The 64,664-nt window shown below is 44.1% G+C and overlaps 1 protein-coding gene across 4 annotated transcripts; it reads left to right on the top strand.

Moving 5' to 3' along the window:
• The first annotated feature begins 16,263 nt into the window (after window positions 1-16,263).
• Window positions 16,264-59,441, top strand: NCOA5 (nuclear receptor coactivator 5). Of its 4 annotated transcripts, none has more exons than XM_040330196.1 (10): window positions 16,264-16,437; window positions 34,147-34,330; window positions 36,742-36,849; window positions 43,245-43,311; window positions 47,766-48,230; window positions 50,744-50,844; window positions 51,531-51,657; window positions 51,760-51,971; window positions 58,064-58,378; window positions 58,472-59,441. In XM_040330196.1, exons 2-10 carry the CDS (start codon window positions 34,159-34,161, stop codon window positions 59,110-59,112), a joined length of 2,208 nt encoding a protein of 735 aa, XP_040186130.1. In that variant the 5' UTR covers window positions 16,264-16,437; window positions 34,147-34,158; the 3' UTR covers window positions 59,113-59,441. The 4 variants fall into 4 exon arrangements, with proteins under 4 accessions (XP_040186130.1, XP_040186131.1, XP_040186132.1 ...); XM_040330197.1 differs by having other exon boundaries at window positions 51,760-51,959; XM_040330198.1 differs by lacking the exon at window positions 34,147-34,330 and having other exon boundaries at window positions 16,265-16,437.
• The last annotated feature ends 5,223 nt before the right edge of the window (window positions 59,442-64,664 follow it).

Below are 64,664 nucleotides of genomic sequence, written 5' to 3' on the forward strand. Positions count from 1 at the left end.
CCACCACTATGTCCGTATTACCAAGCCCATGCGAGATGACTTGGGGATATGGCTTTCTTTTCTCCAGACCTACAATGGCCAGACTTGTTGGCTACGGGAGGAGGTGCCGAATTCGCAGCTGGAGCTGTACACGGACGCGGCAGGCTCCTGTGGTTTTGGCGCCTTCTTCCATGGGGAGTGGTCTGCCGAGTGTTGGCCGGCCTCATGGGCCTGCATGGATTTGTTGCGCAATCTCACCCTGCTGGAGCTCTTCCCGATCGTTGTCGCTATTGAGCTGTGGGGTGACCGGTTGCGCGATCGCCAGGTTGTTTTCTGGACTGACAACATGAGTGTGGTGCAGGTGGTTAACCGGCAGTCAGCTAGTTCCCCACCAGTCATTTAGCTGCTACGTTTTTTGGTTTTAAAATGTTGCAGTTTAACATTTGTTTTAGGGCCAAGCATGTTCCCGGGATTGCTAACGATATCGCTGATGCTCTCTCCCGTTTACAGGTCGATCGATTTCGCTCCCTGGCTTCGTCGGCTTCACTGGAGGGCCTCCCCTGCCCGGCCTACTTGTGGAATCTCGTTTCCGATGTTTGCTAGATCTCCTCCGGGCGTCGCTGTCCCCGCGGGCGTGGGCGTTGTTCTGTCGAGTGTGGGACGAATGAGTCCAAGCGTCGGGCGGTGAGTTTTCGATTTTTTCTCCACCCGATAGATGTATGGCTTTGTTTTCTTACCTGGTTTATTTGCAGAAAAAAGGTGCTTCGGGTTCCACGGTTTCATCTAACATGTCGGCACTATCCTTTTGGTTTCAACTCCTTGGGTGGGAAGACCTCACAAAAGCTTTTCCGGTTCGACGGGTACTTCGGGGCTGGAGGCGTGTCACCCATTCTCCTGACTCTCGGCGACCGGTTTCCCTTCCGATCCTCTCTGGTTCTCTTTCCCTACTACCGTCGGTATGCTCCTCTTCTTTTGAGACACTTCTTTTTCGCGTGTTTTTTTCTTGGGCGTTTTTTGGGGGCCTTTCGCATTGCGAACTGGTGTCCAAATCCACGTCCTCGCCGGGCGGCATCATGACGGAGGATGTCTCCGTTTCTGAGCGCTGTGTGTCGGTGCTGTTGCGCACCTCGAAGACCGACGGTTTTGGCAAGGGTAGACGAATTGTTATGTACCCTAGCGGTGGCCCCTTTTGCCCTGTGTCATTAGCCTCCCCTTCCATGGCTGCGCGCCCCCCATCCCCCACCTTCTTTGTCCATGCGGATTCCTCATCCCTGAGCCGGTTCCAATTTTTACGGGTTTTCCGTCATTGCCTTGATATAATGGGCCTTCCCTCGCGTGATTTCGCGACCCACTCATTTTGCATCGGTGCTGCCACCGCTGCTTCTGGTATGGGCTTTACCGAACTCCAGCGTCTGGGTAGGTGGGAATCGTCCTGGTTTTCGTTGTTTTTGTTTTAATTGTTTTCATTTTCAGATTGCCTCCCAGCGCAAATATGGATGGTGGGGGATTCCTTCATCTACTGAGCCGATCGTCGGGCGGAATTTCGGAATTACGGCAAGAATTTGGGTTTTGACAGTGATCTTGCCAGGATCCGTTGGCTCGGGCTTCGTGGGTTACGCTGGTCGCAGGTCCTTCCGGAATGCTTGCGGCTTCGTGCTCATGTTTCTAGCCCCATCATATTGGTTCTCCACGCCGGTGGGAATGACGTTAGTTATGTCCGTTCCGTGGACTTAATTTCCGCAATCAAGAGCGACATCGCCCAGTGTTATGCAGTCTTTACCAATTTAATTCTCATCTGGTCGAAAATCGTGCCTCGATTGCTTTGGGCTTGGGTGATACCTGGTCCTCGCCTGGAACGCTTTCGTCGCAAAGTTAACTCACAGGTTTCCAAGTTTGTTCGCCAGATCGGGGGGTTTGTGATCCGACACAAGGATTTGGAGGGTGCCAATGGTGATCAGAGACAATGACCTTGAGTAGACCATGTAAGCGAAAGATCTCCGGAGCAAGAATGGAAACCAGTTCCTTAGACGTAGGCAACTTCTTAAGTGGAATACAGTGAGACATTTTTGAGAACCGGTCTACCACCATAAGGATAACTGTGTTTCCCTGGGAGTTGGGTAACTCCACAATGAAATCAATAGACAGGTGGGTCCAGGGACTCTCTCCCTTGGGTGTGGGTTGTAGGAGGCCCACTGGAAGGTGTCGTGGAGTCTTACTCTGAGCACACATGGAACAGGCAACTACGAAGTTGGTTACATCAGCACATAGACTAGGCCACCAGAATTGTTGGGAAATGGCCCAAAAGAGTTGATTCTTCCCAGGGTGGCCAGCAGCCTTGGGAGAATGGTAAGTCTGGAGCACGGCAGTACGGAGACTCTCGGGAACAAAGCAGCGGTCACAAGGTTTCTTAGGAGGGGCATCGACCCGAGCAGCAAGAATTTTGTCTCCCAAAGGAGAAGTGAGACTGGTGCGAACCGTAGCCAGAATACAATCAGGAGGAATCACAGGAACCGGAAACGTCTCCATCTTGGAAGTAGAGGAAAATTGTTGTGACAAGGCTTCACCCCTTACATTCTTAGTACCGGGTAAGAATGAGACAATGTAATTAAAACTCGACAAGAAAAGAGCCCATTGTGCCCTTCTGGGAGAGAGGTGCTTAGCCTCAGACAAGACTGTGAGATTTTTATGGTCAGTAAGAATGAGAACCGGCACAGTGGTACCTTCGAGCAGATGTCTCCATTCTTTCAGGGCTAAAATGATCGCCAACAGCTCTCTGTCACCAATCTCGTAATTGCACTACACAGGTGACAATTTCTTGGAAAAGTAGCCACACGGATGCATATTGCTATCAGAGCTATAACGTTGAGACAGAAGTGTGCCAATTCCAGTCTCAGGAGCATCAACTTCAAGGATAAAAGGCAACATAGGATCAGGATGTGCCAACACAGGAGCAGAAACAAAGGCAGCCTTCAGACTCTCAAAAGCCTCAATGGACTCTGCAGACCAACTCTGTGGGTTACCGTCCTTTCTGGTCATATCAGTCAGGGGCTTGACCAGAGATGAGAAGTTATGAAAAACCAGCCATGGAAATTACATAACTCAGGAATTTGACCTGTTCCCTATGGAATTCACACTTCTCCAGCTTACAATAGAGATTGTTCTCTCTGATGCCGCGTACACACGGACGTTTTTTGTGATGAAATAAAACAACGTTTTTAAAAACGTCATTTAAAATGATCGTGTGTGGGCTTCACATCGTTTTTTGTCTTCTAAAAAACTATCCAAAAAAAAATTCGAACATGCTTAAATTTTTTATGTCGTTTTTCAAAATGTCGTTTTTTGGGTCATAAAAAATTATCGCGTGTGGGCTAAAACGACGTTTTAAACAACGTTTTAAACCCGCGCATGCTCAGAAGCAAGTTATGAGACAGGAGCTTGAATGGAACAGAGTGCCGTTGTACGTAACCACGCTTTGCTAGAGCATTTTCAGAAAACGATGGTGTGTGGGCAACGTTTTTTTTCATGATGAAAAACTTTGTTTTATTTCATCACAAAAAACGACCGTGTGTACGCGGCATTAGTTTCTGAAGCACTCGACAGACATCTGTGTGGTGGCTCCCCAGGGACTTGGAAAATATAAGGATATCATCGAGATAGACTACCACACATAACTGAAACAAATCGTTAATAAACTCCTGGAAAACTGCTGGAGCATTACAGAGGCCAAAAGGCATGACAAGATACTTATAATGACCTGTTCTGGTATTAAAGGCAGTTTTCCACTCATCGTCCTCCTTAATCCTCACCAGATTGTAGGCCCCTCTCAAATCAAGCTTTGTGAAAACCGTTGCTCCCTTGAGGGGGTAAAATAATTCTGTAAACAATGGAATCGGATAGGCATTCTTAATGGTGAGATGATTGAGATCCCTAAAGTCAATGCAAGGTCTCAGTTCACCACTCTTCTTCTTCACAAAAAAGAAACCAGCACCAGCAGGAGACGAGGATTTGCAGATGAAACCTCAAGAGAGTGCGTCTGCAACATACTCCTCCATGGCCTTATTCTCCAAGACCGACAAAGGGTAAACCATGAGCCACGAGGTGGTATGGCACCAGGTTGAAGGTCAATTAAGCAATCATACGACCGGTGTGGAGGCAAAGTACTGGCTTGACCTTTGTCAAAGACATCGCTAAAATCATTGTACTCCGGCTGGGAGGAGAGTGAAGAGGTGCACAGGACCTTGGCTACCTTCTGGAAGCATCTCTTACTGCATTGTGGAGACCAGGACAGAACCTCAGCACAGAGCCAATCAAAAGAGGGGTTGTGCCTCTGTAACCAAGGATAACCAATAACCAGCAGAAACTTAGGTGAGGAAATAACTTTGAAATGAATTATCTGATGGTGAAGAGCCCCTACGGCCATGGACAACGGAACAGTCTCATGAGTCACATGAGCAGGCTGTAGAGGTCTCCCGTCAAGAGCCTCAATGGCAAGTGGAGTGTCACGCAGCTGCAGGGGAATTGAGTGCTTCGATACAAAGGCAGCATCAATGAACAGGCCTGCAGCCCCGGAGTCGATTAGAGCCTATATCTCGACGGACTACTCAGCTCACGACAGGGTAACCAAAACCAGGGACTTATCCTTCTGGGAAACTGAAGAGGAAACAACACCACCTAAGGTCTGTCCATGACAGGACATCAAGGTTTGGGCTTTCCCTGGACGGGTAGAACAAGACTTCAAAAAGTGACCAGCCTGGCCACAATAATAGGATTTTTTAATATAGCTTAGCTGTAAAATCCTTTTCTTGGGAATACATCACGGGATACAGAGCCTTAATTACTTAATGGGTTATGTAGATTAGACACTGGTTAACCCAATTAGAATTGAGTTCCTCCCCTATATAACCCCTTCCAAATGGAGCGTAGTTTTGTAGCAAAGCAATGAGTGTCCCACGTTTAACTCCGAAGAGGGGCTCTGTGTCCCGTGATATATTCCCAAGAAAAGGATTTTACAGGTAAGCTATATTAAAAAATCCTATTTTCTTGCTCATACATCACGGGATACAGAGCCTTAATTACTTAATGGGATGTCCCATAGCAATGCTAAAATTGAGGGGAGGGAGACACACCATTGGGCCAGAGGATCTATACTGCTGCCTGCAGTACACTACAAAGGCGGCATCCTTGTACCCTCTCATATCTACCTGGTAAAACTTAGTAAATGTATGGACTGAAGACCAAGTAACAGGCTTACAGATCTGAGCCATGGAGGCCTTGTGATGCACTGCATAAGAAGCACCAACTGCTCTAGTCGAGTGTGCCTTCACCTGAAAAGCAGGAATCTTCTTTTCTAAACCATAGGCCTTGTGACGCTATGCGAGGTGCGATACATGATCATAGGTACATTTCACCTCGCATACGTTCTATCATGAGAGACTGAACCGGAATCCATTCCGGGTTTTACAGCCTCTGTGCCTGGCTAGGATTCCGGTCCGGATGTTTGGGTCCACTGGAGTCCACAATCAGCTGGACTTTAAATGTCCAGGAAGAGAGCACAACAGGGCTCTGGCTTAAAACTCAGGAAGGACCTGAGTGAGGGGAGCGCTGAGTGCTGGACTGAAAAGGTTTGCTTTACTGCATGTTTTGTGGGTGTCAGGGACTAGCCCCACACTGTATAGAGAGGAGATCCTGTTTGTTTAGTTTAGCGCCGGACGGCAAGGATTTAATTTATTGTTTTGTTTATTGTAATCTGCAAACCGTTTATAAATAAAATCTGGCATCCGCCAGACTTAAAAGAAAGTGCCTGCTTACAGACTGTGATTTCAGAAAAGGTGATCCCCACGAGCTAATCCCTCACACGTGGTGGATTCAGCGGGCACTTTTCTGAAAATGGAAGAAATATTAAAGGCCCTGCTACAGGCCAATGCAGCCCAGCGGGAAACCAACCGCCAAGTCGCAGAGGCCGCTACAGCACAACAGGCTGCCCAGCAGGAGATAAACCGCCAAGTCGCAGAGGCCGCTGCAGCACAACACCGCCAAGTCGCAGAGGCCGTTGCAGCACAACACGCTGCCCAGCAGGAGATGAACCGACAGTTCGCCGAAGCTCTGGTGGAACTGAAAAAGGGGTCCGCACCTCCGGTGTTAGCGGAACCAAAGATTGTACGTGCTTCCTACCACCTGCAAAAGATGACACCGGCGGATGATGTTGAGGCGTACATGGCGACTTTCGAGAGAGTCGCTGACCGCGAAGGATGGCCAAAAGAGCAGTGGGCGGGACTATTGGCCCCATTCCTAACAGGAGAACCCCAAAAGGCCTACTTTGACCTAGAACCAGATAAGGCCCAGGACTATGAGACTCTAAAGACAGAAATACTCGCACGCTTGGGTGTCACCATGGCAGTCCGGGCCCAGCGCGTACATCAGTGGTCCTATTCCAGCAACAAGCCACCCCGGTCACAAATGTTTGACCTGGTCCACCTCACCAGGAAGTGGTTGCAGCCAGAGACTCTGACCAGCCCTCAGATTGTGGAGCGTGTGGTAATGGACCGGTACCTGCGTGCGCTCCCTGCTACCCTGAGAAAGTGGGTCGGACAGGGGGACCCCAACACTGCAGCCCAAATGGTGGACCTAGTGGAGAGGTACAGTGCTACCGAGGACTTAATAAACCCACCCACGCCCCACTTCGGAGTGTCTCGGGGTGCAAGATCTCCCCACGGTTCGGGTAAGACTGTTCCGGGGTTCAAGAGTTTGGGGAGAGTGGATAAGACTGTTGTTACAGCAGATGAGACTGTAGGTCCTAGACCTGGAGACTGGCCAAAGAAGCCAGGAAGGTTTTTGGGACCGGTAAGAGGACTGGGGGTAGGGCAAATACGGTGTTTTCGTTGCCATGCATTAGGCCATATTGCTGCAAACTGCCCTCTAAATGATGAACCTATGCAATGTGATTATGTTGATAGGGTAAGACGCCTTTCTCTGTTTGCACAGGTCGCATGTGTTGCGACAGGTCAGCGTCGCCTGGAAAAACAAATGTGCGTTATTTCAGTAGATGGCAAGCCTCTTACAGCCCTGCTAGACTCTGGTAGTGTGGTGACCTTAGTCAGGAGTGTGTGTGTAGACCCCGCAAAACTACACCCCAGTTGTATTGGGGTAATATGCATCCATGGGGACACTCGGGACTACCAAACAGCGGCGGTAGAGGTTGATACCCCCTGGGGCTGTGTAACACATTCAGTGGGGGTGGTACCTTCACTGCTCCATGAAGCCTTAGTGGGGAGGGACTTTCCTCATTTTTGGAAGCTATGGGAGAGTGAAGGGAGGCCCGTAGATAGCGCTCCCCCTACTGGGGAAACTCGAGAACTCTCACCAGACCCGTTTTGCCAAAGGGAAGGGCATGCTGTTGGTGGGATCGAGGAGGCCGGAGATCCTCCACCATTCCCTGCCATGGCTGGGGAACCGGAGGACTTAGAAGCTAGCACCCAGCCTGAGGGTAACGAACAGGAAACCTCGCCTGACCCTAACATGGAGAGTAGCCAAAATGTGGTACCCGACTTGGAGGTCAGGAGGGAGGATTTCTGTACCGAGCAGCTGCGAGAGCCCACCCTCATTAATGCCAGGGAAAATGTTAAGGTGTTGGATGGGGAACCGGTGGATCCTAATTGGGTGGTGTCCTTTCCCTACATGGCAATTAAAAACAATTTGTTATATCGGGTGATAAAACATGGAGAGGAAGAGGTAGAACAGCTACTGGTTCCCAAACCCTTTCGCAGGGTGGTGCTAGACCTGGCTCATGGTCACGTAATGGGGGGACATCTCGGGGTCGAAAAAACCAGGGAGAGAATCACCCAAAGATTCTTCTGGCCCGGTTTGCATGCAGAGGTCAAGGAGTACTGTGAATCGTGCCCCGAGTGCCAAATGTCAGCACCATCGCCCCATTTTCGCAGCCCCCTTGTTCCTCTACCAATAATTGAGGTCCCCTTTGAAAGGATTGGCATGGACCTGGTGGGGCCGGTCGTGAAATCTGCCCGAGGTCACCAGCATATTCTGGTGATCCTGGACTATGCGACTCGCTATCCTGAGGCCATACCCTTGCGTAACACCTCCGCCAAGGTTATTGCCAAGGAATTAGTCCAGGTGTTTAGTCGAGTAGGGATCCCAAAAGAGATCTTGACCGATCAAGGCACCCCTTTTATGTCAAGGGTTACCAAGGAATTGTGTAGATTGTACAAAATCTCCCATCTCCGTACTTCTGTCTACCACCCCCAGACAGATGGTCTGGTCGAAAGGTTTAATAAAACATTGAAGAGTATGTTGAAAAAGGTGGTCGACAAGGATGGGAGAGACTGGGATTTTTTGCTACCATATCTCATGTTTGCCATACGAGAGGTTCCACAGGCTATTCCCCCTTTGAGCTCTTGTATGGTAGGCATCCCAGGGGCCTGCTAGATATTGCTAAAGAAACGTGGGAAGGAGAGGTCAGCCCATATAGGAGCATCATAGAGCATGTCTCCTTGATGCAGGACCGAATCGCAGCCGTTCTGCCCCTAGTACGGGAACATATGGAGCGAGCCCAGGAGGCCCAAAGGAGGGTCTATAACCGGGGTGCCAAGGTCCGTACTTTCAACCCGGGGGACAGAGTGTTGGTACTGGTTCCCACGGTAGAAAGCAAGTTTTTAGCCAAGTGGCAGGGTCCCTTTGAGGTTGTCCAAAGGGTGGGGGAGGTAAACTACAAAGTCTACCAGCCAGGGAAAAGGAAACCACACCAAATTTACCATGTAAATCTCTTAAAGCCCTGGAAGGAACGAGAGACTTTACTGGCCACGTCCCCACTTCCAACAGAACGGATACCCGTGATACCTGACGTTCCCATCACGGATTCCCTGTCCGTAGCACAGCAAAGTGACGTTAGGGCATTCGTGCAGAAAAATAGAGACTTTTTCTCCCCCTTACCCGGACTGACCAACACGATCCAACATGACATAGTGACGGAACCAGGGGTTCGGGTAAATGTAAAACCATATAGAATTCCAGAGGCCCGGCGAGAGGCAGTTGCGGAAGAAATAAAAAATATGTTAGAGTTGGATGTGATCGAGGAGTCTCACAGTGAGTGGTCAAGTCCCATAGTGCTGGTCCCAAAACCTGATGGCAGTATTAGGTTTTGTAATGATTTTAGAAAACTTAACAGTGTGTCCAAATTTGACGCCTACCCGATGCCCCGGGTCGACGAACTTGTGGACAGGTTGGGACAGGCTCGCTACATAACGACCCTAGACCTAACGAAAGGTTATTGTCAGATACCGCTTACTGAATCGGCCAAGGAGAAGACTGCCTTTCCACTCCTGAGGGCTCGTTTCAGTATAAGCGGATGCCGTTTGGTCTGCACGGAGCCCCTGCATCATTCCAGCGAATGATGGACAAAATTTTGAGACCACATCGCTTGTATGCAGCGGCGTACTTGGACGATGTGGTCATCCACAGCCCAGATTGGGAATCGCACCTGCTCCGTGTACAAGCGGTCGTAGATTCCCTTAGGGAAGCACGTCTCACGGCCAATCCAAAGAAATGTGCCATAGGCCTGGAGGAGGCCAAATACCTTGGGTACATTATTGGCCGGGGGATGGTCAAGCCGCAGACCAATAAGATTGAGGCAATTCAAAAATGGCCCCAACCAGTCAATAAAAAACAAGTGAGGGCCTTCCTGGGCATTACGGGGTATTACAGGCGTTTTATACCCAATTTTGCCACCATTGCCGCCCCCTTGACCGATCTAACGAAGGGTAAGGGGTCGGTCATGGTCAAATGGAACCCCGAAGCCGAGGGGGCATTTCAGAAGTTAAAACAGGCTCTTTGTATGGTACCCGTACTAGTAACCCCAGATTTTAGCCAGGAGTTTGTTATACAGACGGATGCCTCTGAGGTGGGACTAGGGGCCGTACTGTCACAGATCAGGGATGGTGAGGAGCACCCAGTGGTATACCTGAGCAGGAAGCTGAACAAGCACGAGAAAAATTATGCCATCGTAGAAAAGGAGTGTCTCGCCATTAAGTGGGCCTTAGACTCCCTGAGGTATTACCTACTGGGGAGGTCATTTAAGCTGGTCACAGACCATGCTCCCCTGAAGTGGATGTGTGATAACAGGGAGAAAAATGCTCGTGTGACAAGGTGGTTTCTGGCTCTACAGCCTTTTAAATTTGCGGTGGAGCACAGGCCAGGGAAGCTCCAAAATAATGCAGATGCCCTCTCCCGTGTGCACTGTATGGTTGGGTCAAGTGCTCAGCCGCAGGGGCTTGAGCAGAGGGGGAGGATATGTGACGCTATGCGAGGTGCGATACATGATCATAGGTACATTTCACCTCGCATACGTTCTATCATGAGAGACTGAACCGGAATCCATTCCGGGTTTTACAGCCTCTGTGCCTGGCTAGGATTCCGGTCCGGATGTTTGGGTCCACTGGAGTCCACAATCAGCTGGACTTTAAATGTCCAGGAAGAGAGCACAACAGGGCTCTGGCTTGAAACTCAGGAAGGACCTGAGTGAGGGGAGCGCTGAGTGCTGGACTGAAAAGGTTTGCTTTACTGCATGTTTTGTGGGTGTCAGGGACTAGCCCCACACTGTATAGAGAGGAGATCCTGTTTGTTTAGTTTAGCGCCGGACGGCAAGGATTTAATTTATTGTTTTGTTTATTGTAATCTGCAAACCGTTTATAAATAAAATCTGGCATCCGCCAGACTTAAAAGAAAGTGCCTGCTTACAGACTGTGATTTCAGAAAAGGTGATCCCCACGAGCTAATCCCTCACAGCCTGAATAATGACTTGTTGAATCCAACATGCAATAGTAGATTTCAATGCTGCCTGGCCCTTCCCTGGGCCCTGTGGCAGAATAAACAGACAATCAGTCTTTCGTATCTGAGCCGTAGCTTGCAGATAAACTTCCACTGCTCTTACAACATCTAGAGAGTGTAGACTTTCTTCCTCCGCAGATCTGGAAAAAAAGACGGTAAGAAAGTTGGGTGAGGACGCAGTACCACCCTGTCATCATGAATAATCATATACGGTTCTTTACATGAAAGAGCCGCCAATTCCGATACCCTCCTTGCTGAGGATATGTGTAGCACTACCCCCGGAGGAGCTGCTGGTTGTTTTGGGTGGCACATTTACCTCTCTCCTTGGTTTAGCATCTGACGACTTAGGTAGTTCGCTTGCCAGTTTTCTACGCCCGGAATGTATATGGCTGATAGAGCCGGCATGCTCCATTCTGCCCACCGCAGGATGTGAGCGACCTCCGATGCTGCAGCCGAGCTTCTTGTTCCTCCTTGATGGTTGACATACGCCACCGCCGTGACCATGTGGAGAGGCACTCCCTGATCGCCCGAAGTTCCAGTACATTCATCGGCAGGCGGGGATTCTTCCTGCATCCAGCGACCCTGTGTCGACTGAGCACCCCAAACTCCCCCCCAGCCGGTCAGGCTGGCGTCCGTCGTGATCACCGTCCAGTGGAATGGAAGGAACGACTTTCCGAACCGAAGGACCGGAGATCTCAGCCACCAAACCAGGGAAGTACTGACTAGTTGGCTCACCCAGATTTGACAATCCAGGGACAACGGACAGGATCTCCTTCTGCAAGACTTGAGTGTGGAATTGAGCATACGGAGGCTACCATGAGACCCAGGACTCGCATGCAAAAGCGCAGCGATGACCACCTGTGGGATGCTAACAGCTTCACTGTCGCCTGAAGAGTCTGCAATTTTTCCAAAGGGAGAAAAACTCTCGCCTCTGAGGAGTCCGGAACCAAGCCCAGGTATTCCAGGCGCTGAGTCAGCACCAACACCGACATTGCCACATCCTCCTCTAATTCTGAGTCTGAAACTGCTCTCCGAAGGAGGTCATCCAGGAAGGCCACGATGGCAATTCCTCGCTGTCTCAGCAGAGCCAGAATCAGGGCGAGCACCTTGGTGAAAACTCTTGGTGCCGACGCCAGGCCAAAAGGGAGAGCTACAAATTGGTAGTGATCTTCCCCGACTGCAAAGCGCAGAAATCTTTGATGCCCGACATATATGGGGACATGCAAGTATGCGTCCTTGATGTCCAAGGACGTGTCAGCAGGTCCTGTACTGTCCCAAACAGGGCATTCCGACGAGCCGGAAGAAGATGAAGGTTTGAATGAAAGAATCTGTTTGGTGAACAAGAAAGAAATTCTATTTTGTACCCTGATGAAACCACTTCGCAAACTCACTGGTCGGAAAGCAGGGAGGTCCATCAAGCTGCAAACTCACGAAGGCGACTCCCCCCACCCGAGAGTCGGCGGGGGCAAACCCTCATGCTGTCGCAGACTTGTTCGCAGGCTTTTTTTGATTGTGAAACCAGGGACACTTTTGTTACTCAGCTGGCCCCTTGTCGGTCTGGGAGAGTGATGAAAGAAATGCCTCTGAGCAGAAAAGGAGGGCCCTGGCCTATGGCGTGGCTCCTTACCTTTCCTGGATTGTGGGAGCAGCGTGCTCTTACCCCCAGTGACATTCTTAATAATGTCGTCCAGTGAGGCTCCAAATAGCCTCTCACCCTGGAAGGGCAAATCCGCCAGAGTCTTCTTGGAAGTCTGGTCCACGGACCAGCATTTTAGCCAAATCAGGCTATGCAGTACCACAGCAGATACTAAGGCTCTGAAAATCTAGGGAGCTGTGTCCAGGGCTGCATCACAGACATATTTAAGGCCATGCACCAACTGGTTGGCCGCAGCCAATACTGGCTGTAATGCTGACCCCAGCATGGTGAACATGGATCGGGCCCCCGCTTCGGACCTCCTATCTGCAGGATCCTTAAATGCAGGGGTTCCCTCAACCGGAATCGTGGTTACCTTGTTTAACCTGGATACCGGGGGAGATGCCCATTTTTTCAGAAGGCTCTCCTCAAAAGGGTAACGGACCACCCTGCGTTTTGGGACCGAAAAAGTCCTCTGCGCCCGTTCCCATTCTTTGTCTATAAACGTATCAAATAAGTTACATAAGGAAACACCTTAGTAGTGCAGGTCAGCTTGTGGGACCCAAAAGGCACCGACACCTCAGTAGATGCCCCAGCCGCATCCTCCAGCTTGAGGGTTTCACGCACTGCGGTGATAAATGCTCCAACAAGCGCCTTCTCCTGAGCTGACCCGCACACAGAGTCTTCCTCACTGTACGAATGGTCCTGGTCCGCATTCTCTGATACTTCAGAACAGGGGCCCTGTGTCCAAGCCGGGACCGAGTCTGAGTTAGAGCTTTCCCCAGAAGATGGTGGTGGGAGGGGGCGTTTTTTACCCCCCTTTCACCCGCACACTGCCTCCACTCTGGCAACAAATGACTCCAGGACTGTCGACAAAGCGCCCATAGGTACCGCAGGGGCACCGGTTGCTACCACCAGAAGGTCTGGAGAAGAAGCGCCAGCTTCTGATGCCATGCTGACCCGCTCACCTGACAGCCACTCAGGGACTAAGTCAAGGTACAAAAAAGGCCCACTCTCCTATCTGCCACAGACCGAGGGGTATTCCCAGAGGCCTCACCGCCCTGACCCAGGGGCTGCTCACTGCTGCGGTCTGCTCCAACTCCTGCACAGTGTACGCCTGAGGTGATCTGTGCTGTTCGCGCCGTTCAGTATGACAAAACCAGTGCTAGAGGCCAAAATCAATGTTAAGCTACAAAAAGATGGCCACCGGCTGCCCCAGGAAAAAAAGAGCGCGAGCTACAAGAAAATGTCCACCGCTGTATTAGCAATAGGAACAGCACGGCTACAGGAAAATGGCGCTAGCGCATCTTCTGAGGTAAAAAAAATTATAAAAGGCTGTGAAAACACTGGGCCTCCGAGCAGAGGCCCGCCCCCCCAAGGCAGACCACCCACACTAGAGCGGACCTGGACCCCCTGCACAGCCCCCAGTCAGGACCCAGAGCCCCCCTCAGGGACCCCCCGGTGAGGTAAACAGCAGGCTCAGCAATGCATGGGGAGGAGGGATGAACGGGGAGAGAGGAAAGGGAGGGCGAGAGACCCCCTAATCGACCCCCCCAAGGAAAGCCCAGCTGTTCCATCCTGCCAAGACAGGAGGAACCTTACTTACCCATCCTTGCGAGGACTGCTGGACGCGTTCCTGACAGACCCATCACTGAGCAGTATGGAGTCGCTGTCAGCTACGGCCCACTGTGACTGGACAGCCGTAGCCCAGTCATATGTGGGCCCCCTGAAGCATACAGCTCACCGGTCACCCCTGAAGCAATGGGGTATGTCATGGCCGGCCCAGTGCGTAGCTAAAGGCCTGCTCACGCTCGATGGCCAGACTGGGTAGACTAAGTTCTCCAGGACCAATGGGCCCCTAGGGTAAGGTGACCAGATTTTTAAAATGAAATCAGGGGACATATTTTTTCTTTACTAGTAATGGCGGCAATCAGCGACTCTCTGCCCGTCGCCGCCCACCTCACAGCCTCTCAAGTCTTACTCTCCGGGCCCCAGCTACTACTGGATGGGGAGCGGAGGAAGATCACTCCGCCAGGGAAGGCAAGGAGATAGGCAGGTGGCTGGCCAGGATTTGAGCCAAGGCAGAAGAACATGCGAGCGAAGCTGAATGGGCATGCCCCCGAAACCGAAGAAATATTCCCTCCGCTCAGCACATGATCATCAGAAAGGGGCACAGATAATTCGGAAAAATACACCCCCCCCCCCATGCTAGTAGGCACAGCGGAGCGGGGGGTGTGTAATTCTAATTTTTTTATTTTAATTCTGATTGGGCTAGGTTCAGGTAGCTGCGCTTGATGTTACGGCGGCACAGCGTATCGTATTTACGCTACGCCACCGCAACTTACAGGAGCAAGTGCATTATTCACAAAGCACTTGCGGCGGCATAGCGCAAATGGGGCCGGCGTAAGCCCGCGTAATTCAAATGTGGAAGGGGGGGCATGTTTTATGTTAATGTGTGATGACCTGACGTGATTGACGTTTTTTACGAACGGCACATGCGCCGTCCGTGTACATATCCCAGTGTGCATTGCTCCCGAGTACGCCGCAACGACGTATTGGTTTCGACGTGAACATAAATTACGTCCAGCCCTATTCGCGAACGACTTACGCAAACGACGTTAAAAACTCAAAAATCTGAGCGGGAACGATGTCCATACGTGACAATGTACCCTAAGATACGACGGCGTAAGAGAATTACGCCAGTCGGATCTTAGTCTAATGTCGGCGTATCTTGCTTTCTGAATACAGAAAGAAGATACGCCGGCGCAGCTTTGAATTTACGCGGCGTATCTATGGATACGCCGGCGTAAACCATTGCTGAATCTAGCCCATTGTCTTTGAAATTTCCCCTGCCCCCTATTAAATCCAATCTAGGGACAAAACCAGGGACAGACTTGGTCCGGGGACCGTGTCCTCAATCAGGGGACTGTCCCCTGAAACTGGGGATGTCTGGTCACCCTACCCTAGGGAGCCAGGTCCTTCTCCTACACTAGACAGAAAAAAACTGAGCTGCTGAGTGCAGCTTTGCTATAGTTACATGTTTTTTAAATATCTAACATGTCTGCCTAGTCCCTTCCTAATAGACAAAACATAACTCTAATGTCAAGAGTTAAGGAAGCTGTTTCACCACTGCTGCCAATTCAAATCAATGGGACAGCGCGGCTATACCGCTGGCAATGTGCTGCTGCAGCGCATTGCGGGCGGTTTTAACCCTTTCTCGGCTGCTAGCCGGGGGTAAAACCGCCTTCGCTAGCGGCCAAAATGCGCCGCAAATCCACCCATAGCATCGATGGTAAAAATAGCAGAGTTTTACCGCCGACGCTATGAGCGGCTCAGTGTGAAAGGGATCTTATAGCGCAAAAAATAAAAAGCACAGAGGTGATTAAATACCACCACAAGAAAGTTTTATTTGTAGGAAAAAAGGGACATCAATTTTATTTGGGTACAGTGTCGCAGGACCGCGCAGTTGTCAGTTAAAGTAACGCAGCGCTGTATCGCAAACAATTTCCTGGTCATGAAGAGAGGTAAACCTTCTGGAGGACAAGTGGTTAAGCAATTTTTATTTAGAGGGCAAAGGACTGTATTTCGACAGACACTCCATCTTCAGTGTGCTTTCGTGCTTAGAGATTTTACTAATTAATATGTACTTTAGCAACTCCTTCAGCATCCATTTTGGATGGATAAAGACGAATTTTCTGTGATAATTTGTATTGCTATTGACGTCACCACCAGCAGCCATTAGATGAAGGCGACGATGTCCGCAAACAAGATGGCGAGCGGGAGGCGTGGCCTATACGCTGGGTCACGTTGTCGCACGCCGTCCAATGAGCAGCTGAGTATTGAGAAGCGGAGAAGGCGGGTCTGGTGTTAGTCGTAAAGTGAAGCGGCGTCTATAGAGCGGTAAAGGGAGTGCGTGAGTGTGCGAATTGTGAACGGCAGGTGTGTGAGGAACCCGTGAAGGAGATAAAGGAAACCCGCGAAAGACTCCGGTGAGTGCAGCGTCTTTCTCACAGGAGCGGCCTGGGCCTTCCTCTGTGCACCGCGTACATTGGTGTGCGCTGCAGGCCGCGCCTGAGGAGAGCCCGCCACATTTCCCTCCAGTGTGGGCCGTGTAATGTGTCCGGCTGGAGACCTCCCAGCTTCCCTCACGCAGCATTGTGGGTCTCCCTCTTTTGTGTCTTTAAAGGCCTAGTCCACCAAATACTGCTATTAGGGATGTGAAGTCCGTCGGTCATTGTTGTTAATTAGCAGACATGAAAGAAGTGGTCACCTCGTGGGCCTACTTCTAGTTGTATTCAGGGATGTATATGTAATATCTGTATACACTAGCTGGGGGGACTATGGGAGGCCATAGACTTTGTATGTAGATGTATGCTTTGTTTGCAGCTTCACACGACCATGTGGCTCTAGTGTGATGTGTGGTGCTGCAGCCTGTATGTGGAATGGCTCCCCCAACACACTTTAAGCTAACCTATTCATTTAAATGGGCTGCAGAATGTACAAAAAAAAAAAATGTAGTGTGGGTATTACTTTTTGGTGAATCACGCCACACCAAACTGCATGGTGCTGTGGTACCGTGTGATTTGGTGGCCGCAGATGCAGCAATGCATGCAGGAAATGCGCCTTTTCATGTGGTATTATTGAACTGATCCCCCCCAGACTAGGTCCATAGGCGCGGTTCACACACTTCTGTGTTTGGTTTGGCACAGCAGCCCGTTCACCCTGAATGGACTTTTGTACCTGCAGGCAAAAGGTCTCTGCACGTTTTTTTTTTAAGCGGTAAACCGTTGGCTTTTATGTGATCCGATTCCCGTGCCATTTGGCACTGCGATCTGATCTGGGGGTGGGAATAACTTTCTATTGACACCCGCAGAGAGCTGTGCGAACTGCCTGCGAGTGACTTGCGATTAGGGTGACCATGTGTCCCGGATTGCCCGGGACAGTCCCGCATTTTGCAGGTCTGTCCCGGGCACAATTATTCCAGGACAATACAGTGTCCCGGAATGAAACTGACACAGTTACCCCCCCCCCCGGGCAAATCTGATGCCCCCTAAAAAGGCCGCCACATCACCACTTAACTCACTGACAGTACTTGTCCTGGCCGGGAATGAATTAAGGAGCGCATTCCCACCCCGTGCTTGTGATTGGAGAAATCGTAAACACTGCCTCTTGTGTCCAATCGCTGTGCTGTGATTCATTACAGCACAAGCTGATTTTTGGGAGGGGAGAGTGTCCCTGAATGGTAGCTTGGAAATGTGGTCACCCTACTTGCGATGCAGGAACCTGTATCGCATATGTGTGAGCCCAGCCTTAAAGGGGTTGCAAAGCTTTGTTTTTTTTTGTGCATTTTGGTTCACTTACCCCTTCCTTCAATTTCCCTTCTAAATGTTTTTTTTTTCTTTGTCTGAATTTCTCACTTCCTGTTCCTCCTCAGTAAGGATGAGCTCCGGGGTGTTCGCATAGAACACGTGCAGAGCCCGTCAGGAAGTGTGCATGGCGCTGCGCTAATCGCAGCCAGGGAGACATTGTCCCGATGCTCGGCTGCAGGGATCGTGAAATGTCTCCCTGGCTGTGATTAGCGCAGCGCCGTGCACACTTCCTGGCGGGCTCTGCGCTTGTTCTATGCGAACACGCCAGAGCTCATCCTTACTCCTCAGTAAGCTGTTCTGGCTGACTAACCCTCAGACAGAACGGCTCGGATGATGGGGACAAGCTTACTGAGGAGAAACAGGAAGTGAGAAATTTGGACAAAGGGGGGAAAAAAACATTTAGAAGGGTAATGGAAGGAAAAGGTAAGTGAACCAACAATGCACTAGCTTAAAGGAACCTATTTATTAAATAAAAGACAAACTTTTACAACCCCTTTTTAAAGTGGAGTTCCAAGCTTTTTTTTTGTTTTGTTAAAAGTCGGCAGCTACAAAAAGTGTAGCTGCTGACTTTTAACCACTTACCCCCCGGACCATATTGCTGCCCAAAGACCAGAGTACTTTTTGCGATTCGGGACTGCGTCGCTTTAACAGACAATTGCGCGGTCGTGCGACGTGGCTCCCAAACAAAATTGGCGTCCTTTTTTTCCCACAAATAGAGCTTTCTTTTGGTGGTATTTGATCACCTCTGCGTTTTTTATTTTTTGCGCTATAAACAAAAATAGAACGACAATTTTGAAAAAAATTAATATTTTTTACTTTTTGCTGTAATAAATATCCCCCAAAAATATATAGAAAAACATTTTTTTTCCTCAGTTTAGGCCGATACGTATTCTTCTACATATTTTTCGTAAAAAAAAATCGCAATAAGCGTTTATTGATTGGTTTGCGCAAAAGTTATAGCGTTTACAAAATAGGGGGTATTTTTATGGCATTTTTATTAATATTTTTTTTACTAGTAATGGCGGCGATCAGCGATTTTTTTTTCGGTATTGCGACATTATGGCGGACACTTCGGACATTTTTGACACATTTTTGGGACCATTGGCATTTTTATAGCGATCAGTGCTATAAAAATGCATTAGATTACTATAAAAATGCCACTGGCAGTGAAGGGGTTAACACTAGGGGGCGGGGAAGGGGTTAAGTATGCCTGGGTGTGTTCTTACTGTGGGGGGGGGGGGGGGTGGCTTCACTAGGGGAAACACTGATTTTCTGTTCATACATTGTATGAACAGAAAATCAGCATTTCCCCTGCTGACAGGAACGAGAGCTGTGTGTTTACACACACAGCTCCCGTTCCCCGCTCTGTACCGAGCGATCGCGTGTGCCCGGCGGCGATCGCGCCCGCCGGGCACACGCACGGGAGTCGGGGGCGAGCGGGCGGCGCGCGTGCGCCCCTAGTGGCGGCTAATAGGCAGGACGTCCATTTACGTGGTCTCGCCTAGGAGAGCCACCTTGTGGACGTATTTCGGCGGTGCAGCGACGGCAAGTGGTTAATAAATGGACACTTCCTGTTCCACGGTCCAGCGATGCGGCCGCACAGATCCCCCGGCAGCTTCACGGCTGGCGCGAGTCACGCTGAGCTCTCCCAGTGGACAGGCAATCTTTTGGGACGTATGACGTGTCCCGGAAGATTTCCGAGTGAGGGGCCTACTAGGAGAAGTGGGACAGGAAGTCCCACTCAAAACTAGTCTCCCTCCCCCAAAAAATTACTTGGCAAATATGGCACGTAAGGGGGTGAAGAGTAGGCAGAAGTTCCACTTTTGGGTGGAACTCTGCTTTAAAAAGAGAAGTATAGAATTTTTTTTTTCCTCCACAGTCATACTTACCTAGGTGGATGCAGCACCGGGAACCAAGTGATCGAGCATCGCCGTTCACTTGGTTTTCAGAGCTCTGTGAGTAACAGCTCATTGGATCGCTGAGCTGTACAGGGGGCAGAGCGGATCCAGACTCTGGGTCAGAATGCCTGGAATGAAATTGGTGACATCAGAAGACACATCGGACTTCGGCTCTCTCCCTGCTGAAAACGGGTCACAGGAAAGCAAAATGAATTGCACTCCTGTGATCCTTAGACGTACAGCCAAACGTTTGTGCGACACAGCAGCCCGTTCCCTTGAATAGGCTTCTGTACCTGCAGCCCCCGAAGTGCTCCTCTTTCCTTTCCGCCGCCATGTCCCTTCGGGTATCGCCCGCTCTGGCGTTGTGACTGGCTGGAACGGCGATGACGTCACTCCCGTGCATGCATGCGGCACTAGCATGATCCCCTGCATGATCCCATTCATAAAACCGGGGTGCTCAGTGTGCCTGCGCCGTAGACATCGGTGCAGTGTTTTCTGCAAATATCTCCTTAACCGTGTAGGAGATATTTCTTGCACTTACAGGTAAGCCTTAATCTAGGCTTACCTGTAGGTGCAAGTTGTCAAAGTGGGTTTAAAGTGAAAGTCCATACAAAATCTAAAATTCCTGCATCTATAGACACCAGGGATCCAACACTTACCTCTCTATCCCGTTAAAGAAAATGGTTCTACCTTTTTTTTAAGCCAATCTCCAGTGCCAGAAGCTCTGCAGAGGACACAGATGACAACGGCTGTGAAATTACGTCACCCATAGGCCTACTATTGGGCTTACGTTGTCCTTCGTCTCCTCTGCACTCATCTACACAGAGAAGCTGTGACAGCTCAGCGTGAGATCCAGGAGGAGCGCATCAGCACGGCTTCCAGAAAGGTATGTATACAAATGTTTTTCTTTACAGAGATAGAGAGGGAAGTGTTAGATCCCTGGTGTCTATAGATGCAGGGATTTTAGATTTTGCTTGGGCAGTCCACTTTAAGGTAAGTTGCGTGCTAGCACATTACAACAGTGCCTTGCAGGGAAATAAATAAAAGCTGGCGGTTTACTGCTGCTTTCAAAATGTGCAGAGACCTTTTTCCTGCAGTTTCAGATGCCCATTCAAGGGAACGGGCTGCTGTGTCGCACAAACGTTTGGCTGTACTTCTATGGATCACAGGAGTGCAAATCATTTTGCCTTCCTGTGACCCATTTTCAGCAGGGACTGAGCTGAAGTCCGCTCTCTGCTGATGTCACCAATATCAGTCCAGGCATCGTGTCATTCCGACCCCAGTGTCTCGATCCGCCAGACTTTCGGTGAGCTCTGCCCCCTTCACAGCTCAGCGCTCCAATGAGCGGCGAGGGAGACACACGGAGCTCTGAAAACAGAGTGATCAGCGATGTTCAATCGCTCGGTTCTCAGTGCTGCATCCACCTAGGTAAGTATGATTGGCGGTGGGGAATCCTTTACTTCTCTTAACTGGGTTCACACACATGCAATGGTTCCCGCATTGCATGTCAATCGCAAGCAGTTCACACTGCTCTATGCTGCAGACGTCAATAGAAAGTTATTGACACTATCAGATCAGATCGTAGTACGAAGTGCAAAATGGTACAGAAATCGGATGGCATGGGTGTGAACACCCAATGCCATCCGATTCCAGTGCGGACCAAAAAAAGTCCTGTACTATTTTGGTCCAAATGTGATGCAAATTCAGCCATACAAACTGTCCGAATCCACATCGCCTGTGATCTGCACAGCAATGCGGTGCGAATCACATGCAATGTCTGGTGTGAGCCCAGCCTAAAGGATAAGTGCACCCCAACACTATAATCTTTACATCTACAGACATCCATCATCTAACACTAACCTATCTAGCCCTGTAAAGAAAAATCTGTATACAAACTATTTTTGAAAGGGGTTGTAAAGGTAAACCATTTTTTTCCCTAAATAACGTCCTTTACCTTAGTGCAGTCCTTCTTCACTTACCTCATCCTTCCATTTTGCTTTTAAATGTCCTTATTTCTTCTGAGAAATCCTCAGTTCCTGTTACTGTCTGTAACTCCACACAGTAATGCAACACTTTCTCCCTGGTGTGGAGTGTCGTGCTCGCCCCCTCCCTTGGACTGAGAGTCAGGACGCCCACTAACACACAGCTCCTTTCTCTATCTGCAAAGTAAATAGTGCCGTGACACTCCTGCTCGCCCCCCCCCCCCCAAGAGGTTTTCTCCACACCAGGGAGAAAGCCTCGCATTACTGTGTGGAGTTACAGACAGAAGAACAGGAAGTGAGGATTTCTAAGAATAAATAAAGACATTTAAAAGCAAAATGGAAGGATGAGGTAAGTGAAAGAGGACTGCACTAAGGTAAAGGAAGCTATTTGGGGAATTTAATTATTATTATTTTTTTTACCTTTACAACGCCTTTAAGCCGTTCTGACCTGATCCCACGCTGAGCTGTCAGCTGCGGCTTTGCTGTTGAGACTGGTGCAGAGGACACAGCCAGCAACGGAAGCCCCATAGTAACTCTATGGGTGACGCCGCTCTCCATTAATTTCACAGCCGTTGTCAGCTGTGTGCTCTGCAGAGCTTCCACCACTGGAAACCGCATCGGCTCCAAAAAAGGTATGTATACAGATTTCTTCTTTACAGGGCTAGCTAGGTTAGGCTTATATTGTGGATGTCTGTAGATGTAGCTTTTTTAAGCATTGGGGTGGACTTATCCTTTAATACTAAGCCCTCTAGCAGCACGCTGACCGTGCTTTAAACTTCACCTGGTGCATGCGTGAGGGAGAGTCATTCGCAGCACAGGACTATGAAGGAACGGCACGGGTATGCATGTAAATGTCTCCTAAACAATGCACGTTTAGATGATACTATGGGGTTTATTTACAAAAGGCAAAGTGCACTGGAAGTGCAGTCACTGTAAATCTGAGGGATAGATCTGAAATGAGGGAAGCTGCTGATTTTATCATCCAATCATGTGGAAGCTAAAATGCTGTTTTTTTTTTTTTCCTTGCATGTACCCCTCGGATCTGCAGCGACTGCACTTTGCACTTATAGTGTTAAGTGGATTTTCCTTTAGTAAATCACCCCCTTGGTGTACCTAATAGGTAAGCCTTATTGGCTTGTGGGTGAAAATCAACCAAGGGAGTTTACTCCCACTTAAAAACCGCAGCTGCAGGGAAATTTCCTGCAAACGGACTGCATGCTTAGAAAGCGGTTCTTCAACCTTAAAACAAATAATTAAAAGTCGGCAGCTACAAATACTGCTGAATTTTAGGCCTCACGCGCACTGGGTGCTAGTAATGTTGACTGTATGAGTTTGAGTAGCGTTTAGTTTTGCTAAAAAAAAAAAAAATACTCCCACAAAAGCATATGGCTCAAATACTCAAAATAGCCAAGTTTTTCAGCATTTTTAAGCTTTTGTCAGTGTTCTAATGGCCAGTTCACACCAGACGCACTTTTGTGTGCTTTTTTTTTTTTTTTTTTCTGCACTAAAAATGCATGCACAGTGTTTTCCATGTATTCCAATGGCTCTAGTTCATGCCATGCAGTCAGTTATCAGTGCAGAACTAGAGCCATTGGAATACATGGAAAACGCTGTGCAGAAAAAAAAGCACACAGAACTAAACGGAACTGCGTCTGGTGTGAACTGGCCCTTACAACTGAAACTCCTCTTAAAACCCACTAGTTCTGTTTTAAAAAATAAATACATTTTTTTCCAGACAGAAAACGCTGATAACAGCCTATGTATGCATGGACACATAGGATAACATGCTGGGCAGTTTGCTAGCTGCAGAAGAAAAAATGCTTGAAGCCAAGAACAGCAGCTGTAAAAACATCCAGTGTACTTGAGGCCTTAAAGTAGAAGTCTGCCCTAAACACTAAAATCCCTGCATCTACAGACATCCATGATCTAACACTAACCTATTTAGACCTGTAAAGGAGAAATCGGCATTGGATCATGGATGTCTGCAGATGATTTTAGTGTTGGGGTGGACTTACACGCGATCACGTGCTGTCCTCACTCGGGCTGGCTTTGCAGGTTCAGGCAGCACTAGATATCTTATTTTGCTTGCATATGCCGCTGATTGGGAACGTGCACCACTGATAAGAGGTATTGGAGACCTGGAACGGAGAAGAGCACGAACCTTAGTTTAGCCCTGGTTCACATTGGTACGTTTTTGACATGTTAAATTGGCGGCATTTGCCGGCAATGGCACAGTCAAGAAACCTGCACAGATGTCTCTGAAATCGTGGTCAAAATCGGGACCACCAATGCGTGAGTGAAATCGTGCGAGTTCAGCTCAACTCGCACAGCTTAATTCCCGCGGCCCAGTGTGATCCCAGGCTTACCCTGATTGGGGGACTGCCTAGTTAGACCCACTGGTAACACTGGTCTAAGTATAAGGTGACCTGCCTCTTTTTACTGGTGGAGAATCACGTTTTAGCATTATTATTCAGCACAGAGGTGGAAGATCAAGAACACAAGGAACTGTTAATCCTTTTATTAATTTTGGATTTCTTTTCTTTTGGACTCACTATTTGTTTTGGATTCAATATACTGTAATACCTTGGATTACGAGCATAATTCCTTCTAGAAGAATGCTTGTAATCCAAAGCACTCGTATATCAAAGCGAGTTTCGACTTGGGAAATAATGGAAACTCAGATAATCCGTTCCACAGCTACTGCTTGTTTATTCTGTACCGCATTTGGTCAGAGGTGCGGGGGCGCCGGAAATACTTGGGAACATATTGTCTCCAGGCCCCTCGCACCTCTGGCCAAATGGGGTTCTGCACACAGGCCTGAATCCTGCTGGTCTTGCCAGACAACGCTCACAAAGCGGGTCAGGATTTATTTATTTTTTTAAATGTGCTCTTATTGCGAAATTTTTGTAAACCACGTTACTCGCAAATTGAAGTTCCACTGTAGTAACATTTACTAGTTGTTACCTTTTTTAGAATAAATAAATTATGTGCAACAATGTTGCATCTATTTTCATGTGGTGATCCAGGCAGTAAGTCTATTTTTCAAAAAAATCAATCTGTCCTGCAGAAAGTATTGGTTACAGAGATGAGACAAACCCATTAACACTGGCATGGATGCTTACAGTAATATGTAAAACCATTATCCCAAAAGGAAAAAAACTATTTGCTGTAACTGATTATAAAGTTCTTGCAATCTGCTGCGGGTGTCAATACAAAGTTAATGATGGCCCAACCGCAGGTTGCAAGTGTAGTGTGTTTACCTGGAAAAATGGAAAGAAACTGCGCTAAAACACCAAAAACAGAAAAAAAGAGGAAAAGGGACCTACAACCAAATGACAGTCTATTCACTCCGAGAGCTGCAATTAGCATGTAAACAATAAATACAAGTGAAAAAATGTGAGAAATATATAAATCGCGTTGACTCTAAACAAAAAAACTTTTTGAAAGCGCAAAACTGTGAGTAATGATATATATGGCTCATTGCTATACCAAAATGATTGGAGTTTGATAGCCACTGGAGGCGCTATGTGGCAATCTCAGAACCCCCTCAGTGTTAATTAACGGTGATATAAGAAATACCAACAAAAGAATAAATTATATACATTTCAATCAAAAAACATATATAAACCAAAGCTAAAAATGGAAATAAAAAATAAGATTATATTAGGAAATTGTAAACTGACTGTAAAGTCCATAAGCTTTGGCAAGTGTATTCTCAAACACCCGTGCTTTGTGCTGAATTGCATCTAAGTAGAAAACGTGTCCAAAGAAAACGGTGATATATCCTCCACCAGGCTATGGATTGGCTCCTTACTAGATCTCCACGATCCCTTATTATAGGGGATCATAAACAGCATGCAAAGAGTAGTCACTCCTAGTCACGTGGTTCAGACGTATATGATCGAATTGGGTCTCATTCACAAGTGATTCCACCGGCAACAATGCCCACCATGTAAAAACAATGATAGCTCCACATAGGGTATTAAATGAGTAAAAAAGTTTTATTTTAAAATGGTAATGCACTTGCAGAAATGCAGTTAAAAGATCGCCTTGAATCTAATGTGCCGGCCGGAACACAAATTCATAGACACCCGTCCAATGGGGAACGTTTGGAGCTTCTTGGGTGACGAGTGTTTACCTGCACCGGATCGCATGGTACATAGCAATTGTAATCCTGTTGCGGTGCAGCTCAAAGTGCATGCACTACTTTGGTGCGACTTGAGTCCATTCAAAACCTACTTGACTTGCACAGGAATGTAGTGTAGTTCTCGTGCGATTCACATGCAGTTCAAATTTTTAACCTTAGAAAGGAAAACTAATGGTTGGTAAGCTACATCATATTCGATTTTTGGGTTTAATACTGCTTAAGATAAAATAATGCTTAGTGATCCTGTAATGGGGGGGAAATGAAGCCATCAATGCATGAATCTAGACAGGATGTGGCTGCAGAAGATCCAACAGCACTGTGATGCAACAAAAGATGAAGAAGGTATATTTTTTCCATAAAAAGCTATTAAGATACTAAATGCCTTCCATTTAGGATTTTGGTTTTACCTAAAGAATAATTAAGGGCAAAATATTTCTTCTTATATTTGGTGTTGGGTTACAACCTCGGGTCAGGTTTTTATTGGTCTGCCTTTTTGATGGGAAGATTTGCACTTTCTCTAATTGTCCTGATCACCAAGGGTAAAATGAAGAAGGCAAACTCTAGAGTTGGCACCAGAACAAGAATGGAGGGGAAATCCTCCAATGGGGACACTTGTTCCTGGGACAACTAAGAGAACATTTCCCTCACATTGACGAAATGGCATCTCACTTCCTGTTGAGTCTACAGAAAAAATTTTTAAGGAAAATTTATTGGTGCTTTAAGCTCTTCCCGGCTCTATTTAAGATGGTGGGGGAGGCGCGTGGTTTATTGGATTGAGATATTTTTGATCTGCACACCAAGTTCTGTGACCTAAATTTTTTAGTACCTGATCATCACAGCTCACTGCTCGGGCACATAAAAATACAGTATATGCCATGTCTACACTGCAGGACTGCCTTCAGATGGTTTGCAGTGCATTGTGTAAACATGCAGACACGTGTTTCGCTGCAAAGCAAGGGAGCTCACTTGAAGTCACTAGAAATAAAATTACGGGGGGGGGGGGCAGAAGGTAAACCATACCGTGTGCTACAAAATAAGGAATCACTCATACGGAACGAGCACCAGCCCATACTCTATTATCAAAAAAATAAGTTAAATCTGAAATATTGCATGTTCATGTCTGTTTTTTTTTTTTTATTGGCCAGCAGTTGTAGCTTTAGGCTTCTTTCCACATCTTTATCTGGGGGGAAAAAAAGGTGTTTTATAACAGAGATCAATTGCTGCAGGTGAAATTTAATCTTGGAAATGATTGCTTTTATTCCTGTGATATTTCTAGGTGTCATTGAAAGGCCCGTCTTACCAAGAGGAGATAATTACTGGGGCGACCCATTTTTCTCTGGGAATCCTTTGTCATATGCTAAATGTTTTTGCAAACAAATTGTTTACATATTGTAAAGAAAAAAAAAAAAAAATTATATTTTATATATATATATATATATATATATATATATATATATATATATATATATATATATATATATATATATATATATATATATATATATATATATATATATATATATATATATATATATATATATATATATATATATATATATATATATATATATAATATAATTTTTTTTTTTTTCCTAGCAAGGATGTCGGCTGCTCTTATCTGTTTTGAGACTAGAATATAATACAAGTTGCATATGGGCTGGGCAGTGTTCAAAACCATACAAAGGTGGTTCGCAGCACAAAAAAACAAAACTTTTTTTTTTTAATATATTTTTAATACCTTTTTTATAAAAGGGCTCCACAAATTCCAGATGACAGATCGTCATGGTGTCTAGAAATTGCATTCTGGCACTTGGGCTTCTGTCAGCCATTCACTGTTGGCACCAGGCCGTTCTGCAATTCTGGGTAGGGGGTGGCGTGTACCCACCCAGCTGCAGTCTCTGCCTCCCTTACATGCCGATCACCAGGTCCCGACCAATGATATATGGCCAGGTCCTGCCCATTGTCGGTGCGAGTGAAAGTTAAATTTGTAACTTTTATATAAAGTACCTTTTTAAATGTCTTTGTTTTACATGTATTGAAGTTTTTTTAGTCTGTCCTCTGGTCAAGCATAAGTCTTGTCATTTTGCATATTTACACGTTACATCGTTGGGTGTTTTTTTTTTTTTTTTTTACAGTGTTTAGTAATTTATGAACATCAAGTGTACATTTTTCAGTATTTGCTAATTGCATACACAGGCTCTTTTTCCTTTTGCTGGTTAGTTATGCTCTTTCTCATTGAATTAATTGTCCTGAAAACAAAATACACTCCCTACAAGGCTAAGTTATCTCTGCAAATAGAAATGTAGTAATTGTACTGAACCACTGAAAGCTTCTTTTCAGCCCTGGTTCACATCTACACGGTTTCCCTGCAGCTTGAATGGGCTGCTGTACCCACTGAGAACACAGGGAAAAGTTCCCTGCACCTTTTCAGAATACATGGCTGCAGGAAAACTGCATATTGCAGTGTGGTTTCCAGTGCGTGGGGGTGCCATTAGGATTATTGGTATTTTATTTATTTCAGGTACTTGTATAGTGCAGTCAATTTACACTTTTAATTTTATATTGTGCATTTACATCAGTCGCTACCCTCAAGGAGCTTACAATCTAAGTTCCCTAACTCACATTCATGCATGCTAACATCAATTTAGACAGGATCCAATTAACCTTCCAGCATGTCTTTGAAGTGTGGGAGGAAACCGGGGTACCCGGAGGAAACCTACGCAGGCACAGGGAGAACATGCAAACTCCAGGCAGGTAGTGTAGTGGTAGAGCTGCACAAATCGTTAAAAACTTGTGATCTTGATTCAACCCCCCCCCCGACATCTCCAATGCAGAGGAGACGCGCTGTTGCTTTAATCCCGCGATATCTCGCCGGTCATGTGACTCGGCAAGCGGGCGGCAACGAAATCTCCACTGCACACTGGGGAGCAATCTCTCATAGTTTAATATGAGAGCAGCAGGAGGGAGGAGGGGGGTTGCGGGCACTGACACAGGGGCAGACAGCACACTGCACACGCGCGGGATAGAGCCCCAGCATTCACCGCATCCCGGAAATAAACAGTGGTGGGCTTCAGGAGTGCCCACAAACAAGATGGAAACGTCCATCGATCGGTTTTATAAAGTATCCTTTTTCGGGAAATCGGAATGATCGCGGCTGTATATACAGGACTGGTGAGTACAACATTAGTTATATCAACAGCAGAAGAATAATATTTAAAAAAAAAAATCGTATTCCCGCAGAACCACCACTTTAAGAGATGATTGGCTCCGCCCTCTACAGGAAACACAAATTGGCTACAATTTAAAAGGCCCCTCCCTTTCCTCTGACTCTCAGTTGTTTTGTGTTTCCAGACCCTCCAGGAGCACCGACACGTTTTTAGTTTTTCTTGGGTCTGGTAACTGTGTCTGGTGGATCCCCCCCCCCCCCTTCTCTAGCATCATCCAGTACTGGTTGTGGCCAATTCCTGGGTGTTTAGTCCATGTACTTTCTGTCTAGAAGGGTTCTCCATTAGGGGGTACTTGCTTACCTGGTGGTGAAAGTGGTGGCAACCTCCCTTCAGTTTTTCCCCAGCTCTGCCTGTGTGGAACCTTTTCTTCCTCGTGCTTCGCCGAGGTTTACCAAGATGGCGTCGGAGGACTTCCGGTGACGCGGCAAGATGAAGCCGGAACCGAAAGTCACGTAACACACTTCTGGGCACCGTGTTTATAAGGAACACAGCGTGATCCACTGAGAACATGCTTCCTGGGGGTACAGTCTGCTGAAACACCGGACAGGCGCATTTTAGCAGGACGACAGCAGCCTATCTCTCCGGCCGATCTCCACTCACCTTTTATGGAGCTTGAGGACAGGTCTGAGGATGGAGCACCCGCTTGCATTGAACCAGCGGCAGCCTCCAGGTCCCATACTGCCCCCAAGGTTAGTCCTTGTCTGTGGTTCTACAGCAGGGGACCTTTTTGTATGCACCTTCTTTATAAACAAAAAGAGCTAAAGGGTGGGACTTTGAATGAAGCATACTGCTAATTAAAAGAGCCAATCAATATATATATAAATTATTTTATTAATACAAAAAAGGCATATATACATATGTAAAATAGTAGCATTTTATAATGGGTCGTAGTAAAAAAAAAGTCTAAACGATACATAGGGGTACACAATTGTCTCAACGTATATACATAGTAGCAAACCTTGGGTATGTAGACAGAGATTTGTAATGGTATCATGTAAGCAAAGTAACAGTGGTAGATTGGTTCATTAAAATAAAATGGTAGAATACAGATATTAAACAAAAACTGTGACATATAATCACATGGGAGCTCTATTCGTTTCGTGGTTACATACCACTCGTCAGGAGCAGATACACAGTAAGGGGGTATCTAGAATGAAGTAGAAATGCCAAAATAAGAAGGTACATAGGGAGAGGTAAAAGCACAGAAGAGAGGGGGACATGGAAGGTCCCAGAATATTCTCACCTATCTGTATTGTATGGTTACAACTATAGGATGGTAGCAGGCAACTATAGAATGTCTTCTATAATTGCCTGCTACCATTGATATCATCCTACAGTTGTACCATCTTATCATTTTTGACATTTCTACTTCATTCTAGATACCCCCTTACTGTGTATCTGCTCCTGACGAGTGGTATGTAACCACAAAACGCGTGGAGCTCCCATATGATGTCAGTTTTTGTTTAATATCTGTATTCTACCAATCTACTACTGTTACTTTTGTTTACATACCATTACAAATATACATACCCAAGGTCTGATATCTATATCTATCTATCTATCTATCCTCTATTTTATTCACACACATGTTGAGACAATTGTGTACCCCCCATGTATTGTTAGCCGATATATGATGCCGATTATCAATTTTTTTAAGGTGGCACTGGTTGGCGACACTGGCAGGTTTCACACTGAATTGATTTTGTCAGTGTCGGTTATACTATATGTAACTGAATGCATAAAGGAAGCGGCGGTGATGTCGGGTGGGCGGGACCGGGGGGGGGCAGGGCCCTGCAGCTATCAAACAGCAGCCAATGATTGGGCTGCTTAAGAAAGGGGGTGGGGCCCCATACACATAGCGGCCCACCCAGATACCATCCAATTGCCTGGTGTTTGATAGCTGCTGGGTCCCGCCCACCCCTGACATCACTGCTGAATTTTGACAGCTCCTCTCTCTGCATTCAGTTACAAACACTGAGCTGCTCAGTGTTTGAAACTGCCAGTGGAGTGTGGGGAAGGGAGTAGTGCAGTCAGTAATTGGCCAAATTTGCACAAAAATTGTCCGATGCCAATTTTTCTTAAAGGCCAAATATTGTCCGATTTTTATCAGTCGACCTCTATTCTGCATCCAGGGCCAACCATTCGTAGGTAATCCACTGTATTTGTGATTAAATGCAAGCGTTTGAGATTTAGGTACAGGAGCTGTCACCCACAGCTAATTTCTGGCCCCAATCGCAAGCTTGAATTGGGGCCTTGGTCCAAGTTCACACAATGCGGTTGCATGACCTGCACCCTTATCAAAAAACATCCTGCTGTTATATATGGTTTAAGCACTGTTTATTGCCATTGCAACGCAAATTACAATGAAGTATTTATCTAACTTCTTGAGATTCTTGGTATTTTTGGAGGTCCCCTTGAAATGGAGAACCGTTTAGAAGACCTAGGTCTTAACCAAATTGACATGTGTGGCAAATAAAGCAGCTAAAATACGTCTTACACTTTATTGGGCTTCAATAGCTTTGTTGTTTAAAAACACTTTTAGCATTTCTTCCTCTTAAAAATATCCTTTTCCTTCCGGAGTCCCCACTGGATCACTGGTGGTACTGATGGCTTTAGGAGATTGTTTTCTTCAAAACACCTCATAGTTGCTAGAGGTCTTCGTAATGACCCCCTCCCCCAACAAATTTGATTCAGGAAATCCTCTGCCACAATTTGTAATCTGATATCCACCAGTGACGGATGTTTTTAAAGTACTACTAAACCCAGGAGCCTGCATCCACTATATCTGGTCTCCCACAGTACACGGAAATGTAAATACCTTCTTCTCGTCAGCAGTATATAGCAGTCTTGTAACTTCCAACAGTGTCTGGTGAAAGGTATTCAGATCTGGAAATACAAAAATCATGTGTATTTTAGGTATATCCTTAATTTCACTCATAGTTCATGGACTTCCTTAAAGCGGAGGTTCACCCCTACAATATACTTTTTCCCCTTAGATGGATGCTCGTTTTGTCTAGGGGAATCGGCTAGTTGTTTTAAAATATGAGCAGTACTTACGGTTTACGAGATGCATCCTCTCCGTCGCTTCCGGGTATGGGCTGCGGGACTGGGCGTTTCTATTTTGATTGACAGTCTTCCGAGAGGCTTCCGACGGTCGCATCCATCGCGTCACGATTTTCTGAAAGAAGCCGAACGTCGGTGCGCAGGCGCAGTATAGAGCCGCACCGACGTTCGGCTTCTTTCGGCTACTAGTGACGCGATGGATGCGACCGTCAGAAGCCTCTCGGAAGACTGTCAATCAAGAAGGAACGCCCGCTCCCGAAGACCCATACCCGGAAGCGACGGAGAAGATGCATCTCGAAAACGGGTAAGTACTGCTCATAATTTAAAACAACTAGCCGATTCCCCTAGACAAAACGAGCATCCATCTAAGGGGAAAAGAGAAAAAAAAACTTCATTGGGTGAACTCCCGCTTTAAGGAAAAGTCTGCATGAGCCCAGCCTTTTAATCCACACTGATGCTATACTTGGCAGGCTCCTGTAAAAAAAAAAAAATAAGCACATTTATTTTTATTTTTTTTCCACTGCAATAATGTGTGTTTTTAAAGGTGATCTTAAAATATAGTATAATTTGCTCCCCCATGGGAAAAACTTTCTAATCCCCCTTACGTGATCGATCACTGGATCAAAAATCTTTTGGTGTTTTTACTTGTAAATGTTAATGGCCAGTTTATATTCCATAGATTCAGGAATGCATCCAGCATTTGTGTAAAACAGTCAACTGTGCTGGCCAGACCTAATTCCTGGGGGAGTCTAAGCCACATTTTCACAGGTCTTACTGTGGAGAATCCTTTCCATGGGAGGATTAAACTTATTTTCCAGTCACAAAGTGTGCCCCTTTGTCTTTTGTAATGACCTTAAAGTGAATACCTATCACCCATTTAACTGCATGGCTATTCATACATGTGGTCATATTTCCCCTTAAATGGTCTCACAGGCCAACAAATCTTTTGGTGTCTCGAATGTTAAACCTGTTCCTGGGTATATTTGACCCGCTGATTAAAAAAAATGGTAGAAATTTTTCCCTATCCGCTCCTAGTTTGAGATGCAGCATACATGTCAAATACCAAGCCCTACTCTTGGCCATCAAAAATCTGGTTATTTTAATGCTGTGTTTAATTTAGTTAAAATGGCCATAACCTTTACAGTGCCCGATCTGCAAGAATAAAAACCATGAGAGCGGCAAAACACACACACACACACACACACACACACACACACACACACACACACACACTTTACAATCAGAGCTTTATAATACAGTTAATAACTTTGGATTCTAAAGTGTAAATTTACAGTTGGGAGTATGTTTGTTTACTATATCTGCCATTTTGTACACAAACTAGGTGACAGGAGAACAAGTTGATCAGCAAGATCTTTTTAAAAACTGACACACATTATCTAATTTTGACCAGATCTAAGAAACTAGAGCTGATGCAGTCTAGCCAGTGCAGTTTTCTGAGTTTGCGCCCAAAATAACCCCAGGCTGTTGGGCTGTTTTTTTTTTTTTTGTTTTTTTTTTCTTTTGTTTTTTTTCCTTCTCCCCCTTGTCTGAATCAAGTAATGGTGAAACTGCTATCAGTCTTTACCTTGATACCTTTTGTATGATAATGGGATTGACTTTGACTTAAACGTTTTTAATATATGTCTAAAGACTTATAATGGTTTTTAAACGACTTTAGTTTGCAGTTCACTGTGGTCACACAATACTGTAGAAGAAATTGCATATATTCAAGTGGTTGCTGTTTTGACCACTAGGTTTTCATCCTTTGTATTGGTTACTTGGTAAATTAACAAACATGCATAGCTTGGCCTCTCACAGAAGACCAAAATTTATTTTATAAAACTAAAAAGTTATTTTTTTCTACGGTGAATCTTCCGCTTTGGAATGCGTGCACACAGCTTTGCTGAAAACTTTACGAAGTCTGCATTTTGGAAAGATCGCTTATCTTGTGTGTTTGTCATGTGTGATTTTGAAATTATTATATGCCTGGCCATTTTTTCTCTTTTGCGAAGTTCTTTCGGAATATGTCAGCCATGTCTTCTCGAAGGGGTAAGAGCAAGAAGGCGGCAGAAAACCTGATAAAGAGTGAAGATCCCAAAGATTTAGAACGAAGAATTTTTGTCGGCAATTTACCATCAGACAAGATGAGCCGTAATGATTTTGAAACCCTATTTTCTAAATATGGAGCAATCACTGGTTAGTAATGGTTTGTCATTTTAACAGACTTTCATTAGAAGCGCCACTGTAACTTGTTTTTTCTTTGTAATTTTGCATAATTCTTAAACCGGGGCATAGAGACTTTCTATTGGGACAAAAGAGGAAAATAATAAAGTCACAAATCCAAGGTACAGGAACACCGGATGTGCAAGTTATCGCTGCCTGTCTTATTATGAGAATCCAAAAATTCCCCACTCCGGGTACAGGAAACAGCCGAAAACATGCACACGCTACTGTATCCAAGCAGCCACCACTCACAACTTAGACTTTTAAGAAACCTTGTTCCTGACACCTCCCGTCAGTACTCTGCCCTTGAGTAGACTGGTGCACACAAGGAGTAATAAAAAAACCAAATGAAATATTCTTTGGTGAGCAGTGCACAAAAAGTTACAAAGAACAGTTTTAAAAAGTCATATGTGTACACACAGTATTGGGAAAAATTAAGTTTCAGAAAAAATTATTGGCTAGAACATTGTTGTTCATGTCCCCTCTGCGATGACCTTGATCGGGTATGATCTGATTATGGCTCTCAACCTTTATACTTGAGGGATTACAATGGAGTTGCTGTTCTCCCAGCCTGTCCAATTGTATGAAAGGGGCTGAATGCATCTTGCCCAATTGGCACAGGAAGTCTTTGACATCTCATCTTTATGCATTCAGGCTCTTGCAAAAAGTTTTATGTATATGCGCTGTATGGCATGAGGATTATGCGTTTTACTCTTCATAATGTTGGAAGAATTTGAAATACAGTGCATCTGGAAAGTATTCGCAGCGCTTTGTCCACATTTTGCTATGTTACAGCCTTACTTCAAAATGGATTAAATTCATTATTTACCTCCAAATTCTACAAACCATACCCCATAATGACAACGTGATAGAAGTTAGTTTGAAATCTTTGCAATTTTTTCCTCAATGTGCCTCTATCTGCACAAAACCCGCCTGTGCTCGGAATCGGCCACAAATCTCTTAATAGTGCGATGATTACGTTTTCGAGAAATATCAAATGTTTTCATACCTCGTCCAAGGCATTGTACTATTTCAATCTTTTCGGCAGCAGAGGGATCCCTTTTTTCTTCCCCATATCTGCTTAATAATGTAGAACACCACCCTCCTTTAGTAGTTTTTTCCTGTAATTTGGCTCACCCGGCAATCTAATTATCATAGGTGTCCGAGATTTTCAGTGATCAAAAGAGCCTTGAGACACATTGCCATCTATGAGTTAAACTGGAAAAACAAAATGTTTAATCTTTGTGACACTTAAATAGTTTGCATAATTTGGAACAGGATGTATATAAGGTCCCACAGTTAACAGTGCATGTCAGAGCACAAACCAAGCCATGAAGTCCAAGGAATTGTATGTAGACAGGATTGTATCAAGGTACAGACTCTCAGACCATGAGAAACGGAATTCTCCGGTCTGATAAAATAAACCTTGAACTCTTTGGCCTGAATGGCAAGCGTCAGGTCTAAAGGAAACCAGGCACCGCTCAGCACCTGGTCGAAATCATCCCTACGGTGGAGCATGGTGGTGACGGCATCGTGCTGTGGAGATGTTTTCAGCGGCAGAAACTGGGAGACTTGTCAGGATTGAGGGAAAGATGAATGCAGCAATGTACAGAGACCTCCTTGGTGGGAAAACCTGCTTCAGAGCGATGTGGGCCTCAGACTGGGGTGAAGGTTCATCTTCCAACAGAATGACAACCCTAAGCGCACAGCCAAGATAACAAAGGAGTGGCTATGGGACAACACCGTGAATGAGTGGCCCAGACTTGAACCCAATTGAACATCTCTGGCGAGATCTGAAAATGTCTGTGCACCGACGCTCCACATCCACCCTGATGGAGCTTGAGAGGTCCTGCAAAGAAGAATGGGAAGAATCTGCCCACAAATAGGTGTGCCAAGCTTGTAGCATCATACTCAAACTTGCGGCTGTAATTGGTGCCAAAGGTGATTCCACCAAGTATTAAGCAAAGGCTGTGAATACTTATGTACATTTTTTTTTAAAATAAACTATTTAGAACAAACACTTCATGTTGTCGTTATGGGGTATTTGTTTTTTGTACGCTTTTGTAAAATAATGAATTTATTTATTTTGGAATAGGCTTTAACCTAAAATGTGGAAGAAGTGAAGATCTGTGAATACTCCAGATGCACTGTACATTAGTCTCTGACTAGGTGGGCACATCACTAGTTGGTGCTAATTGGAATGTAGATCCATACACTGGTATGCAGTTTATTTTGTTAGATTATACACATTTGTATATGCATGACCATTGGGGATTTATTCTCCCCGCAGTTTTAGACGTTCCCTGGTGCATATAATTTTGTTCATCTGAAGCCAGAAACAAAATGGTGTTGCCTTCTGGCTGTAACATTTGTTAATTTTCCAGCCGTCTCCATGTTCCGTGGCTATGGTTTCGTGCAGTATGAACGCAAAGAAGATGCAGATTCTGCTTCCAAGGGTGAGAATGGTCAGCTTTATAAAGGGTATAGATTAGGTAAGGCAAAACGACAAAGTTGAAAAAAATATATTAAATAATTGCTTTTAGGATGCCAGTTTCTTTTTAACCTTTTTGCCTTCTGATATCACTGTATATCATTTGTTTAAGGCCTCATGCGCACTGGACTTAAAGCAGTATTAAACCCAAAACGTATTGCCACTTATTTAGAGGTGGTGGCTGCATTCATTTTCTTTTCGTTGGCTTTTTTCCCCTCTGTTGATGGTGGTCTTCCAGTAACACACCTTTTGTATTGGTGAGGCACAACTTTAGAGGAATGATAACAGGAGGGACAGCAGCATTGTCAGTCTGAGGGGAGGGGAGTGATAAATGTATTAGCAGATTTAGAACCACTAACAAATTTGAAGCCAAACTCCAGCTCACAATTTGATAATTTACAAAAGTTTTTTTTTTTTTTTTTTTGGGATAAAGGTTTTGCATAATTAAAAGCTGATAATTTTAAGCACCCTGTTAAGTGGTTTGTCTCCTCAATGTAAACTGATGCATTCTGTGGGAGACCTTATGCAGACTTGCTAGCAGGATCACAAAATGAAAATAGAAGGAAGAAAGCCTAAAAAGGTAAACTAATGCAGCCATCATATTTAGGAATTGGTAAGCTGCACATTAGTTTTTGCTTTTGGGTTTAATACAGCTTTAAATGCTGCTTTTACATTGCACACGGGACGCCAGTGAAAACTCTGCTAAACGCATGTTTTTTAAAGGCTAAAACCAGTGTTTAAAAACGCCCGTTTTGCCGCGAATTTTGCGTCGTTTTACAGTGTTTGCGTTTTATAAGCGTTTAAACACCATAAGACCCTCCCTAAGCTCAAAAAACAGTATTATTTAACCATTTCAGCCATTTTGTGAGACCAGAGTGAGTAGCAGCTGAGAGGGCAGCAGTCTACTTGTATTTAGCGTGTCACTTGCCACATCACCTGCCACAAGTTGTGGATTATCCACTGGCCACATCACCTGCCACAAGTTGTAGATTATATACTTGCCAAATCACCTGGCCACGTCACCTGCCACAAGTTGTGGATTGTCCACTGGCCACGTCACCTGCCACGTCAACTGGCCATGTCACCTGCCACAAGTTGTGGATTATACACTTGCCAAATCACCTGGCCACGTCACCTGCCACAAGTTGTGGATTGTCCACTTGCCACGTCGCCTGCCCATGTCACCTGCCACAAGTTGTGGATTGTCCACTTGCCACGTCGCCTGCCACCTCACCTGGCCACAAGTTGTGGATTGTCCACTTGCCACGTCGCCTGCCACGTCACCTGGCCACAAGTTGTGGGTTGTCTGCAATGCAAGCTATTTTTTTTAATGGTTTTGCATCATTTGCCATTTTTGAGATTTCTAATGTAAAAAAAAAAAGGTCACCTTTAAAAACGTCCATAAACGAAATCGTGGCAAAATGCCGGTACCGCGTTTTGCCGCGTTTAGTGGCGTTTTGCATCTGAAACGTGGAAACTTTTGCGTCTGAACCCCCCCCCCCTTTTTTTTTTTTTTTGCTTCTGAAAAAAACGAGGATAACCGCAACTGCCGAAAAACGTGACTGTGTGCATGGACACATAGGATAACATTGAATGTGAAAAAGCTGTTCAACTGCCTCTGAACACGCGTTTACCAGCGTCTCGTGTGCATGGGGCCTTATGCAAGCCTGTGTAATTCCTAAACACTTACGTGTTTGCATGTGTATTGAGTGTTTACAGGTTGGGGGGCACACACACCAAAGAAGTGGAGCTGAAGAGCAAATAAAATGCTGAACGTGCCTAATACATTCCAATGGCCAGAATAATGGAATGTTTTGGCCAATGGAATCCAATGCATGAACTAAAAAAAGGTTTTGGCTTTTTTTTTTTTTTTCCAACTTTGCTCCTCCCAGGAGTTCTGCCGTTCAGAGGGGCTAAACAGAATCTCTGTGCGCATGAGGCCTAAAGGGAAATTGCCTGTCTGAGAAGGATTTTGCCTCTTGCTACCCTCTGGCTCAAAATATTGGTAACCTGCAGAGGATGGGTAGCGGCTTTCTGCAATACTTTTTTTTTTTTTTATAGGAATTTTCACAATCAAATGAGGAATTTCCATATCATTTTTTAAATCCTCTTCACTTGTTGATATGTTATGAATAAGGCCTCATGCACTCTGGACAATTTTGGACGTTTTTACAGCAGCTGTTTGTGGCTTCAGATGTATTTTTTTTCCCCTACAGTCCTTAAACTCCCCATCATGTTATCCTATGTGTCCATGCACACAGGCTGTTATCAGCAGTTTTTGATATTAAAAAGAAAAACCCCAAACTAGTATAGTGGGTTCTGAGAGGAGTTTTTCAGCTGTAAAAACTATCTAACGTCACCGCCGCTCACCAGCGTTTTTAACGTTTTTGATCCATTGAGGAAAAAAAGCTAAAAAACTCACTGCAAAGCTACTGGAGTTTTTATAACGTTATTTGAACGTCAAGTGTGCATGAGGCCTAAGGGTGGACATTTTTTAGGAAGAAGTGCAACTGTACATGGTACAGAATGTGTTAACGTTTCTAGGCAAATCTCAATTTGGTTCAACAATCGGAACACTAAATTCCATAATAAATATGAAAGGGAAAAAAACATTCACTTGTGTCGTCTGTTTTTGGATGCATTGTTTGCAAGAAAACCAAAAATGTCGTAAAAAGGTCAGGGCTAAATTTAAATTAAACCATGCAGTACATGTACATTTTCTCCATGTTTCTAAGTTAAAATATTGCAAGTGCGGAAAAATACTAGTTAATGTGCCAGGAATGCAATCTGCTCTTAATTTCCTTCGGTGGATGGACACCACATGCCCTTTTCGGTCATCACCAGTTACCTATTTGAACCACACCATATCGTTCCCTCCTCATCTCTACAACATAGAGATTGAGTCCAATATGAGGGCAAGAACTACTTTATATAATAAGTGCAAGGCTGCTTTTAATGTCCGACACGAATAGCGTATTTGCACCTCTCACTGTTAGAACAAACCCTTTTTAATAGTATTTACATTTTCAGTCTCTACAATTTAACAATCTCTCACTTTTTTGGGGGGGGGCACAAAGCAACCATTATTTACAACGCACTTTCATTGGACACCGGTACCATTTACTTGTTTGGTAGTAATATAGCTGAAGCACACATGGAAAGGTTTTCACATGATTACAGTACTGTGATTGTAGCACTTTTAAAATATGGCAGAATACAAATAATAAAATAACTCAAGTCAGTACAGTGATTTGCTGTATTGCTAATCAATCAAACATATATTTTGTTTTATCAGTCCACTTTAAAAATTCAGAGCTCTTCTGAGGTTAATATGAAAAGAAAAACGGTATTCGTGAGTCAAGTGAAATATGATTTGAGTAATTTAAAAACAAACCGTAGACCTCGGTTACATTTTGTGTTTTAAATTTTTCTTTTAGATTATGTAATTTAAGTATAGGCATAACACTTTCAAGAGTTGTGGCTGTAAGGGTTTGTAGATATTGCCTTGTATGGCCACTTTTTTTTTTTTTTTTTTGTTCTGAGTGAAAAGGATTTTTTTTAATGCACAATAGTTCATTAAGTGTACAAACTCATATAGTGGCTGAGCATAATCTGGAATCCAAGCTTTCTATTCACCCCATTCTTCAGTCATACCCAGAGCTCTCTTCCTTCATTCATTTGAATCCTTTTTCACTGAAAAACTTTAATAGAAAAGCTACTGCTAGACAGTTTCTTCCTTTTTTTTTTTTTTCTTTTTGTCCTTTTTGTCAGTTTTTTTTGTTCTACTGTCTTGTAAATTTTGAATGAAAGTTAAATCTCTACTCCTTGTCAGCTTTTTGTTGACTTTGGGGAACAGAATGTGAAGAGCCAAACTTCTCATGGACCATAAAACCTGGCCAGTTGTAAACCTTTCTCTATTAATTATCTCAAGAGCAGTCAGAGCTCCACATTTGAATTTGCTGTAGCTAGGCATTTTGGGGTTTACCTTTTTCAGTATTCATTTGCTTGGTGCCTTTTAACATTTGGTCTCCCTGTGCTTTGTTTTTGTGGGGGTTTTTATCATAAAGTTTTTTTTGTTGCAATCTGCCAGGTATTTAAGTAAAATAGAAATGTCCAGGTCTCTTTTTAGATGTTTGAGTCCCTTTTTTATATTTTAATCTTTTTACAAAGCAAAAAATGGCTTAATCCCAGACCTTGTGATTTATGGTTGTATTTATTCAGCTACAGACTCTCAACTACCTGTACTTATCACCAAACAAGGGAGGTTGATAGGCATCTTAAATGTATCCTTTTGAAATGCCTTTTTATTTTATTTTTATTTATAACTGCATTTTTTTGTAATTTGGCTAAAGGGGGCCCACCTATGTGAGCTGCCTGAGACTCTGCATGTCTCCAGTACCTAGAAGGGGCATAGCACAATGAATTGTTACAGATTACCTAGGCTTGGGTTTTTTGACCTGCAAAGCCTTTGTTAAAGCAAGTAAAAGGTAAATATAGTTTGTACTATGCTCAGGTGCAACCTCTTTGTATCACCATTACTATTCTCCCAGCCTTACCTGCTTAAAGCGGGAGTTCACCCAATGATGTGTTTTTTTATCTTTTCCCCTTAGATGGATGCTTGTCTTGTCTAGGGGAATCGGCTAGTTTTAAAATATGAGCCGTACTTACCGTTTTCGAGATGCATCTTCTCCGTCGCTTCCGGGTATGGGTCTTCGGGAGCAGGCGTTCGTTCTTGATTGACAGTCTTCCGAGAGGCTTCCGACGGTCGCATCCATCGCGTCACTCGAAGCCGAACGTCGGTGCGGCTCTATACTGCGCCTGTGCACCGAAGTTCGGCTTCTTTCGGAAAATCGTGACGCGATGGATGCGACCGTCGGAAGCCTCTCGGAAGACTGTCAATCAAAATAGGAACGCCCAGTCCCACAGCCCATACCCGGAAGCGGCGGAGAAGATGCATCTCGTAAACGGTAAGTACAGCTCATATTTTAAAACGACTAGCCGATTCCCCTAGACAAAACGAGCATCCATCTAAGGGGAAAAAGTGTTATGTGCGGGTGAACCCCCTCTTTAATGGATATTGGATGTCCCCACAGAAACAAAAAAAAACATATAATTAAGAAGTATTGGGCCAAACTATGCAAGTTTGTGTTACCACCTTCAAGGATGTTAAACGAGTGGTGTACTCGATTGAAAGTGTATAGTGGACCGCATCTTGTAAGATTTATATTTGCCTACTATCCATGGTGTTGGGCTGTATGTTTACAGCATCCTGTGTTGTGGCCATTTGCATGTTTATTTTAATTCAACTTTAAAAACTGGGTGGTAAATTTACGATCACCACTATTTATAGATCATATCCTTGTTTCTTGGGAAGCTTCAGACTGTGTTCATATTTTTGTGAATTTCACTAACTTTAAAGTCTCTAATTAATGCAACCTGCTTCTTGGTACCAAGAAAGGCGCTGCCATTTAAGCAAAAATAGGGTAAAATGGTAAAGATAATTGTGTTGTACAAGGCATAAATTTCCAAGAGTGGAACGATTGTATAAGCTTTACAGTTTGACTATTCTAACTAGTTTTGATCAAACAATCTTGCAGTATGCTTTATAAATACGTACGATACTCAGTTTTTTGTTACAGTAAGACCGATTTTTATATATTCTACTCGACACTAAATCTTATGTGCTGTTGATTGACCTTCGCCGCCCCTCCATCCCCGGGGGCATCCAAAACGGTCACGATTCTTAACTAATATTTTTGGAAACCATTGAACAGGGCTGAACCCCCCCCCCCCCCCCCCTCCACCTAAACAAAACGTTATCGTAAAAACATGTTGACCAATTTGCGTCCGTATTGCTCTGCATCAACAAAAACTCATGCATCTGATGCATACCGTGGTGCCTGCTGTTCTTTTAGTTATCGTAAAATCGGCGTCGTTTAAACGCTTTTATGTTTGCGATGACAAACCTCTAAACTTGGAAGATACATAACCAAGACTCTAAGCAGGAAAACAACATGCAATGTGGTTCATCATGCATACCCTTGAAAGCATATTTCATTTTATGGAGTCCTAGCCCCAGTCTGGATGCCCTAATCATTTTATTAATTTTAAATGTTTTTTGTTTTTTTTTCACACTAAATTTGTTATAAAGTGTGTACTGAGCTGATCTTCCTGACAACCTACAACTATGTTGTAAAATGAGTGATGGTAAAGTATTTTGAGGTGAACTCCAATATCTTGACTTCATGTACTGTAGATTAGGGCACTCCTATACTGACTGAAAATAAACATTATTCTTTTTTTAATCAGTTGCCTTAGTATCTCTATTTATTTGTTTGATAAAATGTTTTCTCCTATTGCACACTATTGAACAGATGGGTTAATTGTGCTTTTCAGATATTAACAAAGCAGTCGACAGAAGAAATATGAATAAAGGTCCATCCAGGTCCAGCCCGTCACGAAGGTAAAGTACTTGCGAGACGTTCAAGGACTGGTCTTAAGTGGTCCCAGGAAGAACTCCTGCAGTAACTTCACTTTATTGCAAATCTCCTACCTGGACCTCATCCTATAAAATGCTCTTCCTTCATTTGGCTGTATTTATGCCGAAATAATCCGGATGAACACTACAACCTTGGACTAAATATGTACGAGTTCTGCTGCTTTTTGCTCCATCTATTTAAAAAAAAAAGTGACATTCTGTTAAATTTTGAAGCTATAAATGACCTGATTAAACAAAAAAAAACACTCCTGTTAAGCTGTGTCCAGCTTAAGATGTGCTTCTTCGTTGGCTCCTCTGTGCATCAGATTGCGTTGCATTTAAATCAATATTTCCTATCCTTTAATACCATATATCCATAAATATCCTCTTAAAATGGCAGAAAGGGAACTACCGTGTTTCCCCGAAAATAAGCCCGGGTCTTGTATTAATTTTGTTACCCAAGAACACACTAGGGCTTATTATCGGGGTAGGTCTTATGCTATATGCTGTCTTCTCTCCCCCCTGCCTGCCAGAAATCCCCTGTTGAAATTCCTAAAATTTACAGCACTGCATATTGCATTGTGTATGTCTGCAATTCAATTGTGACACATACCTTCTTCTAGTGCTGGGAACATCTGTAACCCTTTGAAGCTCTCTTCAAGCACTGCAGAGGGAGGGAGGCCTGATATCCCTCGCTGACAGCTTGCAGAAGAGATGACATCAGCTGATCGCTGCTCGGCTATTCTGTTGCCCGTCGGAGCCCTTATCCCAGCTCTAAGGAATGCAAAGGCAGGGGGGCCCGAAATTCCACTGACATCATTCGGAGGAGCAGATCGGTGTAACATCAGCTGATCGCTGCTCGGCATTTTCATTGCCAGTCGGAGCCCTTATCCCAGCTCTAAGTAATGCAGAGGGAGGGGGGGCCCGACATTCCTCCTGACAGCTTTTAAAAAAGCAGATCAGCGTAACATCAGCTGAGCGCTGCTTGGCGATTCCGTGGCCCGCCAAAAGCCTCTTCACATCTCTAAGGAATGCAGAGTGAGGGGAGACCGCGATCCCCGCTGGGAGGAGATGGGAAGAGGAGAGCAGCGCGAGTACAGCTGAGAGCAGAGGGAGGTCAGCCCTATACCAAAAGGTACAACTACACTATACAATACAGTAATAGAGTGGACTCTAGTATTTCCCGACACTTTTTAAACTAGGGCTTATTTTCGGGGTAGGGCTTATATTGCAGCCCTTCCTAAAAATCGGGGTAGGTCTTATTTTCGGGGAAACACGGTAACAAAAAGCACAGCTGGGTTCCCATCCACATTTGGAGCTAGACCCAGGCTGTCACTGACTGTCTTCTTGCGTTTAGTCTCTCAAATGTATTTCATTTAATATACATGCTTCCTATTGTAATTGACATTCCATAAAAGTGCTACTGTATATAATGCAATGCAAGAGAAGCTTTCATATTAGAAATGCTATTTAAATGCAGAAGGTATAACTTCTGTTCTGGAAGCTACATTAAGTATGGTTCTACACTAAAAAAACATTTGCAACACCAAATGTGTTTAATACGATGCAGCATGTTCACCTTTTTTAAAAAAATTTTTTTTTTTTTTTCTGATCAGTTTGTTGGCAAGTCATTAGGAATAAGCAAAAATTTGAAAGTTTAATTTCCTCAAATATTCGTCAAATGTATCGTTTTTGGATGCAGCTAAGAGACTGTGTCCATTTTAAGCTTTATTTAAGTTTTGCTTTGCTAAATGTAAAAAAAAAAATGTGGTACATGAATACACAGAATGCTACCTAAATTGCATTGAACTCTAATCTCCTACCCCCCCCATTAAAAAACAAAAAACACCGTTCAACACCTTGGCCACCAGAGCACCCACTCTGTCTAGCATGTTTTAGGCCTGTTACAAACCCCTAAAAACACATTCTCTAAAATCCGAAACCCTGTAAAATGGATGCAATTGCATTATTTTTTTCACATAATTGTGATACTACTAAGAATACCCAACTTTTTAACATTTTAAAAGACGAGGTTGCGTTGAGTTACTAAATGTCAGGTCTAAAAATTGCACTCGCCTGTGAAAAAATGGTAAAACCTGCGATAAACAAAATTGTCAATAGACTATGCCGTTAACGCCCATACAGCTCACTATTTTACAGTTCACATTAAATGATGGCCCTAAAATGATTGCTCTCTTCAGTATTTTATGCGCGACGATGGATAATGTGTATGACACAATTGTTTCCGTAATGAATGTATGTATGGTCGGCTTTTTTTTTTTTTTAATTATTTTTTCGGTGTTTATGAAACTTTACTGCTATCGCAAGGGGGCTGTAACGCCTTGTGTAGGTGTTGGGTTCTCTTTTTAAGGAGGCTTCAGAGATTTATGTGACTGTCACTTCTGCACTCTGTTGAAGGTGGTGGAGCACAGACTGTGCTCCATCAGCTTCTTTCCTAGCCAGAGCAGCCATGATTACCGTAGATAGCTCTGAACCTGAAAGTGCTACCTTGGGCAGATCGGCAAATGGATTTTCACGGACACTTGCCATAGAAGTACCAAACACCCAGGAGGGGCAGGTAAGACTGGGGCACATGGCAGGGGGAAGAGAGTTGGCCCATTTCTAGCAGCGCAGCCACCCATATGACTTCTAGAGAGCCAGCAGCCTGCAGAGCGATGGTAAACAAACGTTGGCTGCTCCAGCAAAAGTGTCAATGGTTTCACTTCGTGGAACATTTCAGAGTTTAGCTGCATTTAGGACACTTCTAAAAGCAGCCGGACTCGCAATGCAAAGTAATCATGTTATGCATACATAACGATTAGCAAGGTTTTAGTTGCAGACTATTTAGCTGCGTTTTAGGATAAAAAAAAAAGTGCTGCGTCCAGGATCAACTCCCTGCAGCCTAACGTGCATTGTGTTTAGCGAAAATAATACACATCCCCCTTTTTTAATCCCGACATGTTGGTTTTTATACATCCTCATGTTGGTATTTATTCTTTGCGGACATGGCCTAACAATAGTCGGTAAGCTGTCGAAGGTGGACACTGACGTTCTGGTAAAGTTTTATTATTGAGAGAGAGAGGTTCATATTTCTCTATAGATCAGCACAAAATATCCTAGTTAGATGCTGGGTGGGATGTTGGTAGATGCACACATCTTTTGATTAATTTGTGCCTCTATATGCCTCAGAGCCGGGGCGGAGTACTCTGACAGCGAAAATCTGCCAGGAATAGTTCAAATTTTTCAAGTGCAGATTACTGGCATTTAGCTGCTAGGCTTAAAGGGGTTGTAAAGGTTCGTTTTTTATTTTCTAAATGGGTTCCTTTTAAGCTAGTGCATTGTTGGTTCGCTTACCTTTTCCTTCAATTTCCCTTCTTAAATTTTTTTTTATTTTTGTCTGAATATCTCACTTCCTGTTTGTCCTCGGTAAGCTGTTCTGGCTGACTAACCACGGCTTGGATGATGGTGGCATGTTTACTGAGGAGAAACAGGATGTGAGAAATTCAGACAAAGAAAAAAATAAAATTTAGAAGGGAAATAAAGGTAAGTGAACCAACAATGCACTAGCTTAAAGGAACCTATTTAGAAAATAAACAAACCTTTACAACCCTTTAAGCCTGGTACATATGTAAATTTTGTTTTTATGGTGTGAATGAGACTGACAGATTGCTGTACTAACACACGCAGTGGTCTCCTCCTCTGTGCCTTTGTGTTCTGGAAGGGCGATATGCTGGAAAACCAGCATCCAATCAGTGCTTGCATCCCCCTGTCAGAATACTATAGCACAGCGGGAGAGATCGTCAACATGGCTTGTGTTGGTATGGCGATTGGTCAGGGTTGGCGTGTGTGTGTTTGTTTTTGTTTTTTTTACATTTGTGCATGCATATCTAGGCTTATCAAGAATACATCCTCAACTATTTTGCCACTGATCTCGGTGAAGTTGTTTTGAGATTAGTGTGACACTTGTTTTAGTTCTTCAATGGAACTAAAAGATATGGTTTCAAACGCAGTAAACCAAGAACCGCTGTCACCTGCTGGAAAGACAACAAAAACCCTTCGTTCTAATATGTTATGTTTTAAACCACACTATACTTCTCTTCCTCATGCTGAGCATTTGAAACCTAAACGCAAATTGGAGGCTGAACTCTAACTTAACCCAACCGTCAAAGAAAAAGTTGAAACTGGTGTAATATTAAACTCGTCAATCGCGTATTTAAATTTCACTGTCTAAAATTATGTGACGCTGCAGTATAGTAAATGTCAGGTCTGTTTTTGCTTTTGCCCCTTTACTGCACTTGACTCTGCAAAGACAGTAGAAATCCTCAATCCTTTTTTATATGATGGAGCTAAAGTATAGAAGCTGCCTTTCTATTTCTATACTTTTTGTTGCTTTCTGTTACTTTTAAAACCTAAACTAACAATTGTTTTTGGTGCTTCAGAGATGTGTATGGCTTTGGACAAGGCCAGGAGCAAAGACGTGAACGTGAACGCTCGCCGCTGCGCTCTAGCCCAAGGAGAGGTAGTAGAGAACCACGTGACAGAGATTCAAGAGCAGTTCGTGATGGGCGAGATGGACGTGAGCCAAGAGACCGTGATCTTCGAGATTTGAGAGATGGCCGTGAAAGAGAATTCCGCGAACCTCGCGATGCAAGGGACCCTCGAGATACGAGGGAGCTCAGGGATACGCGAGATGCAAGAGACATCAGAGATACAAGAGATGTCAGAGACCTTAGAGATCTCCGCGATGCTGCAAGAGAAACTAGAGAGTCCAGGGAATTAAGGGAACTTCGTGAAACCAGAGAACCAAGAGATGCTAGAGATCTTCGTGCGCGTGATGCAAGAGATGTGAGAGACCCGTTGGAAAGATACAGGGAGGCTCGAGACCCAAGGGATCCGTTATACAGGTTTGAATTATTTTTTCTTCTAAACGTTAAAAATAAATTCTGACTTGAACAAAAATCATAATTGCATAAATACCACAATTGCTCATTTATAATTTGACTCGTAGCACATGAATTGAAACTGAAATAAAATATAATCTACAATATCCGCTCTATTTAAGTGTGCTGCTCTGTTGGCCTTGCCTTTTTTTTTGTTTATTATTATTATTTTAGCGGCGGAGCACCTAGACTTGTGAAAACGATATTGATCTTCGTCAGGAAATCTTGAAATTGTATTTTTAATTTTTTTAAGTTGTGCATGCAAAACTGCCATTTTGCTTCTCCGCATTTAGTGGCAGGTGAAAGTGGTGTTGCTGTCTAAAGAAAATAGATTCCCTCAAGGGGGAGGGCTTCTTTTTATTCTTTGCTCAATCCTCCTCCTCCCCCCCCCCCTTCTGTTATATTTTTATTTATTTTATTAGCCACTTGTTACATGTCTTGCTAAATTCAGCTGTCAAACAAGAGCCAGATTTTTTGGAGATTGATGTGCTTTTCCCCTAATGAAATGTTGAGAAGGTGTTTTTAAAACCTTTTTGACTGCTGAGCTATGCAGCTAGCAGAAATCAAACGTCAGAATTAGTTTGTAACTTGCACTTTATTTTACAAAAGGGGTTATTGACCTATAAGCCAACATATCGGGTCAGCATTTAAATATTTACATTGTGTAATGGGCAAAATAGAAATGGTAAAAAGGAGACATGAGCAGTAGGATTATACAGGTGTCAAGCGCATCGTCCCATGGAGCAAAGCATGCAAACGAGAATGACCCTATATAGAACCGAGCATATCCAAGAAAGATATTGTGATTAAGAGTCTCCCTATTGGGGAGGATGCAACATGGAAATTTAAAAGTAATAATTTGCATGAGATTTTATTTCTAATTTTATTTAAAAAAATAAAGTATCCAGACAGATAGTTCCGGAGGATTAAATGTTTGTTAATGGTTTAAGCGATTGAAAACGATCGCCTTGTACCCAACATCCCATTCCGTTTTAAATAGAAATAAAAGGCAAAACATTTTTGTATACGATATATAAAAAAAACATTTTCCCTTTTTTATAAGTGATCACATACCCTCTGTTCTCAGTTGTATACCAGTTGATGGGGAGGAGAGGCAACAGCACACTGAGCTTCCCAGTAAGCCAGTGTGTTTACCCCTCACACAACTATGTCCAGTATATTGAGACCAGCACCCATCCAGCTTAGATTAATGATGATCTTGTGCCTCTTGGCATCCATTGTTTCATGTCCAATAAATGGCCAGGTTATTGTTGGCAAGGCTTAAAGTGGTTGTAAACCTCAGTCATGAAATCTCAGCAAAGCATATAAATATCATCTGTAGTGTTTACTTCTCTCTTATGCTTGGCAGGTGAGGAACTGTGCTGTAAATTACAAATGCTGCAAAATAAAAGCTAACCAAATGTACTTCTACATTGCATGCAAAGTACAATACATCTTGTGCAAAGGGGGAGATAGAAGTTGTGTGGCACACCCACGCATGTAAAATCGCAGTGCGGGAACTGCAGGGAAATCACATGTTAAAAAAAAAACACTTAATTTGAAACGCAGGCATGGCCTGCAAAAACACACAGGTGTGAGCCTAGCATTGATCCCTTAAATTACAAGATCTACCATGTGTACAAGTGGTGGTTACAATAAATTTAGGGGGGGGGGGGGCTCATTGCAGCCCTTTATGTCATCAAATGGCTGGACAATGAGATGGTCAGACTGCAGACATGATAAAGGCATATTTTCAGACTGGGGATATGCTGCTGGTGACTATTGGAGACTGAACACAAAACAATAGATTGCAGCCACCTTTAGAAATATTCTGCCACCAGATTTGATATTTCTTTTCAGTATGGTGCAATTTATATTCAGGGAGAAAATGCATAAGAGAAAACCAATGTACCGGGCGAAAAAGTAAAGTGTGAAGAAAATGAGCTCAAACTTTTAGGGTCCTTTCACACAAGCTTGTCTGTCTGCTCAGTGGGGATCGCTGAGCAGGCGGATGATGGGACCGTCTCCATTCGCTGTGCTGAGGAGGACCTGTCAGAGCCCTGCTCTCTGTGTGAAGATCGGATGAAAACGGACTGCCTGTCTGTTTTTCACCCGATCCGCCAGACGGATGGAAAATGGTATCTCCATCCGTCCTATATTTCAGAGAAGATCGGATGGCGGCGAGTGTCTGCGAACCTGTCACCGCTGACATCCGCCGCTTCATTGGAGTGAATGGAGCATCTGAACGGGTCCACCTGAAAAACTGACGTGTGAAAGGGACATTAGCTAGTAGAAACCATTTCATGAAACCTTTTCCTTTACTGCCCAGAAATAAGCTCCTAAACAAAACACCGACTGTTGGGGCACAATAAGTTGGTAATCCTTGCTTTCTACTAAACTTTTACCGTTGTATATAAACGTTGCATTGGATGCTTCCAGTTGAAAGGTTTCTCAGATTGGCGTTTTATTTCCTTCAGAGTCGACGACATCGCTGATAAATTTCGCCTTGACGATTTGTCTAGAAAGAGAGATGATTTGTATGATCGGCTTAGGGACTCCCTCGATAGGTTTCCAGAAGGTGTGTATTTTCTTTCTTTGCACTATTGAATGTTTCAAGCTGTTTTTATTCCCTCGTGTACCTTACCAGCTGGCATTGTAAAAGATTTCAAAGAAACAGTGTCTTTCAGAAAACGTCTGGGTCCCTCCTGGATGAATTTTCCTCCTGTTTCCTGCTTTAATATCTTTACATGTAGCAGAATACACCTCATGCAGCATCCAGTGTGGTAGATTGTCTGTCTTGGAGCTTGGGGAGCGGTTTATCAAATGTTTTTAGAAAGTTAATTGTAAGCCCTAACTGACATTTTGCTTGAGCATTGTCTCCTAAATTGTTTTTCAGTGCCTATCTACATGCATGCAACCAGCAATGATTGCATAGCATTTCCCAGGACAACAGTGGACCATGTCTACATATGTTGGCCAGTTGTAAGCTCCTTTAAAGTTGGAGGAGCAAAATTCTTTTAAAGCATGTACGATGCGCTGTCATCAGTGCCTGAACATAGACCTTCATGGCAGGATCGCCAGATATTCTTTTAATGAAAGTGAAATATTAACATAAGGCTTATGAGATTTTAGTGCTTGGGGTAACATTATATTAACTCATAAATGGATTGATCTGTGTAAGCGATGTATACATATTTTATAGAAAGGAAAATCTTTCAATTATAAATGATTAAAACATTTTTTTAACTATATTTATATACTTAGATCGACTTAAACGTGAGGAACGACGCCGTGAAGAATTGTACAGGCAATATTTTGACGAAATTCAAAGAAAGGTTGATGCTGAGCGCCCGGTTGATTGCTCTGTTGTGGTGGTTAACAAACAGTCAAAGTAAGATTGCAGATTTGGTTTATCATGTAGCGTTCAGTGAGATCAGTGGCATACTTTGACTAACCATGTCATTTAATCCCCCCCTCACAACCTTTCCTCCAGGGAATATGCAGAATCTGTGGGACGCAAGGTCCGTGACCTTGGCATGATGGTGGATCTGATCTTTCTAAACACAGAAGTTTCACTGACCCAAGCCTTGGAAGATGTTTCTAGAGGAGGCTCACCTTTTGCTATAGTGATCACTCAGCAGCACCAGACGCATCATTCTTGCACCGTGAACATCTTATGTGGAACCCCGCAAGGTAGTCCCTCTGGTGTGTTTTTTATTTATTTTAAATTTACAGTTACAAGAGGATAAAGGCTCTATTTTTGTAGCTTTGCAAAGTAGCCATTTGCCAGAAATTTCATTCAAGTCATTAAGTTACTACTAGGGACAACCCACCTTTTTAATACATTTTTTAATTGGACTATTTGCACACTGTGGCGTTTTTCAGGCGCGTTAGCGTAAAAAAAAAAGCGTCTGAAAGAAGTTGCATCTGCAATCCCAATGTGAAACCCCAAGTGCTTTCACACTGAGGTGCTGCGCTGGCAGCGCCTAAAAAAAGAAGTCCTGCAAGCAGCTTCTTTGCAGCGCTTTAGAAGCCTTGAATACACACTCCTAAAGCCCCCTTCCCATTGAGGGAGCTTTTTTTTACCGCCAAAGCGCCTGAAAAATGCCCAGTGTGAAAGGCGTCTTGGCGCCTGGCAGTGTGAAAGGGCTCTGAAAGCACTCATGCTTTTACATTGGGATTGCACATGAGGCTTTACAGGCTTTTTTTAACGCCAAAGCGCCCGAAAAACGCCTCAGTGTGAAAGGAGTCTAAGGGCGCATTCATATGGGCGATTAGCTTCTCCAATGGCAAGAATCTGTCACACAAGCCTGAGGGCTTTCACATTGAGAATGCTGGGGCAGGAGTATTTCAGGCGTTATTTATGCGCTATTTTAAGCGCTAAACGGCCTGAAATGCACCTCAGTGTGAAAGGGGCCTTAGTGTTTGAGCTACAAAATGCTTTGAATTTCCATTGACTGCCTTTGTTTATTTTTTTTTGTTCTAGTAGCAAAAATGCAAGGGAGAGCAATTTAAAATAGTTTTAAAGCATTGTATATCAAAAACGCTGCCTTCTCAATAAAAAGTATTCTTACATTGTTTGCATCTCAGCGCTGCTTAATCTCCTCCTTTTTAGACTCTTTACATCCTATTAGGCCTACATACAGGGCTGCATGGCATTTCTTAATGGGTGTTTTGTGATGGTGACAATAGTGGACAAAGCCTGCATAGTATGTGTTAAAATGGCCACTTGGTAGTTCTTTTTGGAAAGCCACTGTAGGGAGACCGGAGATTCCACGGAGTTTGTGTGTAGATGGCCATTGACACAGTCCATGCCCCTTGGCTGCGCCCCTCTGACATGTTTTTTGCCCTTCCTAGGGCATCCTATCATTGATCGCCTTATGACAACCAGTGGGAAATCTGCGGAGGGCCGTTTTTTGTTTTTGCTATACATACCAAGCTAGACAAACTTCTGAGGCCTGCACCCGGAGCAGTGGGCCTCCCGAGAGGCTGTTTAAAAGCTTGGAGCGGTGCACTTCTTTGGCATATACACTCACCGACCACTTTATTAGGTACACCTTGCTAGTACCAGGTTGGTCCATCTTTTGCCTTCAGAACTGCCTTTTAATTCTTTCTGGCATAGATTCAACAATGTGTTGGAAACCTTCCTCAGATTTTTTTTCCCATATTGACATGATGGCATCATGCAGTTGCTGCAGATTTGTCATCTGCACATTCATGATGAGAATCTCGCATTCCACCACATCCCCAAGCGCCAAATTCTGTCCCTACTATTTGAATGTCGCAGCTGAAATTGGAGTCTCCTCAGACCAGGCATGGTCTTCCCAATCTTCTATTGTCCAATTTTGGTGAGCCTGTGCGAATTGTAGTCTTTCCTGTTCTTAGCTGACAGGAGTGGCACCCAGTTTGCTCTTCTGCTGCTTTAGACCATCTGCTTCAAGGGTCAGTGTGTTGTGCGTTCAGAGATTGTATTCTATATACCTTGGTTGTAAGGCATGGTTATTTGCGTTACTGTTGCCTTTCTATCTCGAACCGTCTGTCCATTCTCCTCTGACACCAACAAAGCATTTTCATCCACACAACAGCCTTTTACTGGATATTTTTGTTTTTTTCGGACCATTCTCTGTAAACCCGAGAGATGGCTGTGCATGAAAATCCCAGTAGATCTGCAGTTTTTGAAATATTCAGACTTGCCGCCCGCCAATGACAGATTGACGGCGGCAAAGTGGTTGTAGAATCCTGACTGGACGTCATATGACGTCCTCAGGATTCTGAGCCGCTGCGCGCCGATCGTTGTTGCAGGGTGTCAGTCTGACACCCCGCAACACCGATCAAGGTAAAGAGTCTCACTCACGGAGACTCTTTACCACATGATCAGCCGTGTCCAATCACGGCTGATCACGATGTCAATAGGAAAAGCCGGTAATCGGCTTTTCCTCACTCGCGTCTGTCAGACGCGAGTAGAGGAGAGCCAATCGGCTGCTCCTGTGACGGGGGGGTTTGTGCTGATCGATCATCAGCACAGCCCCCCCCCCCCCCCCCGAGGATGCCCACTGGACCACCAGAGATGGCCATATAGACCACCTACAATTTAAAAATAAAGGATGCCACCCTAGACCACCAGGGATGAGGAGGACACAGAAAATGGATGCATCCATTAGTACAACACATACAATAGTGCCTGTCCGTGCCACCTATCTGTGCCCATCCGTGCCGCCTATCAGTGCCCATCCGTGCCGCCCATTAGTGCCCATCAATGCCACCACATCAGTGCCACCTCATTGGTGCCCTTCAGTGCTGCCTTGTCAGTGCAGTACCATCAGTGCCTATCAGTGAAGGCGAAAACTTACTTATTTACAATGTTGTATAACAGAAACAAATTTTCGGTAATTTTTTTTATTTTTTTTGCAGAAAATAAATATCCCAGAGGGTGATCAAATACCACCAAAAGAAAGCTCTATTTGTGGGGGGAAAAATGATACAAATTTAGTTTGGGTACAGTGTAGCATGACCGCGCAATTGTCATTCAAAGTGCAACAGCACTGAAAGCTAAAAATTGGTCTGGGCGGGAAGGTGTATAAGTGCCCTGTATGGAAGTGGTTAAATTCCCTTTCTTTGTCATTCTAATGCTCAGTTTGAGCTTCAACTCATCTTCACCACATCTAGATGCCTAAATGCATTGAGTTGCTGCCATGTGGTTGGCTGATTAGCAATTTGTGTTGCCACACAATTGAGCCAGGTGTACCTAAATAAAGTGGCTGGTGAGTGTATATCTGTATTTTACACAGAGCTCTATTTGCCTTTTCTAGCAATGTGTTTTATCGTCTTAAATAGTAGATTGCTTTTTCCAGGGCCTGTAGAATAGAATAGGTGCATACATTTACTGCGTTTTAATATGAATGCACAGGATCCATGTCCACAAATGTTTTACAGTGAGTGCTACTAGCAAGTTTGTGTGGTTTATTTTTTGGGGTGGGGGGGGGGGGGGGGCATTGGCATAAGCTTTTCTCAGCCTTGGCCAGAGTGGGTGAGGGGTAGATGTGTTTCTGCTGTTACCATTGATGGAAGTTTTGCGTTTGTTTCAATGTGTTTGACGTCATTGTCAGTGGAACAGATGGTGAGCAGAATCAACGGCAACACTGATCGCATTAGGGAGCGATTTGAGAGGTCCTATTTGTCTTTCTACTGGGGAATTTATTTTTTGGGAGGGGGGGGGGGGGGGTTATGTCCTGTTGTCACTGGAACAGGAAGGGAAAATGGGCCACACAAATGGGATGTGAACTCTCAGCTGATAACGTAGACAAAAAAATGATCTGAGGCCTACACTGTGACCCACCTCCATCCCGAAATATTCACATAAAAACAAGATATTGGTCATGGGACTTTAAATGAAGTGGGGCACAAAATGAGATGGAGTATAACCTATAACCACTTCAGCCCTGGTGGATTTGGCTGCCAAATGACCAGACCACTTTTTGCGATGCGGCACTGTGTCACTTTAACTGACAATTGCGTGGTCGTATGACGTGGCTCCCAAACAAAATTGACGTTGTGTTTTTATTTTTTTTCCAACAAATTGAGCTTTCTTTTGGTGGTATTTGATCACCTTTGCGGTTCTTTTATTTTTTGCGCTATAAACCAAAATCGAGCAAAGTTTTTGGAAAGGGGCATTTTGCTATAATATCTCCCCCCCCCCCCCCCCCCAAATATAAATATATATATAATTATACTTTTCTTTTTTTTTTTTTTTTTCCCCTCGGTTTAGGCCGATGCACATTCTTCTACATATTTTTGGTAAAAATCGCAATAAGCGCTTGGTTTGCGTAAAAGTCATAGCGTCTACAAAAAGGGGGTAGTTTTATGACATTTTTATTTATTTTTTACTAGTAATGGCGCGATCAGCGTGTGTTTTTTTTTTTTTTATTGTGACTGACATTATGGCGGACACTTTTTTGACGCTGTTTTTGGGACTATTGTGATTTTATACAGCAATCGGTGCTATAAAAATGACACTGGCAGAAAAGGGGTTAACCACTAGGGGGCGAGGAAGGGGGTTAAGTGTGTCCTAGGGAGCGATGCTAACTGGGTGCGTGGCTTACTATGACACTACACTGATCGGTGCTCCCGATGAGAGGGAGCAGACAACCGTTGTCCTGCGTCACTAAGCAGAAAAGGGAGATGCCTTGTTTACACAGGCATCCTCCCGATCTGCAGCTCCGTGACACAATCGTGGGACACCGGCGGACATTGAGTCCACGGGCATGGAGCTTGCGGTGGCGCACGCCCACATGGCGGCAAAGTGACGTGTATATATACGTTGCTTTGCACAGCCCTGCCATTCTGCCGACATATATGTTCAAGTGGCGGTTGGCAAGTGGATAATTTATGGTTGCAAAACAATTCTAAAATTGTAACACAATATCACATAGTCATCTGTAAGTCCATAGTGTGTTTTTTTTTTTTTTTTTTTTTTAATGTCCTGTTGTAACTGGAACAGGATAGGAGAATGAGCCACACAAATTCGATGTGAACTCTCAGCTGATGATGTCCTCTACCTTTTTTTCAGTTACTTCACTTGAGTAATCTAAGTTACATAGTAGGTGAGGTTGAAAACAGACACAAGGTCCAACCTTTTGTGTGTGATTTACATATATAGTTACATGGTAGGTGATGTTGATAAAAATAACAAACTAACATCAGTATACCAGACAGCACTATCTGTTTCAGTAGAAACAGTGTGGTGCTGTCCTTACAATAGCTTTTTTAAGTCAGAATATATAGACCAATTTTCTTGCCAGATGGGGATATCTAGGCTTGCTAAAAGCTTACCCTGTCACCAGGCATTGCAGTGTTGGTTTGCATTCTCTTCACTTTAAGAACAAGCGCTCCAGGCAGGTTTACTCTACTCATTTTGGTTTTGAGATTTTGCATTCCAGCGCAAATGTATAATATATTCTATGATGTGATTGCATTGGTTAAAGCTTGTTTTGGAACTGCTCTAATTTGGATGCAAATTTGGCTTTGAGCAGTGCTAATGGAAAACTGTTGTATTGTATAACGTTCAGGTACGACTTTCATGCAACTTTTGAGGGTTAACATTGAAGTCCTATGGCCCTCAAGTTGCATGAAAGTCGGACCAAAGTAGTGCATTAACTACTTTGAAGTTGCTGCAACTTTTTAAGTTGCACAAATATGAATGGTTATCATTGGAAAACATGTCCAAAGTTGCATGAGAATTGGGCCTAAGGAATAACCACCCTTCTAATCTTAATGACATTTCTAGGATTTGAATGTGAGCCCGCTTACGCCATATGCTTGTCTCCTTCTTCTTTTTTTTTTTTTTTTTTTGCAACATGTTGCAATGCAGCTCGCTACAGTGAGTAAAGATGGATGGCCTGACACTGGCATTTTAATGAAGTTAAAAAAAGTAAGTGGTTCAATGGGGGGTGATTTACGAAAACGGCACATAGATTCTTGTCCAGCTGTGCATAGTAGCCAATCACCTTCTCACTTCAGCTTGTTCAATTAAGCTTTGACAATAAAACCTAGAAGCTGATTGGTTACTATGTACAGATGCACCAGTTTTCGTAAATCTCCCCTAATGAATCCTTTTTGATATGCTATAATGTATCTGCTGGTATGAACAAGCCCTGAGACAAAAAGTATGCCACGTGAGTTGTGTTTTTTTTTCTTTTTTTTCTTTTTTTTTTAAACAATAAACAAAAGTTCTATACCTGGAAGTTGCAGTATTTTGTGGTTTTTGTCTTGAAGTTGGAATGTCATTTTTATTTTTACAGAACATCGGAACATGCCAATTGCTGATGCGATGCTTCTTGTGGCGAGAAGCCATGAGCGGTACAAAACAGAATCGCGCGATAAGGAACGTGAAGATATTGCACGGCAAGCTGCCAAGTTATCGGCGGAAGCTATATTAAGAGAGCGTGGCGCTCTGGATGAGGGGGTAAGGGGGGGTCCCCCCCCTGGAATAATGACTATCATAGGCTTGTTGGCAGACAATAGATATGTGACCGCTGAAGAAATAGACAAAGTCATCCTATATCTACAGCAACGAAAAGAGAGATTAATGGCCATGGCTGGTGACTCCTTACCATGTAAGTTTCATTGCATTGTTTAATTTGTGCTTTTTGTTTTTTCTCTGATTTTAATCCCACAAAATTAATTCACATAATCTTCCTGATTTGCAGCACAACTCTCAAGACAAACTGCACCAGCAACTTCTCTTGCTGCCCAATCTTCTCTTGCGGGCAGTCAGTCACTCCAGCTGAATCAACAATTAAGCTCTGCTACTGCAGCACCTCAAACCACAAGTAGCTCTCAACAAGAGCTGCAGGCAAAAATTCTCAGTCTGTTCAACAGTGGAGTTTCTACTTCATCTAACCAAGTTAACACTGCAAGTTCTGCTGTCTCAAACCAGAACTATGGCAATCTATCCAACACTCAGCAACGACCAGCAGGATCAATGGATGCAGGACTTCTTGGTCCAGCCCCACAAAGACCTCAGCCAACAGCAAGTCATATGTCTAATGTCATGGCTGCAGGATTAGCAATGCGAAGTGCAGCACCTCGACCTGGTCCAACTCCTCAAATGCAGAACCTGTATGGACAACTTCAAAATCGTGTCCAGGTACCTGGCAGTGTTCCAGGTCAAAGACCAGGAGCATCTTCTGGTATAAATGTTGACAACCCTAGTGTGCAGAAGGCTTTAGACACACTCATTCAAAGTGGGCCTGCACTCTCTCATTTGATGGGTCAGGCAGTAGGCCAGGCTCTTCGTGGTGGGCAAACGCAACAGCCTTCTATGGGATCATATCCCCGTCCCTTTTAGTGGAAAGGTGCCATGTACATTGGTCTCCTTGTAGACATAATTTAGTAGTGCATTTCATAACGTAAGAAATTTATGTATTTCGTTCCTTCACCATTTATTGGTTCATAATTTTTATATCATGCAGGGTCTAGCTAAATGTTAAATACTGTACTCCGTCATGGTCTACAGACAAGCTCTGAAGAATTTCTTCTCTTTGCTCATCGGTCACCAAGAAGCTTGCATTTGTGAAACGGTTTTGTGAATTGTATTTTCCAGCACTGTTATGTTGTTACTTGGAACTGTATTTCGTTGCAGCCTTTTTTTAGTAAAAAGTTCCACTAAAAAAAAAAGCTTTCTTGCAGTGATTTCTAAAGGGAGGAGGGTGTGGACAGTTCTAGTCTGTTTTTTTCCCATACTGTGTCTTAAGTGGTAAGCCATTTCTCATCGGTATAATAAAAGCAAATCAGAAAAGCAGGATGTAGTTCATATACATTTTGCTGGATTTCAATCTTGCATCTTTGGTTACTGAACTTTTTTTTTTTTTTTTTTTTTTTACTGATTCTTGTCCATTGTGCACACACATTTTACTTTTGCAGCAGTAAGTTCATAGTCTGTTTCTGAGTTGCAAGTCAAGACATTGGGTTTGATTTGCTAAAGGCAAATACTGTGCTTTTTCTTCATAAAGAATACCCAGTAGGTGCAAGCAAAATACTGCCACATTTTTGCTTGCACATGATTGGGTGATGGAAATCGGCAGAGCTTTATCACATTCACTAAGCTCTGGGATAAATGAGTGCAACCTCACTTGCAAAGTGCACGGCCTATTTTCCTTTAGTAAGTCCGCCCCATTGAGTTTGTAGGCAAATCAATTTTTTAACATGACATCTGCATTTTTAAGGTGCATATGGTAATAAACACCAAGGGCCAGATTCACAGATAATTGCCCAGGCGCAGCGTATCGGATACGCTACGCCGCTGTATCTTACCTGGGGGAATTTCGAATCCAGGAAGATTTTGCGCCGTAAGTTACGGCGGCGTAGTGTATTTCTCGGCTCGTATTTCAAATTGGGCAGGTAGGGGGCGTGATTCATTTAAATGAAGCGCGTCCCCGCGCCGATTGAAATGCACATGCTCCGTTTTGAAATTTCCCGCCGTGCTTTGCGCGAAATGACGTTGCACTGTCATTTTTTTTAACTTCGACGTGAGATACGTCCTTTCCTATTCACGGGCGACTTGCGCAATTTTTTTTCCAAAATTTGACGCGGGAACAACGGCCATACTTTAGCATGGCAAGTCTATACGCCACGAAATACCAGCTTTAACTATACGCCGGGAAAAGCCGACTAGCGACGACGTAAGAGAATGCGACGGCTGCGCGTATCTTCGTGGATCGACGGAAAAAGCTAATTGGCATACCCGATGCGGAAAACGACGAACTCCACCCAGCGGGCGCCGAAGTATTGCACCTACGATCCGAAGACGTACGAAGCCGTACGCCTGTCGGATCGAAGCCAGAAGCCGTCGTATCTTGGATTGAGGATTCAAACTAAAGATATGATGCGGCAAATTTGAAAGTACGCCGGTGTATCGGTAGATACGCCGGCGTACTTCTGTGAATCTGGCCCCAAAGGTCTAAGGGGGCCTTTTTAATGGTGTTTTTTTTTTACCAATGAGTAATTCGGCACCATGCTATATTCTACTATACCTCTTCAAAAGCTACCTTCCTATTGCCTTTGTATACATTTTAGCATACATTTTTTCCTCCCTCCTGTGGAATTTGACTCTTGCCCTGAACAAGAGCGATGCGGTCATGTGACTACATAGGCAGAAAAGGGGGAAAAAAAATATTTAAAGTTTGAGTTTTGTTAAAAAAAAAAAAAGTATGAAGGTCAATTGGGAGACGGCATTTAAAAGGTGTATGAAATAGCCTAAACCACTTAACAGGCTGCTCTGAGTTCAAACCATTCTGCCTCCACCCCCTGACTAATTGCTTTAAAAAAAAAAGTGTTGCCCTATCCTAAGGCCTTTTATTTTTTGTGACAATCCAGCCCAAATCCCAATGGGTGCACACAGACCACATTACTTGTGCAGTGTCAAGTCGATCTACCCCGTCAGGCCTGGAACAGCATAAATGCAGATGCAAAGTGCACAAAGTACTTTTCCAGTGTAAGTGTAATTTTGTGGCAGCACCACAGATTACAACGTCGATGACGTTCTTTCATGGAAAGCATTGATTTTTGCATGTGCAGGTTTGCTGTTATATAGAAACTGGGGTCTTTTTAAATATGGTGGCCTGGTTGGAAAACAATTAGAATGTGCTCAGCAATATAGAGAAGTCAGGGAAAAGCTGTATGCATAAAGATGGAATATGTCTACACAAATAGAAGATTGACACTGTTTTTTTTGTCAGGCAAACTATTAAAAGCTATTTTAGTTGCCATATTTAATCATGTGACTGTACAAAGGATGGGGGAGGCCTCAATCATTAGATTAGGAGGTTTAAATGAAAGGTGGAGTATCCATTGGGAGAGTTATTGGTTAAAATCTGTGTTTTATACTATTTGAGTACATTAAATACATTGCATTACACATTGGGCATCTATGGGAAATGTTTGGATTAAATATTCCCAAGTATCAAATATTGGACCTGTAATTCCTTATTCAAAGAGGTCTCCACCTTATTCCATGCCAAAGATTTGTCTATAAACAAAGATAGTAGGGGCTGACCTTTATCATGCTCCTCCTCCTGGCTGATGTCAGCGGGGGATTCTCGGCCCCTCCCGCTGTAGCTGTCAGATCAGGAGAGGGAACAGTGGACGGTCATCAAGTGTCGATCGGTGTTCGGAAATAAGGTGTCTTTAAAGCGCATACAGTGGAGACATAGCATTATCTAACACGGTATTGCTTGAAAATTATAACGTCGGTTTACAACTACTTTACGTTTTTAATATAGAAGTATACTGAGAGGGAGATGTAAGACATTTTATGATCCCTGGAATATTCAGCTATTGGGTCCTGCAAACCTGGGAAACATGAAGAGAGACAAAAGATAAATTTTAAAATAAATTCTCAAAAAAAAAACACGTGTGGTTACCCTACTTGTCCTGGAAACCTTATGTAAATAATTACCCGTAAGTGTAATTCTGCATTTTCCAAATCCGCTTTTGGGAGGGCATATAGGAAGGTTGGCCAGAATTATCCAGACTAGGGAGAGCCAAAACTAAAATGTGCACACACTGTCGGTATTAAAGTGGTGGTGAAAATTAACACAATATATCAAGCTCTAAGGAAGAGGGCTTGACCCTTAAATATGTTACTATCCTGCACCTACTGATATCTGCTGGAAAAGATGTCCATCTTGTACTATTTAGTCTAGTGGCTGAGAAAACACTATGAACCCACGACTAGACAATAATATACCTGTGCTGTTTAACTTTTGTGAGTATTTTAATAAAAACATTGTCAACCATTTAGTGTTGCACTAGGCTGGTGCATGCTCATTTGTTTTATTTAGGGAGGGACAAACGCTTTCCTCCAACCAGACTGCCCATGAGTATTCTAAAAATTGAATGGACCCATCTATACGAGCCCCTCAATGGAGGGAAAAGGATGGCAGGAGCCCTAAACTGAAGGGAAAAAGTCTGTCGTGACAGAAAATCTGACTCAACAAAGAAACTGTTTTGGTAATTGCAGAACCAAACCCTAGTAAAGGCTTGCTTAATAAAGGGCATATATTAACACTGACTAAACCGAGCAGGATTTCTTGAGCCTCTATTTAGCCCATGTATTACAACCATAACCTGCATATATATTCTATGCAAGAAACCCCCATATGGAGCCTTCAGTGCAAGCTAAAATAGACACACTTCACCAGAACAAGCATGGGCTGACGATATAATTCCACACCATATACAGAATATAAAGCACAAAGAAAATACATATTTTTTTTCTCTCCAGACACTTCTCACCAAGATTGACCACTCACAACGTACATCTCTGCATATGAATGCTGCAAAAGCTTTTTGCTTTAAATTGTAAAAAATATCCAAGAACCTTTTGTTTCTCCGCTCTAAGAATAGCACACTTCTTGCTTCCAATATGTGCAATGGTGCTTCAGCAGCAAACTCATTCCACTGTACACCTACCACATCTTCTTAACCTCTCCTTTTCCCATCTGCCTTCCATTTCTTTGGAATAAGCAGGGTGCATTAGTTGTGGTCACGTGCACTGTTCTATGCACACAAATCCTGTTGTCATCTCAGAAATGAGCAAGAGAAGGTGGCTACATTCCTACGTACAGTGCAATCATAGAGAACAAACATAGCCATCCTTGAACAGGAAATCTGTTCATAGTAGCAAAAACAGACTTTGAACCCGAATTGACAATATAACACAACATAAAATGGTCACGCATGAGGGTTATAGCAAACAACCTGTAACATGTGAATTGTTTGACCTTACACTACAACATGCCTTTGTACAGGGGTATACCCAAAGACACTACATAAGCCCTAAAGTTCTGTGACCATCTACCAAGTGGAATGTGTTTTACAGTTGGCTATAGGATCGATGCCACCAAAAGTACTTAAGTATAACACGTTATGAAAAAGGACTTAAGACTCGTAATATAAACTTGCTACAAAACTAAAAACTGAGTGACAAGACATTAGATAAAATGCCAGAAACCTTTGTAGCAACATAAACTATTGCACCTTCTACTTAGGAAGTCCTGGAGAGGTATAACACAATGGTATAAAATGCTGTATATATCAACTGAAAGCGGAGCTCCGGTCTCTTTGGTGAAAATCCGCTACAAAAAGTGTATCTGCTCACTTGATAAACAGACACTTGTCTGTCCCACAATCCAGCGGTGTACTCACCCCAGCCGTTTTCTCCCTCTGCGGCTCCAGCATCTTTACTATGGGCACAGAGCTTCCGGTTGCCCACTGCGCATGCTTGAGCGATGCTCTGTAGCTGGTCCCAAAGTCTTCTAGTACCTGTCGTGTGTCCCAGAAGTCTTCAGGAGGGAGGGGGGGTGGAGAACTTTGGCAATCGGAACACAAGTGGGAGCAGTTACCTGTCAAAATCGGGTACCCAGAGCTCAAGCAGGAAGCAGTTAAAAAGGCTCCTCCAAGCAGAGGATCCTGGTAGCTGACCATGTCTGATGCTTCACCCTGCCCTGCAGATCCTGCAAACCAGGACAGCTCCAAGGTAAGCCAGAATACTCCAGAGTCACTTCTGTCTTAACCTCATTGTAAATACTGCCCAATCACAGGTAGTCTTAAACCACCCTTCCTCACGGGGACCCTTTCTGTGCTTGATTTCAGACAAGGACCCCAGAGGAAAGGAAAAAGAAAAGCAACATATGTGCTTCATGCAGCCACTGGTTTCCACCTGAATGGAAAAAACCTCTATGCCAAAAATGCATAGACAAAACGGTGGCTAAAGAATCGCAAGGTTATCTGCAAGAACTGCTCAACTCTTATAAGAAAGAGATAAAGAGCACCATGGCACCGCTACGCTCAGCTATTGAGAAGTTGGAAGCGTCAATTAATACCAGTCAAACCTGTGCT

The sequence above is a fragment of the Rana temporaria genome, chromosome 12 (assembly GCF_905171775.1).
Source record: "Rana temporaria chromosome 12, aRanTem1.1, whole genome shotgun sequence".
Taxonomy (NCBI): Eukaryota; Metazoa; Chordata; class Amphibia; order Anura; family Ranidae; genus Rana; species Rana temporaria.

Excerpts from the sequence above, each read along its gene's own strand:
- NCOA5 (XM_040330196.1), top strand. The coding sequence starts at position 34,159 with ATGTCAGCCATGTCTTCTCGAAGGGGTAAGAGCAAGAAGGCGGCAGAA. Across the intron at positions 34,331-36,741 it reads TAAATATGGAGCAATCACTG|CCGTCTCCATGTTCCGTGGC; the intron begins GTTAGTAATGGT and ends TTAATTTTCCAG. Across the intron at positions 50,845-51,530 it reads CCTCGATAGGTTTCCAGAAG|ATCGACTTAAACGTGAGGAA; the intron begins GTGTGTATTTTC and ends TTATATACTTAG.